This window comes from Chaetodon auriga, chromosome 19, assembly GCF_051107435.1.
Source record: "Chaetodon auriga isolate fChaAug3 chromosome 19, fChaAug3.hap1, whole genome shotgun sequence".
NCBI lineage: Eukaryota > Metazoa > Chordata > Actinopteri > Chaetodontiformes > Chaetodontidae > Chaetodon > Chaetodon auriga.
In genome coordinates this window covers 6,728,011-6,800,099 of record NC_135092.1, presented here as the reverse complement: position 1 = coordinate 6,800,099, position 72,089 = coordinate 6,728,011, and the positions used below count along the sequence as shown (strand labels likewise).

The 72,089-nt window shown below is 40.5% G+C and overlaps 1 protein-coding gene across 1 annotated transcript; it reads right to left on the bottom strand.

Moving 5' to 3' along the window:
- Nucleotides 1-34,801: 34,801 nt before the first annotated feature.
- igsf9a (immunoglobulin superfamily, member 9a) lies at nt 34,802-69,406 on the bottom strand. Its single transcript, XM_076758719.1, has 21 exons — nt 69,400-69,406; nt 68,375-68,566; nt 62,341-62,484; nt 59,493-59,641; nt 59,211-59,222; nt 58,387-58,498; nt 55,738-55,879; nt 50,810-50,955; nt 49,700-49,842; nt 47,995-48,135; nt 47,429-47,545; nt 45,908-46,058; nt 45,516-45,627; nt 43,777-43,967; nt 42,036-42,253; nt 41,582-41,666; nt 40,294-40,458; nt 39,870-39,906; nt 37,263-39,560; nt 36,787-36,860; nt 34,802-35,645 (listed from the first exon to the last, which is right to left on the bottom strand). Exons 1-21 carry the CDS (start codon nt 69,404-69,406, stop codon nt 35,482-35,484), a joined length of 4,800 nt encoding a protein of 1,599 aa, XP_076614834.1. The 3' UTR covers nt 34,802-35,481.
- Between the last annotated feature and the right edge of the window lie 2,683 nt (nt 69,407-72,089).

The window sequence follows — 72,089 nt, the reverse complement described above, 5'->3', positions numbered from 1 at the left end:
TGGGCCACATATGGCCCACGAGCACATTTGATCCGATCCGCCAGGCAATTTATAAATACAAAAAAAAAAAGCCGTTGTAGGCAGGTTTTGTGGTCAGTGAGCGAACAGCTAAGAAGCTGAAACCTCTTTCAGAAGGAAAATTTGTGAAGGAGAACCGTCTTGCTGCTGTGGAGCTGCGAGCACCGGACAAAGGACAAAGTAAATTTGTGTGTTTGTTTTTCTTGAATTATTCATAGAGATGAAGGAAAACCCGACGTGGAAACTCAGTGTCTGTGTGATCTGATCTTCATGGTGGACATTACCAAGAAGCTCTCAGAGCTGAACCTCAAGCTCCAGCAGCTTCTCAGCTCTCTGCTTTAAAATGTGAAATCATTTCAAGTGAAATTGGCAGTTGCAACTGGAAAGAGGAAACACTGCATTTTCCTACTCTGCAACAACAAAAGCCTGCAGTGACATGTGAAGATGCTGCAGAGTGTGAAAACTTCTTCAGGCATTTGGTGAGAAGTTTCAGGACATGAAAAGTAAACAAAAGGAACTGAGCATATTTGCTGCTGTTTCATGTGGAAGCAGCTGATGTGTCTGAACAACCTACAACATGAAATCACTGAGTTACAAAGCAACCGTCTGCTACTCTGAGCAGCTCTTTTGGAAACTGATTCTTGCAAAGACTCAATTCTGCTCAAGACTGACCGACCCAAATATGGAAAACTAGCTGTGCCTCGCTTAAGAGAAGCACTTCGAGTCAACACAGAGGCGAATGTGATATATGTGTATTTAATAATTTAGTATGGCCAAGGGCACTGCCAAGGGGGGGCCAGGGGGTCAAGACCACCCTAACACAATTGCAGCCTCCTCTAGTGAGCCCCCTCCATGCCCCCATTGCATATGTATAATAAGCTTCTCATCTGCTACACAGTATTTAAATATTTAAAACGTTAAATGGCCCTTGATAGGAAAAAGTTCCACACCCCTTATATATTATAGTTTTCTTGTTTCTTATGAACTCCTACAAATGAAAGCATTATATATGTGCCAAAACCCCAATATTTGCCAAAATCATGATTAAGGGATAAAACATAATCAAATCAGAAAAGACATACTCTTGCACAATGCTATAAGCTAAGTATGGAAGTACAGAATATCTTTAATGTGTGTTGCAGGCTGCTGTGAAAGAGCAGCCAGCAGTTCTGGGCAGAAAAGACAAAATCGACAAAAGGACAAAGCCAGGCTGTTATGGGCGAGACATCTCATATCATTGCTTTGCAGAGGACACACAAAGCATCCTTTGCCTGCTTTAAGTATCCCATGTTATGTCGAGGTGTTTGAAGGCTTTGGATGAGCAGAATATCTGTTAAACCACTGCCAATTAAAGACATGCAACAGTGATGACAAATGTGTTGCCTCTTAAAGTTAAATACATGCTGACAGCGCAAGGTTAACAATGACACGTCTCCCTGAACTGCATATTGTTCATTTTCTGCCAAGATTGAGAATGACAAACGTCTCTCCATCCCCTTTAGAAAAAATAACCAAAACACATAAAGCCAAGTCAGCAGATCCTGAAGTGGGTGACAGCGAGATAAGCCCGAGGCTTTGCTTTCACTGTCATTAGCAAAAACATGTACACTCATTCGTGGACTAATGATATGCTGCAAGATCCATCTCTGCTCGTGCTTTCACCAGACCATGCTGAGCAGGAAAAATACTGAAATACATTCCACACTTTTACCTAAATGCATGTTTTGATGTCTACACAGGTGTCGTGGCGATCAGTAAAAGCATCTCAAGTCACATGTAGAAACACTGTGATTAAATCTTTCTAAGGTAAAGAAAGGGACTCCAGAGGGCATTTCAAAGACATCAATCTATTTCCACCGTTAAAGGGCCGGGGCGGGATAGGAGTGCAATCATCTCGTACAGTGATTTCACTCCTACTCTGGCAAACTTCACATTGTCATATGCAAATGAAACAAGGATTACATAAATGTTTCGGAATTCGAGAGCATTTCCCTTAGAAAAACAATTTTCCAGTATCGCCCCACGACACGGTGCCTGGAAGCTCGCAATAATAAGATGCAGGAGAAAACGGGAGCTGTTGTTTTAGCTTGTGCCTATCTGAGGCCATGCTAATCAAATTTTAATGCATCAGTCGTTGTATTAATGAGAAATAAGGATGCAAGCAATAAGGTGTGGACAATCGCAGACTTTATCATGGCCTGCTTATGGAAATGTGTTTCTCAAAATGTAAGAAATAGTATAAGTGAGTGCAAAACAAAAATACAATAAAGGGAATTTGTATATCAAAACGTATAACCTGAGGTAGGAAAGAAACAAAACAAAAACAAAATGTTTTTTTTCTTGACTCTAAAGGCAGCAATTAGGAGTCCTTGCTTTTCTATTCTATTTGATCCAGTCTGCAGGAAGTACTGTACTTTGCCGAGTCCTACGCTGTTTTGACTGTTACAAATACAAAAATGGTTTCCTTTTAGCAGCAGACGTCATTTTAATGATAAACCTGTCAGCCCTGCAGCGATTTAAAAGCACAAACAAACAAGAAAGCACAAGAAAGGCCCAAGCATCGCTCCGGTTAGCTGGTAACTTTCTCAAGCAAAAGCCGGGTTAGAAAAATTACATTCGATCAACTTATTAATTCGTTATTTAAAGGTGGAGTGATGGTGGCGCCAGCACAGGGAAGGTCATTTGGTGAAGGTGGTGTCTTTCTGTTGGGAATGTGAACAAAAAAAAAAAAAAAAAACATGTTATTCGCATTCAATTGTACAATTGTATTGAGGTACGAAGAGAGAAATTGTGCGCTATTCAGATATAGTGAATGTGGGAAATGTCAGGAAATCATGAAAGCATTAAAGAATAAAGCATGCAAGTCTGCTTTTCATATTTCAAACAGATCCTGTGAAATGACCTAACCCACCATGATTATAGTCCACAACCTCACAATCAAAACCATATAAAAGAGCCATAAAGCTGGTCTGAGTGAAAAGTTCCCTGATGGACGTGGTTCTTTCGCAGAAACACTCTATGTCCCTGAAAGGTTGAAGGATTGCAGATCTTCTCTATTAACCAAGTTTACAATCTTTTCCCAACCTCACACAAGTACTTTTCATTCCTAAAGATAACCATGAAAAGCTTAATTATGCTTTAGCTGCCACCACTGGCAAATAAATGAAAACATTTTGCAGGTATGTTTTTTGATGCCTTGATCGAGAACGTCCATGGCAGTAGTTCCTCCACAATATATTCAACACATGCAAAACAGTTGTATAGAAATTTAATTTCCTTGGAGAAATAATTGCGTGGATGAGATGTGAGTGTGCAGAATGGCAGTGAAAGGGATGTAGATTTTCATAAATGCATTTACAGTGAAGTTGTTAAAGCACTGCGATGTGGACCGCAGCTTTGATTGACAGAGAATAATGAGAAACTTAATTATAGCATTCCAATTTCACTCCTATCAAAAGACCTAATTTGGCACGCTTTCACCCCAACAGTAACATTACAGTACAGATTTGATGTGTATTATCATTAATAGACAGGAGCGTTATTGACAAAGGACCATAAACAAGCAGGAGTGTATCTACCCATCATAGCTCAGATTCCTTACATCAACTTCTTGCTCGCCAAGCAGCACTGTTGCCAACTTTTTCCACCAGATTTAGTGACTTTTAGGCTCCTTTTCGTGACGACAAACCTCACAAGAGCCAAGAAACAAATCCAGTGACATTTTTGGTCGGCATCAGCTATTTTCTTGCCCTTGCTCACAGATATCCATGCAGCTCACATAACGCTGCTGGCTCACATAACATGTTGGTTATGTGAGTTGCGAAGAGTTGCCAGATTGGGTCAACCAATCAGCAGCGTGACTGAAAGATGAATGAGCTGCTCCTGCAAAAGCAACAGGAGAGAAACAATGAGGTTATATATCTCGAGGAGGATGATGCCGAGTTCTCTGTAAGCTTTTTCGTGACTGATTCCATAGAGAAATGTATAGTGCATTTAATATATGGTTCACTTTTAGCTGTGAACACTACACTGCTATTTCAGGATGGCATGGTGCTGATGCTCGCTGACACAAATCCTGCATTTAGAATACACTTTCTTTTTCCCTCTCTGTTTCCTCATGATCTCAAAACCTTAATCTTTTAAATAAATTTATTCACTATCTGTCTTATTGGTAGACAAATCTTCTAAATGTTTAGATTATGAATGGCAATAATATTGATAATGGTCATTTTTCATGTAAAAATGCCCTCAAACATTTTCCAGTTACAGCTTCTCAAATATGAAGATTTCTGGTTTTTACATAGAGGTTAATATATAAATAAATGATGTTGAAAGGACAGTTATATATATCCTGGATGTATAAGACTTTTCAAGCAAATTTAGCTCAGTTTTAACCTCAGTGTCTCGACATCATTTGAGCTAAGACACGAAGTCAGTGCTTGCTGTGAAATTATCTCATAATATGTCCTTAAAACGAAACTTGAAAAACAGGTTCAATTCCTTCCGTCTTTCTCCTGACTTTCTTTTGTTCAGTTTCATTTCAATCCATTCACTATAGAAATTTCTCCCCTGTAAAATGTCCTTCCTTTACCATGCACATGCTGAAAATGGAATGCAAAACCAAAGTACTGCTTAAACTGTGCCTTTAAACAGCATCATTCTGACATGTTAATAAATACTATCACAGTACTACAGTATGTTTAATTGTACAGTGAACAGAAAGCTTTATGTTTCACACCTTCTGCCTCAAATATCAGTGTATTTGATGGTATTGTATAAGGTTTTTGTATTAAAACTGCCCATCTCACCCAGAAACCTCAGAGATACCAGAAAAAAACAAAACAATGCTCTCTCTTCAGTTTTCACCTGGCGAGTAAACCGTGATCCTCACTGTGTTGCATCAGTGCAATGACAGCGCTGCACTTGAGCATGAAACCTTATCAGAACTGTCTTAGGATGATGTGATCCTCTGTTGAGCTCTGGAAATCCTTTTATCGCTTGCCCCTCCACAGATGGGTCAGTGCTGCTGCTGGAACCGAGGGGAATTCAGGGATTTGAAGGACAGTACAGCTTCCCGGTTGCCTGCTAATACAATAAATACATTAAATAATGCAAATACTAATTAAACATGTGACATTCATTAGGCTTGTGACAATTTTGAATTTATTTCACATCCTCACTACAAAAATTAAAGCACAAGTAATTTGTGTAAAGTAGTTTGTAGCCACCTGGGGGCAATGGAAACAAGTTACGAACATTACCTTTTCAGTTAATTTGTCAGATTCTTATTGAGCTTTTTACGAGTGAACCTCTCCTTGTAGCTCTGTTTTGGTCTCTACCAAGTCCTGCAGAAAACATCTGAGTGCCAAATGCTCGGTGCACAGTGTTCACCAGATAGTAGCTAACTACCTTGCTTATTAACCTTTACCATCTCCCCCCAACCACATGCACACAGAGAAGTACATGTAATCCCATGCTATCAAAAAGCCAAGCCAATAATAATGTTGTAATGTTGCAAGCACAGAGGTTTCTGTTACAATGAAAAGACAGATTTACAAAAAACACTACAGCTCGTGTGTGTTTAAAGGATAAGCTGCTGGTGGGTGGTAATGATGTTAACTCATATCGCCTCTCAGCAGAATGAATAAAAATTATGTCATGTCAAAGATGCGATGAGTGACTGTGTTTGCATAATGAAGGAATACAATTCATGAATATATTTTTAATGCACTACAATTTTTAATCTTTTTCAATAGCACCTCGACCCTAAACCAGTCCAAATCCTGCCTGCACATCAAAGTCCAATTTATGATGCACAAGACAACCCCAAACCACCAAATCTGGCAACACTGAATCCATACAGTTGGTCAGGGCACAGAAAGTCTGTAATATCTTAATCAGACGCTGTGGTTGTAGTGTAACTGTTGGTTTCTTTGTTCAATGAAGAACTCCTTTCTCTCACCTTAACCAAGTAGTTGTAGTAACTGCCTGAACACCTTAAAAATAGACATGGCAGATACAAGAAATAAATAAATAAATAAATCATTTTTGGATCAGTCACATGGGTTGTTTCTGGAGGATTTAGTGGAAAGACTGAAGCTTCTAATTCCTTACCACATACTAAGGTATTAAGCATGCGATATACTCTACAAATATCAGTATGAAAGCTGAATTTGTGTGATCGTTGAGCATGATGTCAATATACATACTTGTCCTTCCATGCAGAGCGCGAAGGAAATTTAGGAGGGACTAGTACCATCAAAATAATGAAACAAATGAAACTGTTTCAGTACGATCTCAAAAAACAAAAATAACCTTTGTCAAGTCATTTTGTTTGCCGAATCCCCCTCGCCTCACCCCTCCCTATCAAAGCATGTCACAGAACCTACGGCGGCCATGAAACTCACTGAAAATGCAAAAGGCACTCTGCAGAGCCAGTGTTTTGGTTTACTTGTGAGTACTATATTCCATTTCCACCATATTCTGCCAATAGATCCCCCTAAAGCTTACACACTGGTCCTTTAAGTCTTAAAATAACACTCTTATTACTGCTTGTTTCCAACATAATTAACATTACTGACCCCTAAGTGGAGCTCATTCACATTCATCTTTCATTGATTTGTTTTGATGAACACTTTCCCAAAGCAGCCTCCTGTGTGGACGATGTGAATATTTCACAACTTACAGATGAGATGCAAATGAAACGCCTTAGTGCCGGAACATGTTGGATGTCAGTTCGCCTTTTTTGCTGGTCATATCTCAGTCATTCTCAGCCACAGTGCGCCATCTAGTGGGCCGCAGAGGCAGTGTTTTTTATTAATTTGCTGAGCTAATTATTTATAGCGTCAAATTCAAATACATCATTTCAATGACTGGTTACGTTTCAACATGACCACGTCAATCGAGACTCATCATCAGGAGTCAAGCATGTTTCACCACTGTTAGCTAGCTAACGTTCCCTCAGATGCAATGACACAAAATGGATTTTTGAAACCAAAAAAGTACTGTGGGAAGCAACCCTGTGCTGGTAAAAGCTCCAAAGCATGTGGTGAGGAAACATGACCCTGAATACATTCAAATGTGGATTCATAATGGCAGAAGTGATGCTGAGCTGAAAGCACAGCGTGCTGAATATGATGCAATTCTGTCACAGTTTTTTTCTCCTTTTGCTATGTTTGTGTTTTCTTATTTATTTTGGAAGGTGGTCCCTGAATTTAACAATCAGAATGGGCCTTAAGTCACAAGAGGTTGAGAATCCCTGCGGTACAGTTTTGTCAGGTCAATGTATACAGTACATGTAGTGAAGGAAAATAACATCAGGGACCGAGCCTGGAGAGCAAAAAATCACTTTCCCCAAAAAGAGACGAAATATCATTTTCTCTTTTTTGTTGTTGTGATCTTCCATCTCCAGTGTATATACAGTATTAGCAGTATCGAGGAAGAAGAAAGTGGCAGACACAGACCCTTGTTATGTAACACATGAGTGCACTATAGCAGCAGATTTCTATTGGAAACTCACTGTGGAGGATTTCGAGTTAAACTTCTCTTATAGCATCAGTTAATTCTAATGCAAATAATCTTTTTAAACTAGTCTGGCATAGAATAATGTAGAAATGTGATTTTACAACTGAACAGTATTTAAAATCATGTTTATTAAATAAAGCAGCGACATTAAAGGATTCTATTCTTCTAATTTTATAGGACTCCCTCTAAAAGCATTTTCAAATTAAGACAAACCAGGATGTTTTATGGGTAATGCAAAGGCAAATATACCTACTGTTATCTTCCGCTGAAAGCTCTTCTCGCTAAGACTTCCTTGGACTGCAATGTGCTTGGTCTGCATTTTTCTTGATTTAGGCCCAGCTTATCTTAAGCTTATAGAGATGTCAGCAAAACCCCCTTTTAATAGCGCAAGGCTCTTAATTCATTACCAAATGTAAACTTTGCTGCAGAGGAGAGCAGGATGGGCTGGGGGTAAATTAGAGGGTGTATTCTACTCAACTAATTACTCTGTAAATTCAAGCCCCCCTTGGGAGGAGAAAAAAAAATCAAAACACTCAGATGTTTCTGCATTTATTAAATCTATCTACCCAAAGGGTGTAATTTCCCTTATTCTAAACGCCATTTAATACATCTTTTTTTTCAGCACTGAAAGGCACATCTTTTGTTTTTGCTTGTATCAAAGTTTCTGTGGTTGACAAGAACCGGAAAAGAAAACAAGTTATGATAATAATCAGCTTGCAACACCATTGCCTCTGCCTTAAATCACCCCTGTCATAATGTATCCACATAAGACTGAAAAGGATCTCAGTGTGGTTAGCGTAGATGTGCAGCATTGTGCATATGCATCCAACCAAACTTCAGCTATCAAAAGATGTTGCCTGCTGACAGGTTAACAATGCTTAACAATGCTGCTACGGTCACAAAGGGGGAATATTCAGCTACCTGCCTGAGATAACTGTGATGATTAAACACTTTGATGCAGAGCTGCCACCCTGTCAGCGCCAGGCTGATGTAGGTGAGGACAAAAATCCGGGCGAATTGGTCATTTAACAGCAGACATCACAGAGCGGAGGATAAGCCAGACCAAGTGCTGCTCCTGTCTGCTGCTCCCATCCACCCTCTTATCTTGTCTGAGGAGATGGATTTCAAGGTCAGCCAGTGACCCCTCAACTGTCCAAACTGTCACACTGCATGCTTTGCGCGCACACACACGTGCACTTATACAATCACCTTGTACGGACACATTTCGTTCTCAGTGTCACAGTTTGTGTAATGGAAGGCTTTTGGGTGGCCCTTAAAGACCCCATGAAATGGACACTGACTTCCCAAAACAGTGAATCTTATATTGACTACCCCGGTGAAAATCTATATTTTTAGTATCAAACACTCACCCCTTGAAGGCTTAAAAAATGTCTTTGGAAAGATGTATCTCACACCTTTGTTGGGCAGGTTGGTTTCACAATTGTTTCAGTAGATCCCAGCATTCGGTGACCGGACAACTCAGCTGGTACTTGATTGTACCAGTTTCAAGCTGGGTCTCCCAAGTCCCGACAAATATCTTTAAAACTCTAAAACGTCTCGGCTTTCGACATTCACTACCAAATTGTCCGAGTTTTCGCCACAATCAAAACAATAATTCTAATGTTTTCAGCAATTTCCTAGAAGTTTAACACTTTCCTTCTGTCCCACTCATTATTACCTAAGCCAATAAACCATAAAAAATGCCCCGCACATCTGAATTCAGCAATGATTTGTCTGTATGCGTGTCAATCAATATGTCGTTATCAAACCTGTTGCAAGCCAGTGAGTCACAGGCAAACGTCATAGGCTGTGATGCTTGCAGCTCTTTCTGACAGAACCTGTCAGTATGCTCATGGTTAGATGTCATGCTGAAAAGAAAGTTTTTTTTCTTAAGAGCTCCAGGAGGCTTACTCTTTCATTCGTAAAGTGCTGTGTTCATGCTGTGCTCAAGCAGTCCTTGCCGTTGAATGGTGCGCTCGGTAGGTGCTGAAATACTTGTTACTCATCCTGATGAAACATCTATGGTACGTGTGTAAGTATGCATGTGCGTGCATGGATAAACATGCAGTACACTAAAATGATGGCAACCCAGTAAATATGTCAAAACCTTCCAGCAGCAAAAGCCATTTCCCCACTGTTGATGCATGTTCAGCATCTTGCAAACACACTACTTACGTGTTTCGGTGGAAGTCGCATACATTGCAGTTATTTGTGGAAGCAACAACTGACTACAGGGGTGAGTCCTTCCTTGTGATGTCATGCTGCAAGAGAAGCCTCAACATAAATTCCAGTTTTTTAGCCAGGCAAGCTAGCAATACGGTTCTAGGGATGGCGATGTCAGTCAGTCAGATGGTACATCTTGGTCCACACTGAAATATCTCTAAATCTACAGGATAAATTGGGAAAAAAAATTGTACAGCCAATGATGGTTCACAGAAAATACATCTTAATGGGTACTTTGGTTAACACTAATGAGTAAACGTTTGCATACTAACACACCAAAGATGATGAACATGGTAAACATCGACATGTTTCTATTGTCATTGTCGGAAAGATAGCACGCTGACTCTAGCATTTAGCACAAAGACTGACACAGTAAGTTTGACGTTCTGAAAAAAAAGTCTCCGACTGCATAAGTTAGATTTCTAAGTAACCCCAATCCTCATAACTTTGTCAAAGGGTGAAATACAAGACACAGGAAAAGTTAATTTAAACAGGATGACTTTTAATCATCACCGCTGATTCTACAATGACATTTGTAGGAAGAGGAAGGTAGCCTAAATATGAAAGCATGACTGCATGTTATCACCTCACTCTGCTCATCTTTAGGTTAGGATCTGAACAGGGACACAGCTGCAGAGTATTTTTGGTCTGCTTGTCGTGGGCGGGATGAGGAGTTCACTGTATTTTGCCGTTAAATTTTTATTGCATTCTGGGAAGGCAGAAAGACAGACTATACTTGCACACTGTGGATGGATTGATGGATGGATGCCTACATTAATAGACTGTATTCAGTTTAAGTCTGTTATAATTCTGTTTCTTTTTTATACAGCCAGAGTCAAAAAATAAATTGATGTATAATAAAATACAGCATAGTGGAGAGGTCCTGAGGGATTCATTGAAACCGGTGGTGTGTTTCCAACAGCCTTGCAGCTACACGTGATGTGCTTATGATTCAACTCCTTCACTATCAGGAAAAATTGTTCTATTCTTTGAGTATGTATTTCACTTGTTAATGAGGGCGATCTTTTACTATGGAGTCAGGTAACAGATAATTATACATTCCTCGTTAAGTCCAAGAACTGCATACATTATGTATTTTTCATTCTGTGTATCGTCTCACATTTTCCTGTGGAGGTTAATGAAAGTGTTTTGCTTGTTAACTGTTTCCCGAACATAGTTGCGAAGACACCGAGAACTGGCAGATAGTGTCAGTGCACCCATGCAGGTCTGTAAGTGGCAAATACAGCTACTCAGTGAATGAACACATGGGTTGAGCATTTGTGTTAATTGCGACAAAAACTCTCAATCTGTAAAAAAAAACAACTTTCTGATCACGCTCCCCTGATTTAAAGTAACCCTCTTGTGTTTACTTTTCTACTACCAATGAAATTCACTGATTTAGAAATCCACAACAAAATGCACAGTCAGTTTAAATGTCATCTTGCTCTCATATCTCTGCTTGTAAAGACTGTATAGTTAGTTCATTGACTTTAATTTAAATATAAACAGTATAAACAAATAAATAAAACATAAGGTCCAAACAGTTTTCTATATTGTGAACCAGGTCTCTCACAACAGAAATAACTATACATCCTACCACATAATTCAAAGTACCATGATGATCATGTTGTGAAATATATGCATATGAAATGAAGTGTTTGTATACATGGAATGCATATAAATATCTCCAGTTTGTACTGCTGTGATGTACGCTCATCAAAGCAATGAGCGGATTACAATGACTGTTTGCATTGATGATCCACATTAAACAACACCAAGTGAGAGCTTAGTAATCCAATACGCAGTGGTACTAAAAGTAACCCATATACAATCAGCATGCACAGCCATTAGTATAGATTGGGTTGCTCCTCTTTGAATAACAAAGACCGCAGTGCTTCGTCATGACAACCCAAGGAATCCATTTAATTGTCTTCCTTGAAGCAATATTTCTCAACGCATGCCTGGACTGATAACAAATACAGATATACATACACATGGCTGAGGAAATACAGTTTGCATTCCATGTGGTGGCACAGGAGATGTGAAATGAATCTGTCAGTCAGACCTGGAGTTGTGGACGGGCCCCGTGGGGCCACGCCCACCCATCCATTTATTATTATTGTTTTTATTGTTGGTATTGGATATGTATGTGTTTTATCCAAATGCTTCTCTTGAGTTCAACTATCTTGCAATGTGCAGAATGTCATGTTTTTATTGTGGGATGAAATCTGACAGAATTGGCTCTGTCTCTGATAATGTATAATGTAAGCACACTCCCTGTTAGACGGGTTATGAGTAACAGCATAACAACATGAGTGAGGTCAACCTCTCAAGAGTTTTTGCTTGTTTTGTTTTGTTTATCAGTATGATTCTTCACTTCAGCCAGTGTCTGGCTGGCTTGATTGAAGTGTTAGCTATCATATTTCTCTGTGGAAAAGGACATTAGACAGCTCACATAATGAGGATGGTCACTCAGCAGGTGCAGCCACCAGACCTGTCAACCCTCTCATTTTTCCTGGGATTCACCCGTATTTGACCCTTCTCTCCCACTGTCCTCCTGTTTAAACATTTTCACATAAATCTCCCATATTTTTAACCTTTCTATAAAACAAAAAACGTTGGCTAACTGCCAGGCCTGTGTGTGATAATTTCCCCTCCAGTAAAGCAGGTGGTAGCATGTAGAACATTAGTTGTAACGTCCTGTGACGAAAAGTTATTCACTCAAAAAGCACCTGTTAATGCAGAATAAGAAGAAGATGATGATGATGAGCCTGACAAAAAGTTTGTGTATCTCACCAAATGAGGCTTACCCATACTTAATGAAGAACAGCGTCAGTCAAAGTAATGTCTTTTTGTAAAATATGCCACATGGATTTGAATGTATCACATGGAGAGAAAAGCAATATGAGCCAGCATGACAAATTTGCCAAGCACCAGCACGCCCAAGAGGCACAGAAGCATGCTCCGCCAATGACTGCATTTATACAGTCTCTTCCATCCATTTTCGTAATCACCCTCTCATACCAATTGTCTCTCTTGCCAGTAGCCTCTCTCAAAATCACAATTGAAGCATAATGTGTAAGTGATTCCTTCAAGCAAGAGATAATTTTATCTTTTTCTGCCTTTTTGTGTTTTGATTTATACAATGCAGGGATGTTCACACCATTTCAACCAGGTATCTGACTCTGATTACCTAATCGCAGTCACTAACATAATGTAGGAACAAGCAAACCCAGAATTAGCATTGACATTACCACCAATCTAGCAACCGCAGCGGGAAGAAATGCAGCCACCGCTGTGCCATCTGTCCCTCCATCACCTCTCCCCTCTCCTCCAACACCACAACTACAGCAGCTGCCTCAGGTATGGTTGGCAGTTGCGCATCTGTTAGCAGGCCATCTCCCAACCTCTTGTCTTGGAGAATTAAACAATGTAGTTCCAGATTACCTTGGGGTGGATAAACCCAAACGGGTACTTCTGGATAGTTTTCCAGTTCAGCTTGTCCCAGGGATGAAACTCACTTTTGCCAGTGCATGGTCCCAAAACAGAACCTGCCATACTCTGTGAAAGGCAGCACTATAGTGTTTCCCTTGTAAACAATTTAGAGTCCATGCATCATTGGATTTATTATTTACAGTAAAAGTCTGTGAGAACTGTTTTTTTTCCACTTTGAAAAATGTGTTCACTGAGCAGTGAAGAAGCATATCACACTGCCGGAAAGCTAATTTAACTCAACTTGCTTTTGAGAAGGACATGACCAAGAAATGCTAGACAGTGGAAAGACAATGAGATGATTTCATTTGTCTGGGAAATGCTGGCCAGCCTGAGTCACCAAAGTATGGAGGACAGAAACTGCTGAAATCAAAAATAAAGAAATAAATATGACCCAGTAAATAAATCAATATGCTATTAAATGCACCAAAAACAATACTGGGAAAAAAAAATGTAGGCATTAATTATTTTATAAAATGTGACATAAATTGATATTGCTGTTTTAATGGCAAATGGCTTCTGCATTCATTTGCTGTTGTATTAATTATCCTATTTATTCACTATCCATTTAAGTAATTTACTTGTTTTTATGTATTTTTATTTGTATTGTTATATGTATTTATTTATGTATTATTTTCTATTTGATTTTTTTGTATAGTTGATCTATACACTATAATGTCGGTCATTCAGTAGGTTGTTTACAGGTGATGTCACGTCACTCTTGTTGTGGCGGAAACTGCAGATGGAGGGCTAGCTATGTTTTGCGTTGTTTATTTATGGTTGCACAGATTGATCAAACCAAGAAACCACGAGGAGCTTTTAGTGAGTACCAAAAGTTGACCCATGACGCACTTTGAATGGAAGCCCCCTCATTAACATAATGAAGTAGAAATGCATAAAGGAGAAGAAAATACAGAAATAATTAGGTTTTGGGGGGAAAGGGGAAATAAATAATAATAAATTAATACATAAATACATTTAGAAATGAATAAACTGTGTGTCCAGTGTGGTAGTTTGCAGCATGGGGGCTCCGCAGGGGTCTACACATCAGACTCAGCACCGACAGCTGTCACATCCAGAAGTTCTCCGATGATACAGCCATCTTTGGACACATATCACAGGGGAACAAAGTGGAATACAGGGAGGTCATAACCAGCTTTGTAGACTGGTGGGGACTGAACCACCTGCACAAAACGCCAGCAAGACGAAGGAGATGGTGATCCATTTCCATAGGAAGGTACCACAGACTACACCGGTGAACATCCAGGGCCTGGACATTGAGATCATGGGGGATTAGAAATGCTTGTTAACCTTAACCACAAACTGGACTGGACAAATAACACAGATGCCCTGTACAGGAGGGACCAAAGTCTTCTGCACCTGCTAAGAAGACTGAGGTACTTTGGAGTATGTAGGACACTGTTTTTATTCATTTTATGACTCTGTGGTGGCATCTACAGTGAACAAACTGGTCAGGAGAGCTGGCTCTGTCCTGGACTGCCCTCTGGACACCATCGAGGAGGTGGGTGAGAGGAGGATGTTAGCCAAGCTGACATCAGTCCTGGACAGCCCATCCCACCCCCTGCATGAGACAGTAGGGGGCTTAAGCAGCTCCTTCAGTAGCAGATTGCAGCATCCAGTGTGTAAGAAAAAACGCTACTGCAGGTCCTTCATCCCAACCGCTGTCAGACTGTTTAACGCCAGCATCATGTCATGTAGCACTGAGTTTTTTTGCACTACTGTTACCAATGCTAATATATGCTCACTTTGTCCATTTCACCTTGTGTAATCCATACTGTCAACAGTATTTTTCATAAACTGTGCATATTGTCCATCTACATAGACTCGTGAAATTCAATGCCCTTTCTCTGCAACAGTATTTCTCAAGTACAATACAACATATGACATTGGTAGTTTTTCTCATAAGAATATTGACAATAGTATTTTTCTAATCTGTACATATATATAGCTGATTTTCTGTTCTATAGCCCTGTATACCTTTTTTATCTCCTGTATACTTTTTTATCTTGACCCTTCTGTGCCACAATTTTTGCTTTTGTGGAATCAATAAAGTCTTATCTTAAAAACTAAATGCGTGGGCTGTTACTTTCCTCTGCCAACAGGACTGCTATGAATCATCTTTATTTAAGAAACAAGACGTTCATGCATCTGTTTCAAGTTTAAGTTCAAGTTTAAAGTTGCTTTTGTACACTTATTTGCATTCATGATGTACAGAAGTATTGGTTCATCTGCACATGATTAATAATTTTGTGTCTTGGACAGGTGGAAATTCAACTTTCAAGAATTTACAATGGCAAAGTGTCATTATGTACACATAAACATTTTCAGAGGAGGGAAAGTTATCTTCTTCAAACAAGTGCAAAATTTCACAGCATAATAGGACAGGGAATCATCATACATGTGTATTTTTTTTTTTTTTTTTTTTTTTTTGGCACTGACTGAAATGTGTACAAGTATCGAAAACTGAGTACAGTGATTTTATTGGTTTGCCTCACACATTTGCCGAATTCCTTGGATTTGACTAAATACTTGCAAAACCACATGATGACATGACTCAGCTTCAGCTGTAGTCTACTTTGTGTTTTGTGCTAATATGCAAATGTTAGCATATTAACACGCTAAACTAAGATGGTTAATATGGTTAAAGACTATGGACAGGTTTCTTTTTCCCAGGTTTACAAAGTAGAGCAGCTGTTTGACTGCGGCACAAGGTGATGCGTGTGTGGAGTCCCTGCTGTTTCCTCACATTAGTGTTACATTAGCATAAAAACTTCTGCTACATGACTGCAGTTTAAACAGGCCTATTCAATAAGTATTATTTATCAGCTACACAAGGTCAGTAAAAGGTCTCTGCATACCCTCAATATTTCTAAAGTGAGGTATCAAAAAGGATCGAATTGTGTCTGTAGTAGTACTGAAACTTTCCAACTGCAGACTATTTCAACCTGCTGAATGCATGCCATATTCTTTTTAGAACATGTTGAGTTCTGTCGGAAACCAGCTACAATATTGTGAGTGCACCGCTGCATTTTCGCTTGTTTGAAGAAAATAAGATTTTTAGGAGTCAGTTAAAGAAAGAAAGGACTTGATAAGATCAGGATTTTTGCAGTGAAGTTTCAAAAGCAATTTGACACAAGGAAATCATGAAGGCGCGGGGGCTGAAGTGGAGACAGAGAGAGAATGGGAAGGAACTTAAAGTGCAGCAGAGTAAAAAGGGAGGCTATCTGCTGAAGCGCGTCAGCGTGACAGCACGTGTTCGTAGTCAGTGTTTGCCCTGTTGCTGCCAATTTCTAGCTTCCTTAATTCTGCTCCTTGCAACTGTTGCACTGGCATGAAACCAAACAGGGATTTCAGTCCTCATGGCTTTCTCTCTGTAGTGTTTAATATGTGTTCTCTCAGTGCAGCTGTATAGCGTTGTAGGGGGCCACAGTATGTTAACAAGCCAAAGCAAGAAACACACCATGCCTGATGTTGACTTTTAATTACAAGTTGTTCCCAAAGAGTAAATAAATCACATTCTGGAGGAGCAATATGTGGCTTTATTTGCTGCAGTATTATCACTGATAACACCTTGTGTGGTGAGTCATACTGCATGCAGAGCATGTAAAGCTGCTGTAGAGAAGGGAAAAAGAGAGACACAAGAAGGGAAGGAGTGGTCGGGAAGGAACAAAAAAGTGTTATCTCACCGATAGGAGCAGAGATTCCTTGTCTGAAGTAAATTACCAGCTGCTATGAGGGGAAGTAACCTGTGTAGATGGGGCTTGTGATGTGAAATCACTCCAGCCGTTTGTTGCTAGCAGGGAGCCGCGTGGGGACGGGAGCAGAGCAGTGAGCGATGAGTGGCAAACAAACAGTTCACTGAGTGACACACAGCGTACGCTGTATGGACAACCCAGGTTGGAGGTTAAAACAGCAAGAGCAGTGAACTCTCCAGGGTGGCAGGAGAATGAGCGAGACAGAGCGAGAGGGAGAGTCAGACGCGCGTGTGTGTGTGTGTGTGTGTGTTTGTGTGTGTGTGTGTGTGTGTGTGTGTGTGTGTGTGTTTGTGTGTGTACTCCACAGAGAAAGATAAAGAGAGGTGGAGGCAAGACAAGTAGAAAAAGAACCATTCTGTCATTGATTTATTTGCTAATTACATGTGATTTTTTTTTTTTTTGGTTCGGTTACATTATTTCTATTAGATTACTGGTGAATTAGCTGTCAATAATTATTACACATAATTGCAGAAAATGACATACAAAAAGTGTATGAAAAATGAATACATCAAATTGAAACAGTACAGGGTACTGGGTGCATATTTAATGTTCAAAACATAACAAGAACTCTGATAGTCTTTCATTTTTCTGCAGTAAAAGAAAGAAAAGTGTACAGCCATGCTGGAACAGGCCCGGTGGTGCTTTGAGCTAAAAGCTAATGTCAGTATGCTCACAATGTGTAGCAGGTGTCATATTTACTATGTTCACTGTTTCAGTTTTGTGTGTTAACATGCTAACATTTGCTAATTAGCAGTTAGTGCAAAGTAGACTACAAGTCAAATTACAATATTGACCCGATGATGACCGAAAAGTGCTGTTACAGTAAATCCAAACACTAAATGGAGCAATTTGTGAGCATTTTTGTGATACTGCTGCAAATAAGCTACAAGCCAGATGAAATGATCTCATTGCACTATCTTCAGTTCAGTGAGCATTTCTGTTTGAAGGGTAGAGTAGATAAACGCAGACATTAAATGTGCATTTCGTGTGCACTTTTTAACAAAATGCCTGCCAAACTGCGCTCTTTATGGCTCTTTTGACATTCTGCTCTGAAACACTAGAGAGTGAAGAGTGAACTGAAGAGCCGAGGAATGGACAAATGGAGTGACTGAAATTGAGTCCTGGATCAAAAAAATTAGGTAGTCAAGGATTATTAGGGATCCAAAATTCATATTCCTCATTTTAATCACGTGTAGGCATTTGTAGCTCATAGGACTTGAAAAAGACCAACAATCACTGCTTGACAGTATATCATCATTAAAAATGTCATTCTTCAGCAGCAAGTAATGTCTTGTCACGCATTCAAGAGCCATGAAGAACTGATCAATTATGGATCATCTGTTGGATCACTGGACCTTTTGTGCTTGCTGTGATTACAGCTGTGAGTCAATGTTTGCCTTTGCCTTATAGATTCACATGCACCTTTTTTTTTTGTTTTTTTTTGTTTTTTTTGCAACTATGCAAACCAAATACTTTACCAGGAGGCACCTCAAGGCTCAGGCTCCCTTGCAGGAAGCAGAGATTCTGAAAAATTTTCAGGCTATGTAACAAAATTGAGGTTTCGGAGTTTACCTATAGCGAAACAAAATGAACACTAGAACATTAAAGAGGCACTCCAGCACTTCCTGCTCTGCATCCATTTTTTTTCAAAAGAATGGTCAAAATGGAAGCAGCAAGGCCAAAATAATCAACTGTCACTCCCTTGTATGGGTCAAGCTCCAAAAAAAAAAAAATGAATTCTACAATTCCCATATTGCAACACAATAGCATTGTCTTTTTGACCCCCTGTATATGGTAAAGTCATAAACCTAATCCAAGATAACCCTGATGACATCATCACAGAAGACACCATACAACTACTCTTTAAAAACCCTTTTCAATATAATGCAACACACAATACCATCACCTAAAAAATAATCAGGATGAGAATTATAGTTCTTTGAAGGGAGGCAGATCTTATGGTACATGGACATTACAGCTCCCTTCCATTGTTTTTTTTTTTTGTTTTTTTGTTTTTTTTTTTAGGGTGCAGGCGTTGCTGTGTTTATCTGCAAAATAACCCCTGGGATAATGATAGGGTAAGATTTCTATCAGATTCAAACCTCCCACCAAGGTAATTTCACTTTGCATTTCAATTCGCACTTTGCATACTCATATTGCCACATCTATTATCCATGACTTGGGTTGTAAACATGACATACATGATGCCATATCCCTCTGCTTTGCCAGTGAATTTACTAACACATAAAAAAAGAACAGCACTGAAGGATTTTCTTGTTGGAAAAGACATTTTCGCACTTCTCCCAAATGGATCTCCCACTCCGTCAAATGGTTTGTTGATCTGATTAGTTGAAGTTAGCCAATGATGGACTGTGATGGACAGATGGTTCATCCAGTCACCAGCCAAGTTTATTTTGAAAGTGCCTGCCCATTCCCACACAGTTTCCAAGGATGACTTCTCACATAGTTCTGTGCCACAAACCATCTGGTGCGTCAACAACAAAGAAAGACTCTCACCAAGTAGGACTCAGTTCCCTTTGTTTGTACCAAAGAGATGTTGAAAAGAATCTGATTGTTCATGGAGGTTAACATCACTACACAGAAATTACAAAGCTGAATCAACATCTATCTGAGACAGCCACAAGAATAAGTGAACATCATAGCCTTAGAAAGGCATAGCAGTATTTCTTACATGTCTATTGAATAGAATCACATTGTGCAGGGTCAGAGTTAGTCAGTGAATGTACAGTGAGCATGAAGTGTTAAATCAGAACATATGCTACCTTTTCAGACAAGCATGAGAATGAAAGGTTTCTCATATATCAGAAAACCCCCGCCTGTGCAAGAGTAAGGACATGAGGACAGTAGCTTAAAATGTAGCTTAAAATGGATTCCTCATTCACTGAAGTTCCCCTTGAGTCTGGAAAGTAGTTCAAACTTATCCCAACATTCTAACAATATGTCTGTCCTCTGTCTCACTACAGGGTGGGTGATTCTTATGGTAAGCAGATAGAGAAGAAAAAAAGTATCATGAGTCTGCAGTGAATGTCATCTTCAGGCTCTAAATCATTTGATTTCTTGTCCTGTGTAGGCCTGTGTTTAGTTCACTGAGGTTTCCAAAGATCTGTATGAAGTAAATTAGTCTGGCCCGCCACAGCTTGTCATGGAGAAGGTCAAATAAATCCCTCTCCTCCCTCGCTGGGAGGGTCCTCATGGCCTCCCTCGGTACCTGCAGTGTGCCCATGACCTTCCTGCTGAATAACCACTTAAGCACACGGCAGAGCAACAGGCGCTCATGTTCTACCTCCTAGCTTCCTGCATCATTCTCACAGCTCCAAAAAAATCCCATGGAAAGGTCCATTTTTATCAGATTTTCTACACTTATAACCCATTTGCCTTTGGTTGCCAAGCAGTTGATGTTCTACATATAATGAATGACTCACTGCAGTTACCATAGCTTATAATTAAGTTCCTCCTAAAAGAAGCAGCCTGCTTGGAGCTTTAAACTATTTCAAACCTTGCTTTTATTTGACAAATCTAACATCAATGACTCTTAAGTATCGCAGTTGGTCCAAGTTGTATATAGATGCAGGGGCCCTTTTGTAGAGTAAATCACCATGGAGTCCGGCAGGATTTCATTTTTGGGCCTCTGGTATTTATCCTTTATAACATGGCTATGGGAAATACTAATTTGCCTGGCCAATTAGAAAATCATAAAACAGGCCCCCTCAAACACAGTTCTGGTCGACTTGGGTGATTTGGTTTAAACAGTGCAATAAATCAGTGCACAAGGTATATTAAAGTGTATTTATTGTACCTCTGCTTGGTGCTCCCTTTGACCAAATCATGCAAGATAATATGATCGTTAAACCATCTAATAATCTAAGCCTTGAGACATCATCCTAAAATGTACACTGTTTTACATAAATGACAAAACTCAACATTTAAGCGAACAAACAAATACTACAACATATTTTACATCAGACATTACAAATAAGTGGCTGCAGTGCTTCAATTGAATCATTCCCTTTATCACTTGGGTGATTATTCTACAACACTGAGGCCTACTGAGGACCCAAACTCTAACATTTTGACAAGGAAAGAAGATATTTCTGCAGTCTGATGGCAAAAGCTGATCTTTTTTCCTGATAATGTAAAGTAGCATGAAATCCTTGTGCAGTGTTTGAAAACCTTTACCATTTGTATCCTCTATCTGGTTAATGACCAGGCTCTTCTGATCTCTGTCTGTTGGAAATTAAGTGACAAGGAACCAAAATTATCAACAGACATATTGATTTTCTTGAAAAGACATGAATATAAGTTGGCTTTTGAAAGCAAAAAAAAAGATTCATTCTATCTGGTAATGAGAAGGAAAGAGTCAAAGTTATTTCTAGACTTAATCAGAGTAAAGTTACAAACTTGAAGTGTTAATGAGTCACATTTTGGGGCTTTTCACTGGTCATGGTCACTGTGTAGTAAGAGGTGGAGAGGATTGACAGTATTGACAGGAGGAATGATTAAAGCATCCAATAATTCTGTTAATGCACATACTGTACAGTATGTGTAGTGTATTATATTGTATCTTTTACAATAATGCATAAACTTAATTATTCACTCCCTGGGAGATTAATTACTTCTCATTATAACAAGGTAATTTATAAAAGACTTTAATATGTTGGCATAAGGTTATCCCTCATTTTACCGCACGTGGTTGTTGGCAACTGTGTATTTAATCTATATTGTGATGATTTGCACTACATCCTGAAATGCATTTTCTAGAAAATGTCCTAGAATGTCCTGTAAACATGACATGTCCTTATGTCCACCTTTAGTTGAGAGTTTACAGCTTCATCCAGTGATTTAAATAACCTTTCGCATGTTTGTACTTTCAGAATATTGAATTGTGTTCTATGTTTTTGAAATAATCAAGCTAACTTTTTGAATGCCTGATGATCACAGAGCCTAATTACTGGCAATCCTGTGTTACAATAGCCTGGTGATGTGGTCCACCATCGATTTCTGAGCTGCTGAAATGCTGCTGAAGTGTGTTAACAGTGTGTCATACCTCATGCTGAGATACTACTTCTGTGTTGGCGGACACACACTTTGCTTCTGTAAATGCTCGTGCCACAGAATATGGCGGTGGTGGGTGAAATTGACGTCCTCGTGACACGACTAGCCAACTACTGTAAATTTACCACCCTCATTATCGTTGACTGACTGTCTTGTCCATGGCTGAGGCACTGTTGTGTGAACCTCTCTGGCGCTGCCTTGAAATAACTGTCTCACTCAGCACTCACGCTGCAGGTGTTCTGTAACAAGGTGTCTTTTTTAGTTAATTACACAGTGAAACTCTTATTGCTTAAAATATCTTAACAAATCACACTATGTAACTTTTTTGTGTTTACCCCAACAAGACTGTCAGAACATAAAGGGAAATTTTCTAATGTTTGCAAGCTAAAATGTTGAAATCACTGACAGTATTGTCTTATAAGACATGTCATTTAACCACAAACCTCTTTACTGATTGGCTGTAAAGATGAGTGCATGAAGATTTGTGATTGACTGACTTCAGAAGGCCATTTCCAGTCGCTGATGTCCTGGTATCCTGTTATTATATGCTGTACAGTAATATCTACTAATGCATTTGAGCTCACAGGAATATGCATTGCTTCTAATTCCAAAACCACACTGGCATGACTGATTGAGTCTCTGGGATGATGTAATTCTTGTAGATTGTCCAAGATTGAGTATTTCATTGCTTACTATCAATAATGACGACAACGTTTTGCATAAGTGAAGTTTCTTTAAAAAGCATTTACGCAGCCACAGACTCAGATTCTTCTCCATCACGTCATAATTGTGACTATGATTGCTCAAGGACATTCTTGAAAATAGCCTTGAGGAAGCCTTTTGCTCAATTTCATTAGCGGTTCCTGGTTTAATCCTGTAGCACTACACCATATGAATTATCTGCCGGTGGTGCCAAATGGCTTTTGTCCCGGTTTCAGCCAGCCAGCAGCAGTGCCAGCTATAGTGCAGACGAGGACAACTATGGAAAACTTTGACTAGTAGAGATTTTACAAACTTTTACTTGCACTAGTTGCAGCAACCTCCGTTCAGGATTTCCTCTTTGATGTTGCATTCGTTCCAAAAGAGTGATGATGTAATCTTGTTTAAGATTTTACAGCATATATCAGCAACTGGTCTTTGCATCTGTCTGACAGTCTTATCTGGGACATAATGCGGACTGAAAAGACCACAGATGCCAATCTGTGGTCTTTTCTGTTTGACATAGAAGTGCAAATGCCCCAAGTGATGTGCAATCTGAAAGATAAAAGTAATAGATAAACGGAAGGAATGATGGATGAACTCAAATGACACAAGTGATGCGCAAACTCAGACAACTGGAGGGATGAACGACAGGAGACAACAAGTTGCAGTGAATCCAACGACAATAGACGTCAGGCCTCAATAAACAGCATGTCAGACAGATGTGAACACCAGTGAAAGGTAACAGAGTACAGTCAACCGGTGGCAAATGTCAAACAACAAGACAATGTACCAAAGATATGTATAAACGTAGATTAAAATGAACTAATATATGGTATAAAATAAGAAAACATTATACAACAACACTAAGCTGGCACAAATAAAACTTAATAAATCTCAGCATACCGGACTGATTGCGTTCACTTTTATCTAATGTGTTGTTTGGCCAACACAGGCGACCCCACTAACCCATTTGTAATCTATTTGCCTAATGGAATAATCTATTTGCCTGAAACAGTGAACATTCATTGTGTAAAATAGCCTATTGACAGCTGTATTTGGAGGCGAAAACAGACAATTTACATTGTAATCATCGTAGTCTATACTTCATGCCTTGGGCGAGGCATCAAAAAACTTTAAAGGAAATCATAGAAAATGTTAGATGGGGATGTATTTTCATCCCCAGACTAGCAATTATAAAGTATGAGGCAACAAGCAAGCTGTGCTTTTGTGCATTCCTACAGGACAATTTGCTTGTTGTTAGTGTCTTTATGACAGCTCCCACTGACAGCACCGTGCTCCTATTTTTCTGTCACATTTGGCATCGTTTAGTTTAAATCTGGCATTATTATCTTTGAAGTGTTTGTGGAAAGTATAGGTGTGCAGTTTTATACGATGCCGCAAGCGACCAACAAATTCCATTTCATTACGCAGCATTGACATCACAGGCAAGGTCACACTATGTGTCAAGGACAATCTCCTCGCTCAAGGTCCTCATATGCTGTCTGAGGCGTTTTGAGGGATCTGGAAGACAGAGCAAATCAGCAGGTGTAATATGGAGATTGTGTGGACATGTGAGGTTGTGCAGCTGCTCTGAATGAGATGAACAGCTGCTGGCAGCATCCATCTCATCTGATTGAGGCCAAACTGGGAGTGACAAGTCACAAGGGATCGCAGTAAAACCTTAAGCTGGGAACACACCTGAGGATTAATGATACCTGTAAATACCAAACACACCCCCATATGACCACTGTTACAGATATTTGTTTGCTATATCTTGGCCAAATATGAGCATACAGAAAAAGACATTCATCAAAGCCTGGTTCATTTACACTGATGTTTTTGGATTGTTATTGCTGCATTGATGCATATGTTGGCATTTTACTGCTGTGGTTGTTTCAGGTCGTACTTATTTTAATTACTTTATATACTGTTGGGCAGTTTAATCTGTAGAAATACATAATGTTCTATAACATCATCATACATGCATGCACAAGCAGCTCTGGTCAAAATATCTGCTACTGTTGGTAGTTAAGTCGGTAGAAGATGAACTGATCTCCAAAAATCATTAAGTTAATCATGTTTTAAGCAGCAGTGCTTTATTTTTGTTTTGTACAAAAGGAGCGGTTTGCAAAAGTTTAGGCACCACAAGAGATCTGAGCTTTCATTTCATTTTTACCAAGGTCTCAGACCTTAATTAGCTTGATAGTGCTATGTCTTCTTCAGAGTCATCATTAGAAAAGGCCAAGTGATGCAGATTTCAAAGCTTTAGAAACACTGTGACTCCTCAAACCTTGTCCCAACAATCAGCAGCCATGGGTTCCTCTAAGCAGCTGCCTAACACTCTGCAAATTAAAATAACTGATACCCACAAAGGAGGAGAAGGCTATAGGAAGTTAGCAAAGGGTTTTCAGGTAGTTGTTCCCTCAGTTCATTATGTAATTAATAAATGGTAATTAACAGGAACAGTACTACTCAAGCTGAGGTCTGAAAGAGCGAGAAAACTTTCTAAGAGAACTGCAATTAGGCTTGCAAAAAAGGCAAATCAAACCCCCTGCCTGACTGCAAAAGACTTTCAGAAAGATTCAGTAGACACTGGAGTCTGTCTAGCAGTGCACTGTTCGACTGTGCATCAGAAGTCTGAAAAGGAACATCTAAACAAGCCTAATGCATTTTTGAATTAACTCCTGTGGACTGGTGAAGTTAAAATTAGAGAAAAATGGGTGCAGAATTTCATGAAAAGAACGCCTCTCCAACTGTTAAGCATGGGGGTGGATCAATCATGCTTTGCACTTGTGTTACAGCAAGTGGCCCAGGGAACATTTCACTGGTAGAGGGAGGAATGGACTCAATTAAAGGCCAGCAAGTTGTGGAAGTTAACATCCCACTGTCTGTAAAAAAGTTGAACATGAAAAGAGTATGGCTTCTACAACAGGGAAACCATCCTAAACACCTCAGAATCCACAATGGACTGCCTCTAGAGGCCCAAGATGAAGGTTTTGCAAGGGGTGAAAAATCATATATCGTAACTAAACCTGTCAGACAAATGTAGTGGATGAGGTTTCATGACATGGAAACACTCAAGTAAAGCACAAGTACTTTGACTTTGACCTACTTGAGTAGATATATTAAGTTACATTTCCCCACTGGCAGCTAAAGAGCCAGATACCTCCATCAGGAGTTGGTGGAGACACAGAGCTAAAACAGAGTGAATATCAGACTTACGTTCATCAGTTGGCCAGAAACATGATTCCAATGTGGTGAATTTCTGCCGAGTTGAGGCTCTGCACTGAAACCTGGATGACCTTTTCTATTTTTTTTGAAGCAGTATTGTTAATGATCCTATCAGCATCTATCAATAACGCTTCAATTCCAAACATGTTTCCATTAATCTTAAGATCCTTAAACAACAGACACTGCGAGATTGTATCTCCTGAAGGTCGATGCCAGCTGGCCCAGACTGGAACGGTACTGGTCACGACTGGTTCAACTGATCACAATGCCCTAATTATTCAGAATCTGTCCAGCTACTCCAGGCTTTTGTCCCTGTAATCACATTGGAAACGCAATCCAAATCTTACAAATGTGGTTCTGTCACTACCGTAAAGACAACAATTTACACAGACATGACTAAATATTTTATGGTCATTATTAGGATTAGTTACCTTGACTTTCTTTTTGTGTAGGAGAAACAGCAGTCAGCTCCCCTCGCTGTTCTGTTCCATTATTGTCTGACAGTGCTATAATTAAACAGACACATTTGCCTATTTGCTGGCTGTAATTATTGAGGAAGTGTGAAAAAGCCCACTCAACTCCACTGGGACTGTAGGTATTTATGAGCAATTCAATTTGTTCTTTACGTGTTTTTATTTTATTCACTGCATGTGGTTGTCTGTTGGAAGGGGGTCCATGTTAGAAACTTACAACTTCAAATTCATAATGTGAAAATTACAGGCTAAATAACCCCTTTCATAATTTGCCTTTTCAATTCTTGAATTACTTGATAGACTGTGAGAGTGTCACAGTGATTTTGATACCAACAAAGAGGTTTTGTCAGGCACCACATAAAGCACTGTAAGTGATGAGCACAGCCTGGAGAGGCTTATTGTGCCTCGATCTAATGAAGAAAAAGTCAGTGATCAAGCTTAAAGTAGCAATAATGGTTATATTTCACTAATCCACAAAGCCTTTTTCGTTTTCCGAGCTATATAGAGTTGTCATACAACATCCACGCTCTTAATATAAATGGTGCTTGTCACTTAGAACATTATTGCTATTTAAATGAAAAGTGGTCAGACGTGTGTGTGTGTGTGTGTGTGTGTGTGTGTGTGTGTGTGTGTGTGTGTGTTTCTCAGTAGGCTCTGTGTGTGTCATCCAGTAAGAGCTGAGTGCTCTTTTTTTAACATGCCAGTTAAAGGCCTTACCTGCTGACATATTTTAACTACTGTGAATTCAGCCCATCTCCAATAGTGATCCATGATAATCACACCCAGTCGTGATCGCAATCCAAATGAGAAGGAGAAAGGCAGATGAAAAGGAGCTGTGTCACCTGAAGCTGACAAAAATGAACAGCATCATCATAAAAAAGCCATCAATCTCCTTCGCCTTTGGAAATATTTAGCAAACAGAGGGGGACCTGCAAACTGAAGGCTCCGGTGTCTCACCCTGAACATCTATTTGTTATATAGTTTGAAAATAAACTTTGTTGATTAATTTCTATGCCAGTGAGCGCCTACGTTCTCCCAAAATAGCCCCATTTTTCAAAGGGTTTGGATTAACAAAGTTCCATTGATTTTGAAAGTATTTGCGTATGCAAAACACCCAAACTGAGCAACGGGGAATACCAATCAGTCGGAGTATTCACATTACTTCTCTGGTGCAGGAGAGGCCGATTGATGTTTGTGAACCCCTTTTATCTCACTGCCTGATAAACAATGTAATGTACAGAAACTGTAAGTGGAAAAATGTGAGGCAGGGCAAGATAAAAATGGTTCAGGTTTATTTACTAGTACAAAAATTAATTACATACAGTGCTGCCCTGTTAGGCTTTAAACTATGATTTAGGTAGGAAAAATATATGATCAGTTTGAAGAGGCAGTGAAAGAAAGAGGACCAATAAGGTTCACAAATATATCCTGCAATGAAGCTTATTTCACTGTACATGAATTCTTCAAATGTTTTACAATGTCGCTTTCAGGGATTGCGTGTAAGTAGCATTTATTCAACAACTCAAAGTCCCAATTTTATCCTTTTAGATGACATGCAAATATACAAAATGTAAAAATCTTACCATCTACAGTTGTCTTACAGTCAAAAAAAATAGCATCTCTAAATGTGAAATTAAAAAAAACAACAATGAAATGTAAGCCAATATTCCAAAACTACAATTCCTTATTCAAACATCAACAAAAGGAGCTCTGAAATAAAAAAAATGACAGATGAACAGATGAATCAAAACATATTTTTGACATATTTTTCCATCTTGATGAGCTCTTCCGTGTCTTTAAACCACCATTGTTGTAAACATTATTGCAACCTTGGCTGCAGGTCTGACAAAGCTCACATCGACTCATTAATCATAAATACAGAAGTGAGACCAAAGCAAATTTATAATTCATTTACAAAAGAAAACAGTTCACACAAACATAGGCTTGATTTTAATAATATTAATCTGTATAGTTTCTTATTTTTCTTCATAATATATGTGTCTATACCATCATTTCCCTGTAGCAAAATAATTGTCTCAGAAGCTAAAAGGTTTTACCTACAGTTACTTCAGATAATGAAAAGAGCCATTTGAGTCAAATATATTGGTCAAAAAGCAAAGTGCATCACAATGTCAACAGGCACTGTGATAAATTGGGCTCAATTATCTTTTTTTTTTTTTTTTTTGAATGAGTGCATTCTCATGGACACACTAAACCCATCCAGTATAATAAGGTCATCAATTCTGAATGAACCCGCTCTGTAATCAATGACAGAATAAGAAACACTGCAAGGTTACAGCCCTTGGGATAACAAGAACACAGATGTTTTTCAAAAAGTAGGATCTCTTGGGCAAACGCCTAATTAAAGTGAAATAGGAGTTAAGACAGATTCTGCTGTACTATAAAACCAATACAACAGAAGAAAAGTCATTCTCGCCCTGATGCTATTATTCCACACTCTGCTGGGAGGCATTCGCTGAGGTAATTAACTTCGCTGACATGTTGCGAATTCTCGCCTCTCAGACTGAATGCTGGATGTGCAGATAGACTGATTGAAAAACTCCCATTTAGGTTTCAATCTTTAAATTATCCACGTCCGACCATATTTCCACGGTAATATTGCTGATAATCACACTAATTTTACACTTGGCAGGAGATAATAGTCGCGGCTTTATCCTCAGCAACAAGCACTAATTGCCATCCTCATTCTTTCTGTCATGCAAAATAAAATACCTGCTGTAGTCCACTTGAAGATGGAAAAACACAAAAATAATTATGCCTGCAAGGTTAAATGAAACACAAACACCCTGGTCGCAGCGGAGCACAATATGAAAATGTCACCGCACCGCAGTTAGAAACAAATGGTGTGCATTTCATGTACCATGTTACAGTGACCCGTCAATCTGATAAGCTCCATTTGTTTATTTACTCTATAGATGGTGTAGAAGCATCCCCTGGCTTGTTTAGATCAAATAACAGCCCATATCCAAATTGACAGTGATAGAAAACTGTTAAAAAAAAAAAACCCAAACCTAATATCTAAGGCTCTAAGGTCGATGAACTCTTCATTTCATCATTGCAGCACTGGTTGATATGATGATTAAGCAAGCATGGGTTTCACGGTGACGGGCTGCTGTTGGCTGAATGAAAGGGAGTTGTAAACTCATCTAACTTGCAGGTCACAGCAAAGTTTCCAATGAAGAGAAAAGTACTTTTAATTGAGCGCATGCTTTTGCCTCCAGGTACAGCGACAGAAGAACACTTTGAGTTTCTGTCAGTAATCGTGCTTTGAGGTGGGCATGAGCGAACGACTTAAGATAATGGAACAAATTTACATTCAAGGAGAGTTTGACTTAGCAATGACGTAAGACTTTTGACTTTCTGAACTTCCCTGAAAGTTGTAATCCTTCAGATTTTCATGAAATCAAACCCTGTTTCTGACAATATTTGTAGCCGTCTTTTTTTTTTTTTTTTTTTTCAGTAACAGCCATTGAATTGAATTAATTGGTTTTCATTGTTAGCGGCAGAGTCGCCCGTCCGAATTGCCTTCACACGCATGAAGAATTGACAGGAAACAATGCATTTATGTAATCCACTGTTAGTGTTTTTAATTGTATCTCATAGATATCAGCCTCACTGCTGCGTGTTCATTCTCCGACAGCTGCATTAGGTTAGCGCTAATGTAAAGCAAACACCTCCTGCTGCTGCTGCTTCACATTAAGAGCTTATAACTGATGGAACATGCATGAAACATGGGGTGGCTTTGATTATGAAGGCAATGAAATGTATGTGTCATGTGAGGTTAGCACTGACTGTGATTGCTCATTAAAAATGCATCTACAAAAAAAAAAAGAGAGAGAGAAAGAGAGAGACAAGTGCCATTTTCAACATTTCTTGACAGCGTATCAGTTTTAAATCTTGCAGGGAGTATGGCATCCTGGAAAAAGGCCAACTATTGATCAAAATAGGCCAAAATAAATGCTGGTATTGTACATTTCTGCAAACCACAGAGAACATAACCTGTTCTTTTTTTAATTTGTTTGTTTTGTTTTGTTTTTTGGCTGCACTGTAAACAAAAACACCAGTTGCTCTGTGGTGTTCTGACACAGTGACAGTGTTTGCTGCCCCCACAATTCTGGGACCTTAGTATCAAACCGCACTTGCCACCACGGGTGTCACTAAACTTCAATCATGACTGAAATCTTATGGATTTTAACTTCATGAAGTCAGAAATCATGGCTCACTTTTAGCATTCTGAACTCTTAATGACACACAACGCTAATTAATTAAGAAATAAAGCCATAATTGTGACTTCAAACCATCAGCCCTTGAAACATTTGAGCTAAGAGTCGCAGCAAACCATGTGTAGCATCAGCCCTCCAGTTTTATGCACCCTCTCTATATAAAGCTCATACCAAGCTGTCACTGTGTCACTTCTTGTACAGTAAGCGCCGAGAAAAGAATCACAGGATGAAACGAACGCCTTCAATGAAAAATATCACTTCACAATCAGTCACTGGTGGGTTGACAGCTACGGATTGGGCGAAGAAAAAAGCCTGAATGCCAGTGGATATACAGCTGATAGATTCACACCACTTAAATGTACTGACAAACAACAGAAAATGTACCTGTCAGCGTGAATGGCTGTTTTGTCATGTGAGAGCTACAAGTGTTGGCCTTGGAAATAAGCTGTTGAAGTACATGCCCAGGCTGCACTCGCACACACTCATTAGTGCCTTGTCTGTTTGCTCTCAGCGTCGTGAAACCTCTACTCCACAGTCACAGAAAAGAAATATGTGTTTGTCCCACCCCATAATCTCTGATGTCAAAGTGATATAAAAGTCTAAATAAATGGAATTACAGAGCATTAAAAAAGATGACTGTGACATTACCTCCGATCATTTTCTCGGGATGGGGGTTGTCTGGTGCTGCAGTACTAATACCATTACTTTAATTGGACGCTAGTTCAGATGTAAGACAAGTATTTTATCAGTCAATGAAGTCAGCTGCCCACTCAGTGTCAAAAGAGCAGAATCAAGCTGTATCCATCACAGACTGCCTCTGGTTTACGCTGTGTAAATGGAGCAGAGTGAGTAAAGAGTGGAGGGACTATTCCTGAGGCTCTGACAAGCTGAATCTGTGTTTTCAACTGCAAATATATTTTTAAAAACAGAATAAAGCTGTTAATTTAGATGTCATGAATCCAATAATATAGTTACTTTAATAACTACTATTTCCGATAATGTTTCAAGATCCCCCTCCAGCCATGTTTTAAGATGTATATAAATAATCTTTGAATGAAGATTTGTGTCTGATGCAGTTTTTCTCCCAAAAAATGGTTCAATTATCTCATTAAAATTCTTAAAATCTACTTCTTCACCCTCATTTAAAAGAATCCAGAATCTACAAATATGTCACTGTTTTTCATTTTCAAAGTTTAGCTTTTGGAAACAAGATGTTGGTGGTCGGTGACTTATTTGGTCACTGTCAGTCAAATCTAATCCAACCACGCCTGCACAGTGCTGAGTCAGCAGACTATTAGTTTTTGGGTTATTAGAGTTAAACTCTGAATAAATCACTTATAATGATGTGGGGTTTTTTTTGTTTTTTGTTTTTTTTAACTTTCATGTCACTTTTTTGGTCCTGAATATTTTAAGTTGTCGAGAAATACTTGAGATTTGAAGTTTTTGGGGCTTTAATCTGGGAGTTTATCAGTGTTTTACTTCTTCAAATTCTGGTTTTAAAAACAGATGAGACAAAAATGTGGGTGAGTTTGGACTATTAAAAGTCCAATATGCAGCCCAAACTTTCTGATCTTTAACAGCTGAGGGGTTTTTTTATTCTTTTTATTCATGCACTTAGAGGGAATCTGGCTCATAATCAGCATCTTATTTGCATTTCCCTTCATTTTGGCTCACACCCTCTTCTCGCAGCAGAGAAGAGAAGTCAGTAACGGTGGGAGATACAATCTGAATGACAGTCATTGTAAACTGGTCTGCTACAGTTAAAATAAACCTTTTTTTTCTGATAAAAATATCTAAACATGATGAGCCATAAAGTCACTTCAGAAATAATCTGAATTCCCCCACAGACATTTAAAAAGACCATCTGTGTGTTTTAAAAAATACTATAATCACATAATTCAGAGACTACAGTCAGGGAGGGGTTTTACAGTATGCTGACATTCACTCAGGAGACTCGACTGACTAATTATGCTGAGTTTAGAACTGTCCTGAGGTAACATGAGCGGCATTTGGTTACACTTCAATTTGTATATGACATTTCATTTCATAAGACCTTGATTGGTTTTGAGTTTCAAGAGTCACTTCCTGGCATTTGCAAATAATTCATTCACTGCTTAATGGACATAATAAAAGAGTGCTTGCCTTAAAGCTAATCCTCCTAAGTACACACAATAACTGAAAAAGGGTAGCAGTATAGCCATCCAGTTTATGAGCCTTCGCTGTTGTTCACATTTCTTTGTGAACAGGTTCTCTTTGTGTTGGGTGTCCATTTTCTGCATGAACCCTTCGTGATTGAATCCTCCAAACTCAACACACCACAAACAGTAGTGACCTGTATGATTCCACTATTCAGCTTTTAGCCCGAATCTCAAAAACAGGAAGAATTACTTCTTTCAAAATATCATATACACTATACAGAAGAATATTTTCACATATTTTTCCTTGTGTGATGTACTGGAAGCACAACATTTGGATTCGATTTCAGAAACATAGGCAAAAAAAAAAGTAGTGCTGACTACAAATCCCCAGAGCAGCACATGGGGTTTGATCATTTATGGACTTGAGGTACATTATGTGTACACCAGAAAATGAAAATGTTCTACAGAAGTGAAACATTGATTTGCAGTAAATGTGGCCTCTATGAGTGAATTTCAATTATGGGATGGATACCCCACAATGCTCTGGTACATTGTGGAGCTCTGAGTTAATTATTTGGTTGACTAATATGAAGGCCTTGAGCAAGAGCAGCGAGCAAAGCCCAATTTTCCTTTTTCCCTCCATTGTTCATGAAGAAAAGAGAGCATGAGCGGCGTAGGCATGTTTCTCTCAGCAGGTTTGTGCCTGGAAAGTTGCTGTTTTAATCCCCGAGAACTAACAGGAACAATCTCCATTGGGAAGTAGTGTTTTTAGTGTTTCCAAGTTTCCAATCAGTAATAAACACAATACGGGATACTGAATACCTCATCTAAAATAATCTAATTAATGTGAGATGTAATGAACTGTGTTCCACTGTTAATGCCTTACAACAGCCAAAACTCTTCACACAAATGAGTACCCAGTCACACCAGAAAAAATCATTATGCTTCCTTGCCAAATAGGTCATGCTGCAAACGGTGATGGAATGTAACTAAGTATATTTATTACACGTAGGGTGACTAGATATTTATTTTCCTTATAAATACTCAGAGTGAGACAGTGTCTTCTTTCCCTCTCAGGATCCTCTCTTTACGGTCTTTTTTGCAGTTTTTGAGGCACATTTAAGTTCATACTGAAGAGATGCAGCTTGAAAAATTAGAATAGCTGATGATGAAACTTGTTCTGTAATTACAACCTGGATGTTTATGAGGGCACTTTTTAGGTGTTTTAAACTTGTAATCACAGTAACTCCCATAGCAAGAGTACGTCATTAACTTCCACACAAATTCATTGTGTGAGTGGATCCTTTGAATATACAGTCAACACTGAAATGACTGATCTTGGGTTTGAAACTTTGTCCTTGTAAACACTGATGTGACTGAGCACTCAAAGAACAAATTCTGCCAATTACAATTTGGCTTAAACTCGTAATTTGAATAACAGCATTTTGTAAAACGACAGCATTACTATGCAATTTGATTGTAAGTATATAAACAATAACGTGGAATGACTGTCCAGCCCGATAAGGACGTGTTCAGTACCTGCTGTTGATGTGCCCTCAAACAAGGCATTTACCACTCAACTGGTTCCACTTATCAGCGCCACTGCTGGCTCCCATGTGTCAATGTGAATGTGTGAGTGTAAAGCAGGTGTTGCTGGGAGAAAAAAAGCAGTCATCATTCAGTGAATTGGCCCTTGCTAAATCGAAGTCAAAATAAAAGCTAATGTCTCTTTTATGTCCACAAAAAATAAACAAGGACAAACCCTACAAGTTGACTTGACCCTCTTCAATTACCGAACATAATTACAGGTCTTGCTTCGCTGAACATGGAGACGGTCTGGAGAGGAAGCTAAAGCTTTCAGCCAGAGTGAATTTTTGGAATCCAAAAATCTGCTCACAGTATTTTAAGGGCAAAAAAAAAAGCAGCTAATGATCTCTGTTGGGAAATTCCACATTTAGAGACAGTGTTAAACTAAAGCCGAGCAGCAACAGTGTAGCAGAATAGCCTTTTATATTCTACTGATCTTCCTTCTTTAATGGCCTTTCAAAAATATGTGTTTTGTTAAACTCAAAGGTAATTGATGATATCTAAATACGTATTCTTCCCCTGCTTAAACCAGTCACTTCACAATGACTGAGATTGTCCCTTGCGTGTCCACTGAGTCATCCCTGGATGATGAATGCTGATCAAACTACACAAAAAATGTGGTGCATCCACGAGCACAGTGAAATGCTTTGATATCGACAGAACGGCAGACTGTCTCAAAAGAAAATGTCAAGAGCGTGATGGTCACAAAGCAAAACAAACTTTTAATGCTCTGCATAAGGGTAAAGGTGATTTTGTGTCTGAGTTACTTTAACTGAGACCCGTACTGTTGAAAACCATTATTTTTCAAGCGAGTTTAACCAAGCAGAACACACCCACCAAAAAAGATATTCTGTATTTTGGCCTTTTTTCAGTTTGAAAAAGGGAATTGAATCGGTCAGACAATAGCTCACTCTCTGCCACATGCACTTTTTGTCACCTTGTGATGCGAGTCAATAAGTGAAAGGACACACTAGGTGAGATGAGCCAAAGGCTGGCACTGTCAGAACAGCACGGTGTCTGGTTCTGGCTCAGCAGAGCAGCTGCTTTGATGCCCCTGGAGCAAAGAGAGCTGAGTGCAATTTTTCAGTGCCTTAGTGGAGCATTGCATGCTGGGAAGGTTACAGCACTGAGCAGGCTTCAGCAGATTCAATGAAGGAAGCAGGCCTGTGGGTAAAAAGAGACTGAAATTATCTTTGAGTTTCCTGATATTGTACCACAGATGTTATTTCATTAAGTGTCTGCGCCCTGTTAGTTTTCCAGAACTCTGACAGCAGGAAACACTCAGGGATTAAGGGTTGAATATTAAATATTAGTGTCTGAGTACAAACACAGGGTAGCTTGCGAGTTAATTCAAAGGAGCCAAAGAGTGAAAAGATGTCTGACCTTTCTCTTTATTTGTTTCTGAAAGAATACTAACAAATGTCACCTACATCAGCTGAAAAATTGCTCCAGTAATGGCCTGTTAAAGGCTGCTTTCCATCACGCGTGCCACGGAGCCACTGCAGGCCGCTGCATTTAAGTCCACAACTCTTGTGGGAAAAAGTTAAGTAAAATAAAATGATGACAAGATGCGCAAGCCCACTGGTTTGAATATACGTTTGAGTCAGATGTGGTGGAAATGCAACCAGGAATGCATAAAATCTAGATTTAGTTCCTGTGGCCCCATAGTTTCTGGAACTTTTTGGTTCTAATTGATGGCAACTGTTAATAACTTCAATGGCCCTGAAGAATGGAGGTCCTTACTGACTGGCTGTTTGCTAACCAATTGCGCCAATTAGCTTGCACGCTAATGCTGATATCAGAGTTGATGACTGACATTATTTCCCTTCCGAGTACTAATGGGCAAATCTACTTCTACCGGCCTATTAGAAGTTTTTTCTTCTTATATAGTGTCATTTCTCTTTGGAGTGTAGGCATAGTGAGCTCAAAGCAGGCGTGCAGTAATCTATTAATGACTATTGCTCTTCCACGCCACCCCCCTAAAAGATCTAGTCAACCCCCCTTACCAAATTCCCACCTCTGTCCAGAGACAATGTGTCCATTTTTAGACAGAACATTATCCTCATCAACTAGGGAGCATGACATCCCCACATCTTAAATAGTGAGGATTTGTCTATTGAACTGAAGATGCCATTAGGCTGAATAGTGATTAACTACACAACAATCGCGCAGCGTATCATATTGTTTTGCTTCGGCATTGTACTGTATTGATTAATGATTCTAAACAGACAAATGCATCTAGTTTTTCACCAGTGTTTGTGCCAAACCGTGAACTGCATATTAATAAGAAAAGAAAAATCCTCACCATCGTGTTCTCCAGGCTGTGAGCAGAAATCAGCAGCATCCCACTCATAATTCTCATCAACTGAGGCCTTTCTCCTGGAGAGGTCACAGAACACCACTTAGTGTATGAACACAGTTAGGATGTTTAACGCACACATATACACACTCATCAATGTCTATAAACAGCAAAGCACTCCCATTAAAGTATACATCAAGTCAGAGTTTGAGACTCTTCTCTCAAATAAGTTGCTTTTTTTCTTCTAGTAAAAGCATTTTCATGTTTGCTTCCTATGTTTACTGAGCTATTCACAGTGATACATTAATTATATTTCATTTTGTATTGTTTTGGCATTGTTCACACTCTCTTTCATATCGAAGAATGATATACAAATGGGAATTTGACACCCACACACTTCAATACGGTTTATACAAAAATATAGTACTTTGTAACAGTATATAGTAAAACATAATTTCCCTCATTCATTATGTGCTTAATACCTTTGGCTTGGTTCCACCTGGTGACTGTACTTGTCCTCTGTGCTCCCCTGGCTCTCCTCGACAGTCTCGGGTGAGCTGGTGAGGGTTGGGGAAAGCTGACACAACGACAGGCGCCCGTTAGCAGGCTCCATGCTGCCTCGGCCGCTGCTGGCATAGCTGCTGTAGCTGCTCCCGGACTCTGGCACTCCATCGTAGCCTCCCGCCTCCACCTCTAGTGCGTCTTGATCATGGTGCTCAGGCGGTAAAAATCTGGAAGCTTCCTTCATGGCCTCCAAGGAAACTTCCGCCTCTGTCATGGCCTCCTGGTAAGCAACTGGCCATTTGGCAGCATTGGGAAAGATGAATGCCTCTCCTCTTGGTTCATAGTGGCAAGGCACGTCAGGGTTTGCTTTGGGCCTGTCTGGACTGGTCCTTGGAGATAAAGGATCCACTGTAGGAGGTGAACGGGAGGCAGCTTGAGTAGCAGAAGGAGGATTTGAAGGTGATTTGGAGATCTTCCTGGTAGGGGAAGTCTGGCGTTCCCAAAATAAAGCATCTGGACGACAGGAAGATGCAACAGAGCAGTTCTCTTGGCTGAGAGAGTCTATCCACGCATCAGGGGTCAGGAAATTGCTCTCTTTCCGTCTCCTTGAGTCAAGGCTCTGACTTCGTTGCTTAGATTCCCACATTTTAGAGCTCTGGGTCACAGCTCTCTGGAACTGTGGTTGTCGAGGTTGCAGAGAGGCTGGGACCCTGATAATATCATCCAGAGAAGCAGGACTGAGGCAGTTTAAGCTTGTCCTCCTACTCATGTCTTCATACTGGCTTCTGCGATTCAGCGAGTGCCCTTGTTGCACAAGAGAGGCGATTCTGTGGTGTAGCATGGGCTTTGTAGGCTGCATTACACATACCTCCAACTCTGGCTCATCCACGCTCATCTCCACAAACACATCTTCATTATTGGGCTTGGGGAACACAACCTCCACTTTTGAAGAATCTGGCACTACATCGAGAGCCAAATGAGATCTTTCAGTATATTTATTACTATGGAAAGACAACGTTGAAAGGCTGCCATGACTAAGATTGTTCTGTCTCCATGCCTCAGAGCATGAATCATTCGTTTGCATTTCTAAGAGTGTGGATTGTGGTGAATTATCATAGCCCTCTGGTGCTGCCTCTACTCTTTCATGTCTCTGGTGCTTTGAGGAGAGATGTGGGAGAGTTAATCTGTCTTTGGAAAAACTGCTTGCCTCCTCAGATTGGAGGGGGGACTGTTTGTTGAAGGATGGAGCTGGATGATAGTCCTCGGACTGAAAACAAAAGTGACTCGCAGGTGAAGATGCATTGACGCGGGTGTAGGCTGGGAACGCAGTGGGAGGAGAGACAAGGGAAGGGGCTCCCCAGTGCAGGGAAGATGAAGAGAAGGAGCTTGGTGACCGCTCCTTGTTGCCTTGGCGGTATTTGTGTGGCATAGTGCTGCTCCCATATTCCCACAAATGTTGATATTCACCGGCCTCTCTCCTCTCCAAGTCTGAGTGCTCCCTCTTCATTTCTCTCATGGAGCTTCTTTCCAGAGTGTACTTCCAGAGCTCCCTCTCCATCTCCTCCCTCTCCTGAGCCAGTTTCAGGCAGTGACTCAGGTTTCCCCTCTCCCGCTCATGCTCCATTTGGAGAACCAGAGCGCTGGCGGTCGTAGATGGTTGACCTAGGCTGGAACGGATATGCGGGAGCACTGGAAATGTGAGAGTGATTTTTTTGTCTTGATGAGGAACAGTGGCCAAACTACTGTTTGAACACATGCTGCTGAGGTCAGGAAAGCCATCATGGCTTGCCTTCTGATCCAGGATGTAAGGGTCATGAGGGGGCAGGCGACAAATTTGGTATGTGGAATTAGCCTCTGCTGGTTTGCAAGGTGGGAGATCAACAGAGAGCACACACGGTGCCGCTTTCCTGTCTCCCCTCTCCGAGTGCAGTGATACAGACCTTTGGATTCTCACAGGTTGGTCAGACTTTCTGCTGTTCTTGTGAACACTCATTGTGTCGCTGTCATATGGTGGGAGTGTGAAGCGCCCATCTGGACCTCTAGAGATCATCTCAATCGAAGGAGAAATCGGAGAAGACGTTGTTCTCGTAAGGCGGCCTCTGCTGTAGTTGGACAATAGATGCTTCCGCCGATGCTGATTCTCAGTGCTAAAGGAGGAACAGTCTGTCTGAGAGGAGGAGGAGGTGGTGGTAGAGGAAGTGGTGGGATAGAGGATGCTGGCTGGAAGAAGGCTTCTCTTCAACACACTGTCTGGACTGCCGGTGCCTGAAGTCTTTCTGTGAGAGAGAAAGAGGGGGAGGGAGGGGTGAAAAAAGAAAATTGTAAGAAAAACCGGAGGTGTAAGAGGGAGAGAAAATAAGACAGAGAAAATAAGATTGAGTGAGAGTGAAAGAGGGGGCGGGAGAGATGTAGACAGAGAGAGACCAATACAGCAGCAGCAGCAATAGAAGAAGAAGAAGAGGAGGTATGATACGAAATTGGAAATAACTGAAGTGCAGGCGTTTTCAACATATTTTAGTTTGCAAGCGATGCAGAGGGAAAGGTCAATGGGAGGTATTACAATGAAATGATAAAGGGGTACTTACATCGATGGAGAGCATTTATAGATGGCAGGAGGGGGTTCTGAAAGGGAGGGAGAGGGGCAAGATGGTATCTGACTCATTAGGATACAACTACGCTGACCAAGAAGTAAAAACATAATCAACCCTAATAAGAGCCCATTAAAGGGCCCGAGGCACCCAGGCTTGTCCAAAAAGTTAATTACACTTACATTTATCAGCCACTAATGAGAAATTACCCTAATTAGCAAGTAATGTAAATGACATCAATAACTTTTACAACTGAATGGACGAGCGGGGGACAAGAGGAGCGCCAAATCCATGCAGTGGGGTATGATTTATATAATGGACTGAAAGTGCCTTCAATATTTTATTGAATAAATGATGATATTCATGATGCAGTTCATCAAAGTGAGTGTCTGCTGAGTCTCTGGAGTGAGGGGCATTTTACCATCTTTCTTTCTGCGACGCTGGTCTCTCTTGCGACTGATGACACAGGCGGACCCCAGCAGCAAGAGCAGTGCCAAGCACATGAAGGCGGCCCCGCCCAGCACGCTGGCCAGTAATGGCTCTGGGAACTCCGGGAGCCGAGATGTGGCAGGGGAGATCTCCATCCCTGTGACATCATTTCATCAGTGATATATCTATTAGTCAATAAAATGAAAAGCAGGCTAGGTGGGACTATAGTGTCAGCAATAACCATAAAAAACTACTAAACAATTCCTTTAAAGAACCAGAAAAACAGCATCATAACAACAAAAAACAAGATAACGCTCAGACTAAGACAAAAAGATAAGGTAAATGATGCAGATACCATTCGTCCTAATTTTTCTTTCTTACATTTTTCTATATTTTTATAGTTCAGTTTTATAGTTAGTTAGTTAGTTAGTTTAGTTAGTTTTACAGTAGTTTTTATGTAGCACATTTTTGAGAAATAAGAAATGTAGTGCTATTAGTTTTTAAGTATTTATTTTTTATTTGTGAATATATTTATTATGTAATATTATTTATATATGTCATTTTTAGAAATTTCTATTTCAATCTATAATTGTAAGTATTAAAATACATTTTAAATATATCTATTTATGAATTCTAAAATATCATCATGCCACACAATCATCTGATCACACTTGGCTGACTCACATGTACATTTCATGTTACTAGCATCTGTTAGTCTGTTACAACGACAGTAGATACAGTTCATTTCCATCACAAACAAAGACAAATAACACAAGATTGCTACAAGGTTTAGTATAACCAGCTAAGTGGATCTAGTCTCCAATCCATGTCCCTGGTGATCATTATCAGCAAATCGTAAACTTAATTGTTTTGCATAATTTACTCAGCCAGACTATATTTATCAGCAGAGCTATGTTAAACAATATAAAATCCTTGGGTGATACAAGTGGGTGTTGTAGATCCCTCTGTTTGATAGCTCTATACCATATCTAATGAAAAATTCATGTCACATTCACATAAGAATCAGAAGACCAGTACAACTTCTATTGCTAACTCTTTTGAGAAGTTATTAGTGGAGCTATTTCTATCATTCAGGCTTCTAATGGACAGCGTTCCCCAGGGCCCTGCTCTAATTTTGGTCCAATGCTGGGAACAGAAGAACGGGAGGAAATAAAGAAAGACAGAAAAGAGTTAGAAAAGGAGACTGCAAGAGGAGGACGGGTTGAATCAGAGGGTGGGGAGAGAATGTGGTGGGGGCAAGGTTGCTCTCGAACACCTACCCATGGTGGAGACATTGACTGATGGACTGGGCTCGCTCAGCAACTCCCCTCGACGAGATAGCAGCCGCAGCTCATACACAAAGTCCTGAGACCAGCATCCGCACACACACAAACGCACGCATACACACATACACACACACAGAGTGGGGAGGACAGAGGATGAAACCACACTTTGTCAACACGGGACTGTGCCTGCAATGCTAATGAAGTTCATTTGAATTTGTGTAGGCCCGTATAGGAGAGAAAAAGACGAACGAAACGGGCGGAGAGAAGCACAGACAGGGCACACAGATTGAAAGATGACAGAGAAGTGATGGCTACCATGTAGTGTGCATAAATGAGGGTCTACAACAGTAAAACCACAGAGGTATACCCCAGATAAAAACCTCCAAGGCATTCAACAAGCAGCGTGGACTGATTAGTCTCAGAGGGAGGAGCACAACTGGATTGTTACCTTGTGCAGACCCGGAATGACTATCTCACTGCTGTTGGCACTGATGTCCTCCTCCAAATTAGACCACTCCCCTTGCTCGTTGCGGGATTGGAGAACAAAGCCTGTGATGGGAGGGTGCTGAGCTTCAGGAAGGGACCATTGCAGAACAACACCTGCTGAGCCCAGATTAGCTGACAGCGACGCTGGGGGCATAAGTTTACTTCTCCTCAGTGGAGGATCTGAAGCAGATGGAATAAGAAAGACCTTCAGTCGATCAGGCGGATACGTTCTGGCGGAAAAATTTAATTACATGGGAGGAAACTGCTACAGCCACAGATGTTCAACCTTGAGAGTGTGAGGGGAGAAGGGTTGGGGTTGATGTTAGTTCTTTGCAGAGTCCCAAATAAGATGCAATATACAGTTAATTGACCAGTTTCTTAGCTTTGATCATACCTAAGGCAAACCTGGTGTGAGGTATGATTACTAAATTTCAGGTATTTAATATTGTGACATCATGAACATTTGAACATCCCTGCTGCCGCATGCTGAATTTCCAAATTCACATACCATTAAGTTGATAAGCTTACAATATGACGATGATGATTGATTACGCATAAACGTTTAATGAGGAGATTTTCCCCACTAAATTTGGCATGGTGAGGCAGACAGGGCCTCACAAACCCTTGAGACCACAATCTAAATGTTATTTTTTTACCTCTTATGCAGGAGCAGGATGCATCTTCAAAGGTATTATCGTGATCTCTTAGATGTCCCAAGGATGTCTACTCTCTGCCAGGAAAGATAAAATGTTTCCAGGGGCAATATCAACAGGTAACTCACAACATTTCCACAGACTACATCATCCACTGCCATAGGCTAGGGCAGATAACTAAACATACCTAAATGCACTGGACGTCCAGCTAAGAGGAGAAGAACACTGTGTGGAGACATTGGATTTGAATGTTGAGTTTGCCCCTGGGCGAACATTTGATCACTCCATGACGACTGTGGACATCCACAAGATCATGAAAACACCTTTGAAGATACAACCCCCTGCTGGGTGACAGGTAACATAAGACTGTTTACGCCACATTCACTGTGTGAGGCTGTGTTTAGGCACAGCAGTGCTTTGAAGCAAATGCTGACACTGTCTGACAATGTTAACATGCTGATCTTTAGAAGGTATAATTTACTGTGTTCACCATGTGAACAGCATTTATTTATTTTATAAGTACAGTTGACAGACATGTTGTTATGTCATTTTTCCCGAAAGGGAGATGAAGGTGTTGACAGTTTCATGGCAATCCATCCAACACTTCTTCAGAGATTTAAGTCTGAAGATTCTCTTCAGGCTTGTGTTGGGAATGTAGAGTAACGTACAGACTACTGAGGTCACTGATGAGACGGCCACTGTGATGGCACAGCGGTGTTGAAGAGTGGTGTTTCCTTCTGGAACAAACAATCTTTGGCTGAGTGCAGACATCGGCTTGTAGCTTATCAATCACACAATAGCCAAGTTTGATTTTGTCCTTTGGGTGAGTTACTCAGGGAATTCACTTTAATTAACTACACTTGATATAATCTGCTGCTGGCAGCGTTTGTTATTTCAACCGGTGAAAGTGACGGTCAGCGCCGGCTAAAAATGAAAAGCCTGCTCGCCGAGTGTTTTGTGCGTCGTTCAGTGCTAATAAAAAGACTGGGGAGACATACAAATCCAAAAAGGATCCAGCTGCTGAAATCCAAACTGAGGAATGGTACTGACCCAAAGTCCGGGCAGTGGCAATCTCACTGAAGGGTCCTGTGCCTATTTTATTGTGAGACAGGATGCTGAACTGATAGACGGTGGCAGGGGACAGGCCTGTCACCTGCAGCGTGGTGCCAGATGAGGGGGGCACAGGCACAGAGAACCAGTCCTGCTTCCTATCATTATCACTCTCTGAAATCCTCTTCACCCTGCAGAGGGGGAGAGACCGAGAGAGAAGAAGTGAGAACAAAAGGGCGGTGGGGAATTGTGGGAGTCTGGTTTTATGAAACATGACAGAAAAGTAGGTTTCATTAATCATTCACACTCATCATCAGCTCCAGATTTTGTGTCAGAGACAGCAATGATGTATCCCTGCAATTGCACACAGAGCTCGCAACTCCAATTATGATGATTTTCATGTTCCTACCGGAGCTGGGGTTGTACACGCCCATTTTGTACAGAACAAATTACTTGACCCGGGGCTAAAAAAACCTATTCACCCATTCAAAACGGGAGGAACTTAATTATTAATGTCACTCTGAAGCCTCTTTTTTGTTTCTGAAGATGATAGCTTTGACTCAAGAGAAGTGTTAGTTTATGGGGAAAAGAGCAGAACATTACTCACTCCAACACTCTTTTTCAACACTTGAGTGAAATTCACATTTGTCATGTTATTGTGATATATAAAGCCGGTCATATTTGTAAAGCAAAATGCAAGAGCAGAGATTTGTTTTGTTTTCTCAGAGGAAAGAGATTTTGTGGGTGCCTTTTCTGTTCTGTGATAACCTTTTTGTTTTTTTTTTTTATTGTATATGGTTTGAATATTTGCCCACAGAGCTTCCAGAACTGTAAAACAACTGCATGATCGTTATAATTTCATTTGTTGGCAGTCACAAAGTGCCTGCACGACCCTTTCTGCTATCATTTTCTGCCTTCATAGGGAAAAAAAAGAAGATTGCAGTTGAAATGTCCGGGGGGAAACATTGACATTATGTCCTGAAAAACTTCTTACGGTACAGAAAAAGTGTTGATCTTTTGCTTTTCTAATATTAGGGAGTGTATCCATTTTGACTATCCCTCTTAATCTCTGGTCAGAACATGTCAGGGTGTCAGAGCGAGGGGTAGCTGAGGTTGCTGATTCTATTTTTACAGTTTTGATGTAATTATATATACTTCTGCGCTGCTCTTTGCTGCAGTGACGACCCAGTTCCCTCTCAGGGATTAAGACAGCTCATCTGATCTTCATCTGATGTACCGTTCCCAGGTTACAATGTGATTAATATGAGCATTAGGAGAAGTTTTGATTTGATTAGTGAATCGTATTTATTTATTTATTTTTTTAACTTTTACTTTAATAAATATCCCATACATTATGACTGTAACACAGGGACTTTTGGTGCACCTCTTCTTTGAAAGGATATGACAAATAGTATAATATGCAGCCCTGTCTTTCAACACATCACAAGCATATCTAAAACACAAAAGACAATCACCTTTGATTTGTGAGCCAATATTAAAGTGCTGATTCACAAGAAACAAATGTATTACGCTCTCTTTGGTCAGTAACCTCCAATTGTAGCTAGCATGGTCACCGCATTATAAAGCTATGCTCTGCAGCACCGTTTCTTATTGTAGCTGCCAAGAAGTGATAACAGATAAATGAATTCCTCATCGCAGAGATCAATAGAGTAATGCCAGCGCTGTCGATGGCTGCCATGGTTACAGCCCAAGAAGAAAGTGGGAGGCTTTACACCCACCAAACTGAAAATGTCTGTGCTGATCCTCCATCAAAGCCTGCCTCCCAGGAAATGTTCGCCTGCTTCACCCCTGGAGAGACGGACAGAGAGGTAGCCACATGGGGACTGGTTCCTGTAATGGAGGGAACGGAGAGGAGTTTCTGGAAATCGTCCAGCACTTCAACTACCTGATTCTGCTAAAGTTTAGAGGCCAACTCTAGATGTACCACATTTATCCGTTGGAGGCGGATTGGAGGCACAGGCATCCAGCCTGCGCTGGGTATAATAAAGGTTTGCACAGGTATGAAGAAAAATTTGGAAAAAAATACATCTGAATGTGGACAGCTCACATAACAGGAAAACTGACTTTTGCTATGGCATTCTCAGATAGGACACCTCCTGTTTGCGCTCACCCAGGACAAAGACTTGTGTGCTGGCCTTCACCGACGCGACACGGTTAGCAGCGGTGCACTCCCACGTCCCGTGGTGGTCCTTGGTGAGAGGCTGCAAGAGCAGAGATCCGTTGGGTTCTATGGACGTCGGTGTGCGACGAGCCAAGCCAACCTACCAAGGACACAGAGACCTTTTACACGTGGAACAAAACTCTGTCTGTCTCATCTGTCTAAAAATACATTATGTACCGCTGAGATGGACAGAAGAAAAAATCTAATTACCAACATAAAAGATCCTCTGGTTTTCATTATATTTATCAGTATCAAGGTAAAACTGAAAATGTATTGTGATGTAGATTTTAGCTCATATTGTCAATGACCATACAGCAGGCGTGTACACGTCTACTCCATACAACAGCTACGGCAGCATGGGTTCATCTGGGCCAATGAAAGTCATTCTACAGGTTGATATGCACTCAGCATTCTGAAAGTCTTAGGACAGCGATAGTTCAGCAGCAGACTGAATTCAGAATAAAATAACTGTCGTGTTAGGTTAAAGAGTACCTTGACTCTAAATTAGAGTTAGTAAGTTACACAGCACACAATCACTTCGTCATTCTAACAGTTTATTCTGATCCCTGTGTCTGGATTTTATTGCATGTTTTGAATTTGAAGTGAGTTAAAGTTGCTCAGTAAAGTGCCAATTTCCTGAGCAACTGCTCAATAAATCTCTATGGAGGAAAAGCACAATGCACTGTTCTCAGTGGGTTGCACTTCTGACCACATTCATCATTGCATTGTGAAGTAGCTGTACTGTACAGGTTCTGCACAGAGCATGTTGATGGCAGCACTAGCAGAACTTTCAGCACTGGTATAGTTACTTTTACTTCTGTAAATGAGCTGTAGTTCAGAGTGAACTGGGATATGTGGACAGGGGGATAATTACAAGAGGGATCAGATCAAATCCTTCTGATCTGATAAGATCACTAAGAAGTGGGCTGGCTTAACGAATACAGCTCAACATATTGTCGAGCTGTAGAGGACAATCCACGCCTCCCTCACCTGTGGCATTAGATCAGGAGCAGGAAGATGAGGCAGAAATGAATAAATGAGATGGTCTTTTGGAAATCTAAACAATGCTTTTGCCAGTTGACACACCTACTATATTACACTAGCTATTATGGTCCTTGAGCCAACAGTCAAGTAGCATTTTAGATGAGTTGCTGTCTTAGTTCATCACCCAAAATCACACTTAATTAAATAATAATAAATATACCAGGACATAAGTGAACAACTGACAAATGGAAAGAGGATAGGAAACTGTGACACTGTGTACATATTTTCTCCTTGGTTTTGAATAGTGCAATAGGACAGCCATAAGAAAACCAAGATGAAACATCACAGAAGTGTTGTGAAATGCAACTGTTACAGCGAGAGCAAAGAAAAGCAAGAAGAAAAAGGACTGTCCTTGTAAACACTTGCAGAGCCATGAATAAGACTGCTTGCAGTATGAATTGTAAAAACCTGTACTGGGTTTTTTACCTTGGTCCAGGTCACTTTAATTGTTGGGTCCTTGCTTCCTTGACATGGGATGAGCAGGGTTCTACCAGCTTCCTGTTTGTACTGCTTCTCTGGAGTGATGCTGAATGATGGGGGGTCCTGTGAATTGCCAAAGCAATATAGCTGAATCAAGGAGATTGCCGCAATGCCAACAATGGATTTTAAGACTGGATTACTGCCGCTTTGGACAAGATTATCTTAATAACAAAAGGATTAGCCACACAATTAACTCCCCACTAGTGGAGCCATTGTAGTGAGTCTGAGTTGACTTCCATTAATGCCAGGGGACTCACACGTCGGAGCGAAAAGGTCAATAAAATGTCATTTCTGTTAAATTTTTAATTCGCTATGACAGATGCAGTTGTGGCTAATTAAAATGCATGCACGGTGGTGTAGATAAACAATTTAGTAGAAGTAGAGGGGCAGATTCAATGGCAGTTTCTGAGCATCCTTGGCATTACTGACCAACAAATTCATGTTTGTGGTGCAAGGAGTATAGTCTGACCTACTTGAAATATCTTCAATGACTTAAATGAGTACATACTAACCTGCAGAATGACGTTCGTTGGCCCAGATGAACCCATGCTGCCGTAGCTGTTGTATGGAGTACATGTGTACACGCCTGCTGTATCGTCATTGACTGTGGCCATGAACAACGAACCCTCTGGAGTCAAGGTCCATCCTGGATACTGAGAGAAATGCACAATGCTCACAGAACTCTGACAGCTAGAAAGAAAAGGAACTAGCACATGCAGTATTGAATTATACGTAACTTAGATGGAAGAAAACATTCAGTTAAAAGAGTGCAAAGAGCTTAAAGAGCAGGAAATCTGTAACCACTCCAAAGCCACATATGAGCTCCTCAGCTGTGTTTGAAGGATTTACAGAAATAATTTTTTTGATATCTGCCTGCCACAGTCCTGCAGTGGTTAAGTACTTAAGTCCCCACGGAGCAGATTATTTCCAAACTTCTCTAAAATTGTCCATTGTATATTCATCTTGTCAGAGCTTTTGCAAGACGATATCGAAACAACATGAAAGGTGGAGCGATCTTCTGTTCTTCTAATTAAAAAAAAAACCTTTATTGGATATTCTCTTGAGCATTTCTTAGGTAAATCTAAACACAGGAAACAGAAATGGGCTTTCAGAGTCCCTTTTTCAAGCATTTGCATTAAAAGCGGTTACATTTTCAAGCCTTTTTTATTTCTATTAAGCTAAAGCGGAAGGCTCGTTTTTGACTGTGCAAAAGGTTCCCACTCAGTTTAATGAAGTCAAAACTGCTATTATCCTCTCCAGAATGAGTCTGTGAGAAAGTATTACTGTGGGAAGGAGAGCTTGTGATATCCAGAGTGGAATTGGAATAATTGGCAGAATAACAGCCTGACTCCAACGCCAGTGTCCCACACTACAGGAATCCATCACATTTCCTGCAGTGCCTCTCACCCACCGGCATGTCCGTCGCTCACACCAAAGTGCTGAAGGTGGGGTCAACTCAGCGTGTGACGGCGGAGGAGGAGGAAGTAGGTGGATATTTTGCACGCAAGACAATGAAAATGGTTTTCAAAGCTGCCACCCTGGGCTTTTATTTTGAAAGAAAAAAAAAATGAAACTTTGGTTTTGCGAACAGAAATGGAAAGATTAAAAAATGTTCTGGTAAACTGGGAAGTCACACCCCATGTCCCTCATTGACCTCGTCAGGTTTCCTTCACTCATCCCACACATAAAGTGAGATTGAGCTGGATGTGGGGGGGGGGGGGGTAGTTACTGTCCATAAGGAGCTCCTCTGGGATTGCTTCAAAAGCTTTTAAGACTGAACACATCATCCCTGTCCATTAACATGTACTATATGTAGTTGAATTACTTGAAAAAGCCTATTTCTGTCAGTGGACACTGAAAATGTCCCATTAAAATGCCTCAAATGATATCATAACATCTACCTCAACATTCACATGGTAAAAGCAAGAAAATGATGCTCTTCTATAGGCGAGCTGGATGGGCTTATTGTTAGAGAAGGGTTTTTCATGATGGGCTGCAGCCGCTTCACAGATGCCTGCTCAGCCTCTGCATTTCTCTGCTCAAAGAAAACGAATGGATTCAGCTGCCAATTCTCTGTGATGTTTGCAGTATCAGAAACCAATAAACAGGGCGCTGTTGACCGACACAAGGGGCAGAAATTTGAGTTCGGGCACACAGTAAAGGTTGGGCTTTGTTATGGTGACTGCACCTCCATCTGGAAATTATTATTTTTATTACCAAGGACAGGTCAAGTGGTTCTCCATCTTTTGTCCAATCCACACGGAGGAGGGGAGGCTGAGCTGCCGCCGGGCAGGTGACCGTGCCGCGCATACCTGTGGGGAGGTACGTTTGCTGTGGCATTCGAAGAGCCTGGGCTGGGTCTGAACAGAGGAAGAAAATACTGTTTACATTGGAATAACTACTACAGTTTAGATACACTTTACTCTTTCAATAACTTGGGAAAACACATGTAGTGGAGCAGCGAGCAGAATGGTTTTGTTGCAATCAATTTTCTATGAGCCTATGTTTTACTACAAGTGCTGTTCCATGTATTTACAGCTGACTGGACGTGTCTGAAGGGTTTTACAGGTCTGCAAACAACTGTAAAATGTTCAGAGGAAATGAGATTTCTCACTGTTGATGATTTAATCCAGGACCATTTACAAAATGTGCCTTTCTTTAAAAGGAGTACGCCCACCACCAAGATGCCTAAATGCATGATGGGAACTGGGTGCTGCTGTCACTCCCAAACATTTTGATTAGTTGACAAATATAAAAAAGTGTTTGTATTTTATTCTATGTCTATAAATATGTGAATATACCTGTAACTCCTACAGTCAAGAAAACACAAAACAACACACATATAGTTTTGTCACCGTTATCTCTGATTGTACCATAAAATCTTTTGACATGTCGAAGCCAATGCAACAGGGAAAATATGTATACTGAACACATTGTAAAACCCCTTCAAGCAAATTTATTACTTGTGATATTGGGCCATATAAATAAGATTGATTTAACGGTGGAACACTGCTTTTAAACCTGTATTAATAGGAGAACCCCATCTTGTTTAATCTAACCTCTCAGAAGTTTGAAGTGTTTTATACAATATTCAAGTTAACAGAAGTCAACAAATGAATTGTATGTTTATCAGGAATCATTTTTCCATAATTTCATATGTCATTAGACTATACAGTACTTAACTGTTTGAGTGCTAATGCCCCACAAACATTAAAAAAAAATCCCTTTGGCTCCACAAATAATTGTTGAACCATAACCACAAAAAACAAAGGTAGGATCTGATGTCTTATGATGACTCATGACTGCAGACTACACACACAAACGTACGCATCACTGTGAGGTTGGCAGAAGCTGTGGGCGGGGTCAGCAGGCCATTGGTCGGCATGCAGGTGTAGTTCCCAGAATCCTCTGGGATGAGGCTGGAGATGAGTAGAGTCCCATCCACCATGATCTTCACTCGTGACTTCAGAGACCTTGAGAAACAACACACGGGAAGTGTTCAGCATCTGAAGAACAAACCGGTCCCTTCAGAATAACAGCGAGAGGTAATTCAGCTCTTTCAGTCAAACAGGCTCTCAGAGCATCAACAGTGTAGGAGGGAGTTTTTTTGTTTTTTGTTTTTTTTCTGGGAGTTCTTCACCACTGTGTGCAGATGGCGGTTAAGGAAATTTCATTTCATTTCAGTTAAAGTGGGAAGAGGAGTGCCCACTCATTTTATACATTCTTCCATTTGACCAGAGAGAAAACCGGAGGACTGTACCAGGCTGCAACACCCTACAGACCGCTTACATATGCACTCTGACGATAGGCGTTCGTGGGACGATTCACAGTCACACGTTTATGCTAATGACTCGACAGAGCAGATGACTCATGTACTGTAACCGGCCTGGGCATCTCTCACCACTACTCTGTTTTTCTCTTTTTGCAATGATATCAGCGTCGACCTGTGTCACTGAATGCTGCTTTTATTTGAGCTCCACTTATCAATATTTTTAGATCAACAACGGCTCAAATGACTAATGTGAAGGGGGTTGCTTCCAGTGACAAATCCTCAAAGAGTCGTGCAACTCGACAGAGCTTTTTAGGCTCTGTTAGCACAGTGATTTGGTTTTACGGCACGCTGACTGTGTTGTTGTGTCCGAGCATTTCCAGCAGTGGCAGACAGGTTTTTTCAGCAAAGAAGCTGCCACTGTACACCTGTACCTGTCCAGCACAAAAAAGTAGAACATATAGCAGCTAAAGAGTTAAACATTTTCTTTTGTCTCAGGACTCAAAGGAGAGTGAATGTTTCATCACTTGGACACAAACGTAGCTCTAAATGAATATTGCTCCTCATGTGCTGATGCATTTAGGCTGCAACTGCCACTTGTTTTACATTATGGTTTAATACTGCAGTAGATTAATCATTTAGTCTATAAAATGAGCCCCAAAAGACATCTTCAAATTGAATGGATTGTCTAACCAAGCCCCAACATATTCAATTTATATTAAATGATAATGATAAAACAGAATATCAGTGATTCTTCACTGTCACATGGCTCTATGAATGGTGATCAGCCAGTCCACCACTTTGGCACAGACTGAAATACACTATCTCAACAACTATTACATGGATTGCCATGAAGTTTGGTACACATATGCATGGTCCCCAGAGGATGGATCCTATTGTAATGGGATAATTTGGTGAGTTTTTGTCATCCTCAGGTCAAGGTTTCTTGGCTTACAGTATGATCAAATACCTGCAAAACTAATGACATTCACATAATCCTCAGCTGTAGTTTGTGTTTATTGCTAATTAGCAAATGCTAGCATGCTAACTCACTCAAGTAAGATGCTGATCATGATGAATATTACACTTATACCAGCATGCATCAGCATGCTGACATTAGCATTTCAGCCTCACGGTGCTGCTTGCGAGGCTGTAGCCTTGTTTAACCCTTGCCCTCCTGGTTTTTTATGGTTCGATAACCACATTTGCATGTTTCATGTCAAAATAATAGCCCACCATAGCAGCTTTTCAGAGCATCTCCTTTTTCACATGACAAACATTCACCCTCTTCCAGCAGCTAGCATGGGTGCAGGCTCTTAGTCTAGATGCTTATCAAATGACTTCAGTGCAGATGGAGAAAAACTAAGCTCAAGTTTTGACATTCTCACAACTATTTTTAACAAAGCAATTATGAAAGAGCTTATTTCCCAGAATTAGTAACAGATAATCAGAATAATCCTCGTGTGCTCTACTCAGCTGTTAACAGCATTATATATCAGCTCCAAAAAGCCTCTCTGAAACTTTTTCACTCAGGTTGAGTATTAACCTGAGTGTAACTGCAATGAATAATGATATATGTGGTGTGTGATAAATGCTCAGGAGGAGAAGTAATGCAAATTAAACCCTTCACCTGCTCAACTGACCCTATCCCAGCCACCGTTTTTTGAGTGTTCAATTGTCTGCTGGATGATGTGCTGGCAATCATGAACCATTCCCCGCTCACTCGGATCTTCTCCCTGCTACTGAACACTGCTATTGTGAAACCTCTCCTACTGAAAAGCTCATTAAGTGCTTCACAGTTTCAGGCCAATTTCATTTTTTTTTTCTTTTAAAGTAACATGCCTGAAGCTTCTTTCTGTCTGTGAGTATGTATGTATGTTGTCTTTTTGGCAGAGACTAGCCTATTATATATTGTTTTTATTAAGTAGGCTTTAATTTATTTTTTGGCTGTTTGAGGGGATAAGAAGTCACAAACAAGCTGTCAGACATGCCTGGTATATTATTACCATAACGCTATTCTGCCTAATGTATTGGGAAACAATTGCCTTACACACCCAGCAGACATGGAGCAACATTAGCATTCATTTTGAGCTGTGTGTTTGTCTACCTGATGAATGTAAGGCCAATATTCAGTCTGCCTCTATCTCTGCCTAGATCTGCGCATACTCCTGAGAAAAATATCTAACTCATCCGCACTTCAGCTTTCTTCACCAGATAGTGACTGGCTTTTGTTTTAGAGTGCTGAGACTGAGCTGTACAGTAAAGAATTAAAAAGCAATGTAACTGTTTTTGACCACAACAGCTTTGGAGCATTGTTTTTATGAGAAGGTCCCCATTATGTCAGCATAACGCACATGCACGAGATGGCACACAAGATTTAATACACAATCTTGCCACTGGTTTCACAACATTTCACTGACGTGCAGAGAAAAACAAGCAGTGTGGAACAAACGCAGTGATGAAGACCGCTAGCTGGCTATCATGAATGTAACAGGTGCATGGTTAAAAACAAAACGGGCTTTGCAAATGTTTTATGAGCAAAGAAATCCTTTCAGCAAATCTGTTTGACCTCAAGATTACCCACAATGCATTTTCAAATTTGCATCAATGTAGTGATGTACCTTGACTTCATATTTAATCTGATTAATCAGCCAAAAACTGGTTACTTTTTCCATAAATTAAACACTTTACAGCAACTTAGCAGCTACACTATATTAATTACTACACACTGATATTCTATCTAAATACTGTAATGTTGTCTAACCCAACGTGAGCGGTAACCCAAGCTCTGCTCTCGCATCTGTGACCTTAAGCCTGCACATGTTGCCACTGGGACAACAAAGCACAGCTCTGCTCCTCTATGTGATATAATGTTCACATCAATTCAGTTCATGGATGGTATATATTTCCTGCAATTGAACAGCCATAACAGTGAAATGCAAAACATTGCAGCAAAAATTCAAAAAGAGAAGCTGCGCTCTGACTTAAAATCCCTGGCACAGAATGTCAAGCCCTGAGCTACTAACCTTGGTGGTTTTTCTTTTTTTATGTCTTTTTTTTTTTTTTTGGGGGGGGGGGGGGGGGGGGGGATGCCAATTTGAATTTCACATCAGAAGTAGAAAGACAAAAAAAAAGAAAAATCCACCTTTTATCATCTCAGGAATATTGCCGATGTACAGCCTTCTCTCTCCTGGGCAGATACTGGAGGAATAAAGCATTCTTTCATCACTAGCAGGCTTGATTACTGCAAAGCTCCATTTTTTCTGGGCTGCCAAAGAAACCTCTCAGTTCTGAGTTCTCTAACATGTCCCTTAGATGTGTGTTGGCATGTAAAGACATTTCCTGCAGCCAAAGTTAACTCCAAATGAAAAGAAGTTGGATTATCAGTCACTTATTGTTCATTTTGATTAATGCAGTGCTTCTGTGCCATTACATTTTTTCTGGTACCTAGAGACTAGCAATGAAAGCAGGAATCTCCACAGACACTCCCAGGGGGCAGACACACCACTCTGTCAATAAAAAAACATATGGAGTGGTGTGTCCTTCTACAACTAGCCATCTTTGGCATTGCTATAGCATTACCAAGATGTTATAGTTGCTAGCTAAGTGTAATTACAGATTCATGAGCTGATACAGCACTGGGTTCTGAGCGTACAATAAATAATTTAGTAATAGTATTGTTTTAATTTGATGGTTTTTGAACAAATTTCTGTAAATTTCATCAGCACTTTTTGTGTTTTAATGTGGTCCTCCGTTTATGTAGCGCCGGCTCTCCAAATTGGCCCTCAGTCATCAAAACTTTGAGAAGCTTTATTCAGAATACAGCAACACATGTGCAAGACCTGACGCAAAGCAGGTATTACACCGGTTTTTAAAACCGCTCCACTTCTGTGTCTCCGGTTTTTGAAGAAAATCCAACATTTGTCATCAAACCATTCGGTGGATCGGCATGTGAGTACATGTCAGACAGGCTTTTAAGAAATGTCATTTCTAGGTTTGTCTGGTCCGCTGAGACTGGCTTTCATCTACTGTAGATCCATGGGTCAGAAATAACCCCTGTGCGGAGGCGGATTTTAGAATATATGCACATATAGACGTCTGTTTTAGTCTCTATAGATCTCAGCTCTGGTACAGTCTGCCAGAGCACGTTAGGGAAGCATTCAGATCTGGTTTTTGATCTTTCAGATTGTCCTGTGTTTATTTCACATTTCCACTTGTTGTGTTCCATCACCTCTTTTCTGCTGATTGTTCTTGTCCTTTCTTTGTGAAACATTTTGTTTGACAATCTTCCATGAAAAGCACAGTTCGATTTGAATTAAACGCAATGATCATACCTGTGCTCCAAGAACACTGAGAATCAAAAAAAAAAAAAAAAACTCCACAAAGGTAAAATTTCACTCTTCCTGCTCTGCTCGAACACAATGCATAAAACATCAATGGGTGAAAAATGGACTGCTCAGGAACAAGGAGTAATGATTGCACTCACTCTATGTGATAGATGTTTTCTCCACCTTTCTGCCACACGTAGGTCATGTTGGGGGGGTCAGCCACCGCCTGACACCGGAGATGTGCATTCTGGGACATGTTGAGAGAGGTGCTCTTTGGAGGGATGACTATGACAGGTGGACCTAGTGGGAAGCAGGTTACATAAGACATCATATATAGTCACAAAAAGGGCTGCAAGTAGCAATTATTACAGAATTATAGGAATTTGCTTCAAAGTATCCATCACAGTTCCATCACGAGTGCAGTTTTTCTAAACTGCTTAAGGACATTTCGCTGTCACAGTCCTCAAAAGATGATATTTTTCCTGCAAAAGGCAGTCGCTCGCTCTGAGCATTTAACTTATAGAAAAGTAAATAATTTCATCTTCGAGTGCATCACTGCCTTCAAAATGACATGCAATGTCATTCCTTACGTCGAGACAATCAAATGTTTGAGGAATCGTGTCGGTATGGCAACACGGTAGCCCAACAATAGTCAAATATCTTCGGCACCCAAGTACATAAACTCAAGTTATACAAGCAGTCTATTCAATGCCAGTGTTCAAGTTTGTGGCCTTGTTCACAATGAGCATCTGGTATGCTGTAAGACCGGAGAGAAGAGATGGTATTTTCTGTCCAAGACACAATAAAGAGAATGCATGTTGTTTATTGATGCAAACACATCTGCTTACAAATCTGCTAACCCTAACCCTGACCCTTTGACACAGCATTCAATTTATTGATTACTGTCTGGATGTCAAGGCAATTTCAACGCACACAACAAAAAATGCTTCTAAAATACACTACCTGCCCAAGCTTTAAACTAAGTATAAGCAGTGTCAGATGGAGCCGGGAGCGTGAGTGTGGGTTACACAGGTTACAGGAATGGAAATTAATAGAGAAAGGGAGAAAAGGTATCAAATATCAAACAGAGCAAATACATGCAAATTAGAAAGCATTTAAATGAAATGTGTTTCTAACGCCTGTCTATCCAGTCACTCAAAAACAAAAAACAAAAAAAAAAAACCTTTTGGCATGATGCAGTTGTTCCCTACATCCCTACTGGACCACACACATCACAGACAGTGTATTTTTACATATATGACATTGAGGCCAGCTGTCCCTCTCTGATGTATATCTGGTCCATATCCAGTGACTGTGGTACCAACAGGAAATCCAGTTCTGCCCTCCATAGCCTAAATGTAATAAGCTGCACTGAAGACTGAGAATGAACATGTTGCTACCTGACTCACGTTATCAGCTGTTGTAGCATTAAGATAACGTAAAACTATTGAAAATATGAAACATCTATGTTTGCTAGCTTTTGATATGCTGGCTGGGTGCAATATTTTGCATGTGAGGTTGAGCATGCTGATGAATGGGCTTGAGAGTTACACAAACCAAGGAAAATTTAATGCATCACAGTGTTGGATTTGAGTGTTGCACAGTGTGTTGAGAATCATGATTTTCATTTGACGATTAAGCCAAAGCAAATAAGGAAAGCTGTCAATATGCCTGAAACCCTGTGCTGTCAGACATACATAATAATCTCATCCAGCTACTGCAGCATGTTGCTATAATGTCACATTTATCTCTTCCCTCAACCGTGCCAAGTTTCAACACGTGTGCCATTTGCAAGGAGCTAATAGCGGAGGCTTGATATGAGACATGTCTCATGTATAAATAACCACATGAGCTCTCTGCCATTGCTGATCAGGTGTATACATGCATGAATGACAGTTTAGAGGTGACTGAGGGGTTTCAGACTGACTTCATCCAGATCAGCCATTAGTCAACTGTAATCCATCCATGTGGCAGAGTTGCCGAAAAACACAGCCAAAGCTCAGATAACGTGGCTTAGACCGAACAGTATTAGGCTCGTGATGATTATTATTCCAAATGTGGCCACTGCGACTGTGAGATTCCAAAATGAAGAGAAACCTCAGTGAGACATCATGCCAAAACAAAATATTTCCCCATGCAGCACGCTTCAGACGAGCCCTGGTTCTCCGGAGAAAATCAGCAGTAGGAGTAGGAGTAGGAGTACAGGAAGAAGTCAGATATAAATTCCACAATGTATTATGCAGTGCTGTGTCGGTGTAATCCAATGATACACAGTGACATATCCGCATATTCTACATGTATTTGTCCTTAAAGTGGACTGTAAAAATCTGCAACCGGAAAGCGTCTGTGAATCAGGGTGTATTATAGCCTGGAAATACTGAAAACATTCAATCAATCATTATTTTTTAGGGAACAAAAGACATTAATAATGTGAATTTGATGGCCAAATAGAGGTACTCTCATTTGACTCAGCTACAGCAGCCTAACAAGTTCAGAAAAGAGTCACATCTCCTTTAAATAGAGCAAAACACATGAGTTTTATCACGATAAAGCAACGCCCCCCCAAATCCCAGATGATATCTTGTCTTATATCATGATATCAATGTTATCTTCACAGGGACTGAATAGGAGCTGAATTCAGTTTGACTTTCTGCTACCACTCTGTCAAATGATGCAAGAGGGAGAAACAGAAATGTAAATTACGGTGGCTCCCAGCCAGTCAGGCACACAGACATCACAGAGACTGAAGGAACTGGCAGGCAGATAGACCGACAGACAGACGGACAGGCCGTCAGGAATCAACTGACCTTTGATCTTCACTTTCGTCACGCGAGTCACGTTTCCCTCAGAGTTGGAGGCGTGGCAGGTGTACTGTCCTGCTGACTGCATGCTCACTGCTCGCAGAGATAAGGCTCCTTCCTGGTAAATATGGTATGGCAGATAAAGTGAGATATGGATGGATGCAAATAGAATATATAGATACATGTAATTGATATACAGACAGACAGACTGTAGGTGGATAAATGGATATAGTAGATGACGACAGATACAACCAAAGGATATATGATAGACAGATGATGGATGTGGAGTGTAACTAAGTATCGACTCATGAACTGTATTTAAGTACAGTTTTGAAGTACTGAGTACTTGAGTATAACTATACATTTCATTTTGCTCCATTACATTTATTTGACCTTTGCAGATGAAGGTTTTAAATGTTTAATGTTAAAGATTAAACCAGTGTTTTCCCACGTCTTTGGCTTGATTTCTCTGAGCTGTCATTGTAGCACTTCCGGATATTTCCAGGCTAAACTTTTAAATGCTTTCATTTAAATGACTGTTCAATTATTATTGAATAACAATCATCTAATTCTGCAAAATCCAAAAAATAAATACAGAATTTTGTACTTCTTTCCTACCCCATTAATAATCTCAAGACCCCTCAGTGACCCTTTGGAGGTGGTCTGACCTTGAGGTTGGGAATCACTGGATGACACTACTTATGTGCATACAAAATAGTTCAACTTAGCTCCACCTCGACCCGCTGCAACAGCAAAATGCTGCTTATGCGCTGACGCCGTACATTAGTATTAACCATCTAATAATGTTATATATGATAATTGTGCTTAACAAGCATTGAAACCTTAAGCACAGTTTGCAGTAACTACTTCTGGACTCTTTCAAGATTTATATTGCAGAAATTTTACTTGCAATAGAGTATTTTTAGTATGTTGTACAGGTACTTTTACTGTAGCTAATAAATTACCTGTATAACACCCTAAAAAGTAGCTAGCTAATTAAATATTCAATTTCAGGTTTTAATGAATTTTAATACATTAAACAGACGTAGTAGATAGATAGATAGATAGATAGATAGATAGATAGATAGATAGATAGATAGATAGATAGATACCTGATGATTTATTTCTTGGATCACACTGCCATCTTTTATCCAGGTGATGGTTGGAGTAGGGTTGCCATTGGCAACACATACAAGAGAGAGATGACTTCCTACCAGAGCCTCCACCACAGGAGGCGGGGCTTCAGTGAAGGTGGGTGGGGCTATGGAATAAAAGATTAGGGTGAAGATTTAAGTAAATGTATGCATTTGTCTACAATAAGGAAAGGACCCACTGTTTAAGCTCTTCAAGTAGATTCACCCCATTTTGTGAGTGAAACTCTGAGGAAACTTCACTGTCTGCAGCACAAGAGGAATCTAAAGAAAATTTTACAGTCTTCCGAGCAGCAGCAACAAGGAAAAAAAAGAGAAAAGAGAAAAGCTGGACTAGCAGACAGTAAATCTTTGGTCTCCCGTGTCCCTTTTTTATCATTTTATATACAGCATGACAGCAGCTCGGCCTTGTTCCTTAAACAGCCGCAGCCTGCATGCAGTTTACTGACATCAAGTTACATTATTATTTCACTTTTACTGAAGTAAAAATGTCAGTTATGCTGCCTTTTAGATCTGCGACGTGAACGTTTTGCTGCCACTTTAACTCTCAGATCTGATCAGTGAACAGAGGACACTTGCTTTTCTGCAAGCACTCCAAACATAAACAAACCACTTGCAACTTCAAGAGCTTATTACAATTTCTCAGCTCTCATACCCTTATTTTACCTTTATATAAACATTTTTTGAGTTTTTCCTTCAGTATTTTTCTTTTTCAAAGAATAGGACTGGTTTCACTTTTCTTATCTGAGTTACAGGTTGAGACGTTTGTTGCCGTGTCTGTACACAGGAGAGACCTGGTAAAACTCTGATCTATAATTACCAAACCCCTGCCAAGTACTTACTCCTGATCCCCAAAAATAGGCTTTTACATGTAAAGAGATTCAGTCACACACAAACACCAGGTTCTTTCAGCTGTGCATTTCCTGCCTGTGAAGGCCACTGACAGTCTCAAATGTTGAGGCAGAGTGCAAACAATGAGATGTGAAGAGTGTATCTGCAGGGCATGTCAGTGAAGTTACATCCAAGGCCTCCAGTACACAGTCATAATCTATTGTAATTCTCATCTTTAACCTGACGCTCACTAAGACCAACTCGGTGAAACTGGCTCACCTCGCTTTGATCTGCAGCGCGCGCTGATGCTTTGTTCTGTGGGCCTGTGCATAGAGTCATAGCAAAGGTTTTCTCAAATACAGATAAACTTCAAAGCACAAAAATAATGATGCATATTTCATATTTAGATTTATTATTTAAACCCATCAATAAGTATGACGACAACAGTAGTCAGAGAGGATTCTTTCCCAATCCTGCATGAAGAAAGTCAAAAGTTATCCAGATTACCTGAAGACTCTAGAAAGGTTTTAAAATGAGGTTTTTGAATTGTTTTAAATGAAATAATTCATCCGATCGACTTCACACTTGGCAGGTGCATTGCTGAGGACCCAAGGAAGTGCAGTGTTGACTGCAAGCTCGTCAGATCACCAAGACCTATTTATTAGTAGTGCCTTTCTACCTCCAGAATGAGCCCATTCAGTTAGACTTAAACGCTAAATGAGGCTGAAAAACAGAGCATTCAAATCTATTGAGAGTCATTACATTATTTGGCCCAGATATGGACAGTCTCTGAAATCATGTCATTGAAACTGAAATCTACAAAATGTGCTTCTGCAGTGGAGAGAGCAGCTCCTGCAGAGAAACCTGCATTCAAAAAGAGGAAACTGGCCAAACAGCGGCCTCTTCTCCACAGTCAGACAAACAACAAAGTGCTAACCTGCAACTTTAATACTGAACTGAAATTAAAATGAATTTTGCTAAAAAATCAGAGATCACAGAATAAATGTAAGTTTTATGTATTTTCCCACGCTAACAACCCCCCTTACATTCGGGTTTTTGCTTTGTTTTTTGGTGTAATTTCTTCTTCAGACTGACTCCACATACTGTAAGTGGATTCTTCTAGCATGTAGAGCAGCCTATGTAGCTCCGCATCACATTCTCTAAACCGGAAGGGCAAGTGTTCAAATAACATGAATGAAATGAACTTTGTAAGTGGGAATCTACACTAATGCTAGCAGGCTAGAGTAAGTAGGTTCGACTAATGAAATACAAACAAGCACAATGGGTCCTCCCAAATGTTGAATGTTGTAAATAAACAGATATTTTAAATCATTTCGAAGGCTGCAGCATTATGAAACAATTCAGTCAGCAGAGCATCATGGGAGCTGACAGTGTGTCTCCTAGCAACACCGGCCCTAAAATGTCATATACTGCCATGGGAAACACCCGCCCACAAGCTTGACGCTTAGACACTGTTTCCACAATATGCATAGAAAAGATTATTGTCCTCTTTTGAAAAATGGAAAATTATGCACAATAGCTTATAATTTCTATTTGCTTCATTCAAAATGAGAAGAGAATTCAAGTTTTTGAATCAAGCCAAATTATTTTGCCCTAAAAACACACAGAGTGCATTGGCATGTGCAACTTCATGAAAACAAACATTAGTTTTCTGCAAGCCGGTTTTAACAAATGAGGCAAAACTCCCATTAAATGTTGTCTGAGCACAAGCAGCCATACAAGAACTTTGTTTAAATAAAATCCAGTCAGTTATCCATTCTTGGTGTTTTGACTGGCAAGCCAGGCGAGGACCATCTTATACATCTTATATATCAGGACCAAATGTTATTTGTTTATATTTTACATTTGGATCACTGATTTTGCCTTGCAAAGCTAAATATAACCCACTGTCAGCAATACAGGAATGAAAGCAAAAAAAATGAAAAATAAAACACACACAGATTTCCATAAACCTCACCGGTTACAGAAAGCAGAGTCCAGGTGCCGTTTTGCTGCTCATCTGTGGGCTCCAGTAAGAGGATTCGACACTCATATGAGCCCTGGTCATCCAGCTGCAGGCCATCCAGCCTCAGGGCGGTCATTCGTACCAGAGACACCCGGCCTGCAGAAACAGAGTGCAGTTTAAAAGGTGAGAGGGCAGGCGTGAGGGGCATGAGACAGGCCAACTGCGCATGATGCTGATTTCACCTGTCATTTCTCAGGTCTGAGCTGTGTGCAACTGTTGGAGTGTGAAGCTTTGTTGCGTGAAAAAGAACACTGTCCTCAAACGTAGCCCGAAACAGCCGCGCACACATGCACAAACACACACAAACAGCAGCTACCACATGCGCAAGCAAACTTGGAAATGTGATCTCCCGGTTGCCAGGTGACGTCTCCCTTGGGCCGCAGTCTATCTAGTTCTCAAAATTTACCAGACACATAATTGTCCAGCGGCCTAACAGCAAGCAACAGCATGTCTGAGGAGAAACTGTCAATGAAAGCATTATGAGAATGCACTCTCGACCATCTCAGAGAGAAAAACATGTTAACACCAAACACACTGCAGCGTGAAAGCCTCAGTGCCACTGGGACTACTGTGTTGTGATAGTAATTATTAACAGAGGCTCTGATTTCTGGGGACTGTGGCAGGGAGGGACAGCCCTGACAGTCAGAAAGAACCAGGAAGTTGGAGTTAGGTATGTTGGCAGCGATAACACGCCTTATTTACTTTTCCAAGCTGCCAAAGGGGACTAAATCCACAGGGGAAAAGAGAGGAGGGAGGGTTAAAGTAGAGCAAAATACACATCAGCATACACTCGGGGGATTAGTGCATTTCAAAATCCTACCCTTTGACCCCTGGCAGTTTTTTTTCCCTCTCTCATGTTTACTGGCTCGGTGTGATATAGGTCACTATAAAACCTTAGAGGAAGAGATGTGCTGAGGCAGGGATGTGTCGGGAACGTGACTGGGAGCCATCAGATAAAAGGGAAGGGGAAGGGTGGAGGTGAAGCAACAGCATGCCGTCACGCCGCTCCCGCTGCCATTTGAAAAGGCCTGATTGCAAGAGATTTGAAATCGAAGTAAACTAAGGGCGAGGCCGGATGAGAGGGAGAGCAGGGAAAGAAAGAAACAGAGAGGGGAAGTGCAGAGTCTTGGTCTCTCAACAACACAAGTTTCAGTGGGCAAACAAATGAAGAATTTTCTTCTTTCAATCCAAACCAAGAAAACTGAAGAAAATAGCTACGTCTGAAATAAATAGAATTCTTTATCATAGAAGCCACATAGAAATGGCTTTTAACACTTTAAAAAGTAAGAAGTATATATCTCACATATCTGTCCTAACAGTATTTTTCCAACTGACCCTGTCCTGTTTCAATATGACAGTAATCCTGTGCACAAAGCTTGGTCCATAAAGGGGAATGGTTTTCCCTGTTTGGTGCAGAGGAACTTGACTAACCTGCACAGAGCTCTGACCTCAACCCTGTCCAGCACCTTTAGGGTGAATTGGGATGCAGACTGTGAGTGTGAGTCTAATTCTCTTGTCGCTGAACGGGAGCAAATCCCTGCAGCTCTTGGAATGAGGTGTCCAGCAATCACATACAGGTGCACAAGTTCAGTGTCCACAAACTTTTGGCCAAGCAGTGTGTTTGTATTTAATAAAAGTGCTCTGGGGACCCCAGTGAGACCAGTTGTTATTGCAGTGGGAGTTTAAGGGGATCCAAATAATTAAAAAACTAAACTTCCCTGTGCTTGCTTTTCTCCAATATCCAGTCATGAGGCGTCTTTACTGACGTGCTGGAAGCAATTTGCTTCAAAATAATGTGAATGAGAAACAACAGGTGCTGACACGGAGACTAAACAGATCATGATGCAGGTAACCAAATAAGAGCTACAGCAGGGACTGAAAATGATCCTCCCAACAGGTAGAGGCCCTTCCCCCACCAACAACACTCACTCCTCCACATGTTCCCTGGCCTGCTCAGCCCCTTCTCTGCTCGCTGCATCCATTAAATGAGCCAAGGAGCAGCTTTTTGACTGGCCTGAGCTAAACTCGCTCCCCTATCAGTTCATTTCATGCGCACACACACACCAACATCGACACGCCACACTCACACACACCACTGCCTAATGCATTTATTTACTAGCTCTTTGCCAAACTGTTTCCATCTGAAGTCCCTGAAAAGGCTTTGTCCTTCAGTATGCTCTCAGGTGACAGAGAAACACTAAACCATTCAGTGGCGTCATGAAATGCAACGCTTTACAAATGAAAAGGGAGAAGACTCTGCTGGTCTGAAAGTAGAACTTCTTTCAAAGGAGAAATAAGAAATGATTTGAATTCCGCTGAAATATAAACTAAAAAGTTCAGTTGGATCAAAAAACATTTTGAAGTGACATTCCTTGCAAAGTCATGGATAAACACGTCTTAAAACACATTCTTAAGCAAATGGCTTTTAAATAATTTCAGCAAAAATGTTATATTTGATCCTTAACTTTGTTCTATCTTCAATTCTAATGTTGCTGCTGCAGTTGCTTTTATTTGTTGTTTTATTGTCCACTTTGGCAAAGCACTGAGAATCCTGATCATGCTTTGAACTATGACGCAAGTGAACTTCACAATAACACATCCCAAACAAAGTCTTAGTTTTATGAGGCTCATGACAAAGCAGGCCAGTTACTAACAAAAGGAACACTTTAAAGGCCACGGATAGTGTTTTTCTCTCTCTCCCTCTGTTTTATTCAGAGTGAAGGATGCCCCAGAGATATTGATTTTCTTTCTTCAAAATGGATATGTAACATTTTAGAAATGAAGTTTTTAAATTATAAAAAAAAAGCCTTTTGGAGAATCATCGGGAAACTGTCTTGTTTGGTTGGACAGGGCTCTGTATGAAAAATTATTTAAATTCAATACCATTTTGCGCGACATGGACGTTTATGCCCCAGAGAATGTGATGTTCATGGGCAGGAAGCCCACATCGTCTCTGAGAGATGTCGTCAGCCTTTGGCAAAGCCGCACACAGCCATTCAGGTTTCGGTTGGAGAAAGAAGCAGATAAGGTTTCACTCCACGCTACTAGTTGATCTATTAAGCTCCGCTTTGTGACCGTTTTGAAATTTGAATTGAGAGCTTTCTCGCTCTCAGGAGCAGAGCTACTCGCTGCTGTAACGAACACGAGTAATCCCAGTGCAAACTCTCATGTTTGTCCATGCAGGAAAGGAAGCTTATTAGCCATGTTAGCTGTGTGTAAAGTGTTATGCCTGCACACAGTCTGCTCCTGCTGATTATGATGGGATTTACATGGGAAGAGCTTGTGAACAGCGTATTTATACAGCTGTATTTTCATAGAGTCAGCAGCTGCATGGGTGCTGAGGGACTTTCTGTCCTCTTCACAGAGCAGACACTAATACTTTGATCTTTATTGCTCTATTATAACAAATACATTTAAACCCTTTTAGCTCTTAACACTCTCCAGGGAGCAATCTGAAGGAAATTTAATGTATCTCACACTTTGTGGAGCTACACACACGGTCAAGCACAAAGAATATTGATGAACGAGGTGACCCGCAATCAGAAAAGTTCAAATTTGATCCTCGCAAGGAGGTGAAGGGGGAGGAATGGTGTAAGAAATTGAGCGTCTGCATAGTGTATTACTTGGGTTAACCATAAGAATCACAACAGCTAAACAACAGTTGGATTCCAGGTCCTGAAGCCAAGCAGTTGAGACACCAGAGAACATTCACGGCCTGAGGAGGTGAAATCCACACCGGTCTTCCACCTCTAAAGCGTTTCCCATGCTGCATCTGTTATTCTCACACCAGCCAGTACCTGTGAGAAAGCCTGAAACTCAGCATCAGATTGGACAAAGCACCTTTTTCAAAGCTTTTGTGTCCGTTAAAAACAGCAGCTTTTTGTTTGTCGCTGGAGAGCCATGTGATTAGCATACCTGCCCTTTAAAGCAGGTGCTTTTCAGTGCAGGATGCTTTATGGTAGAGTGGGCAAGATTCATGGGCCAAAGGGTAGGAAAACTTTGGGGTTTGCTCTGCTTCTTCTGAAGCTAGCATCCAGTGTAATGAAGTGTGACATCACTGTACGTTGAAGGATCGTCTTCAGAGTCAGCGACAAAAGGCTACTGTTTTTTATGAGCCCGGGCCCGAATTAAAGTCTACCCTGCTTCCACTTACGATAATTCATCAGCCAAGGTTCACCCTGACTTTATTGCTATGTAAATGTCTGTATCGTATTTCCTGCTAGGGTTGGGTGAGAGAGTGCCATTCAACTCAAATGAGAAAGCCTTTGGCTCAGCTGAATGCAGGTTCTGATCCTTTGACAAACACACACCTAAATCGAATGATTACTCTTTACTATGTGTCAGTAAAACCAATGACTGTGTAATACCAAAGACTTCTCTTGATTGTACTAACATAGTGGCCTAAAGCATAAGGTTGGCAATATTCTATATTTTTCTTATCGTCAACAAATCCCAAACCAACAATAAAATGATTCTACCAACAAGTACTTTCTGTTTAGCCAAAGCCTGATCTCCTTTAAGAAGAACAATTAAATATAAGCTAATGAGCCACACTGTTAAACAGGATGACATGTTCCTCCATTACGATGAACATGGGCACTGTGCTTTATTTTGAGGCAGTCCCACACACATCATTCTGGTGTAAATACTCAGTAGAGCACCAAATGTGTATTAATCCACAGCTAAAAATAATCCCCAACAAATGCACAGTTGACGTCTGTTAGAGTAACATGTGCTAAAAACTACAGGGCCAAGATGCTTTAGGAAATGAAACTACATATTTGTCACACCATGTGATTTGAAAAAGCTGCTAAATGCTAATTGAGATGAGATGAGATTCATTTCACCTTATATATCTTTAAAATTGGGGAAATCCACTCATTCCACACAGGCAGAGAGTATCACACATTATATCAGCTTGTTCCAGGCCTTGATTGCAGCTATATGTTTACACTAAATATCTGAAACTCCATCCAATAGATGGCATGTCTTGTGCATCATTTCTTCCACATTTCTCCAGACATATTTGCTGTCTTTGGAACGATGTTTCACTGCACAGGCTGTGTTTGTAATGACTGCTTCATTAGTGTAGTACGGTTTAAGAGGTTACATCTGCAATTGTTTCATTGTTATATGAAATGATGTCTACTATCTTCAGAAGTCAAGTTGCTGAAAATAAATGACCACTGCTAGTAAGTTGTCTGCTCTCTGCACCCACCTGAATGTTAAACAGTAAGAATTAATTTCACTCTTTGAAGTGGTATCATCGGCCTGCTCGGCAAGTTTCTTTCTAAAACGGCATTTTAGTCAAAACTACACGTGGCGCTTCTACAAAAATGTAAAATAGTCTTTGGAAAGGTCAGTAGGTTGAAATTCTCTTCAGGCTGCTCTGTGGAAAAGAAAATGACTCAAAAGGACAAAAGGAAGATCTGAGCCACCCAGACATGCTTTCCTTTTGTCCACACTGGTCCCATTGTTTGTGACTTTAAAGGATAACAGGAGCTACATACAGGTATTCCTGGTCCATTGAGGATCTTTTTCCCCACAGACTCTCTTTGTTCTCAGAGCTGTGGGCAGAAAGTGAACAATAGATGATGATGCAATGTGAGAGTTTCAGCGCCTTTAAAAGCAGCTCCTACTAAGGCTGGTTTGAAAGGCCATCAAGGTGACTGATACTGAGAGCCAGATACTGGTTACATTCACTCAGATCCCGCAGCATCTCATAATGATCATCATTCTAGGCCATTTCAAGCGGCACCTTAAGTTCCTCTTTGATACTTACCAGCCAACATATATGCAGATTCAGATATATCAATGATAAGCTAAAATTTGCTGATAATATTGGCCATGCCAATCACATGAACACTAACAGCAAGCTAAGTAAAAAAGTTATAATCATCATCATCATCATCATCATCATCATTATCATATAAAACAAAGCACAGTTTAGAAATACACAGTTATGGTCATTTCCATAGAAGCTCACCCTCGTATTGTGGATGGACGCGAGGTGCATGGGATCCAAATTTGATCAGCACAGGGATGTCAAGTCCCTGTCGAACCCATTCCACCACATGCAGGGACACAGCAGCTGGGTCTGACGCAGGAAAGCTACACTCCAACTCCACCACACCTCCAACCTTTCCACGCACCTCCGGCCTCAGACCTTCAGTGGTCACTGTTGGGTTTGTGAGAAGCAAAATGACAAATAACTGGAGGTTAGTTTGCGATCATATGTGATAAAATGATTAATACCTGTGCATATATCATGGAAAATATTAGCTGTGAGGACAGAGGGATGCAAAATATCTTTCTTATCAAGTGGTGGAGATACTTACAAAACAGGCAAAAAACCACCGCAGTGAAAGTCTGCAAATACGATCTCGCTGACCCCATATCTGTCACTCATACAACCTGCAGCATGTTCAATCTGTTGGCAAAAGAGACACAATTGTCACAATCACATTACTTCCTTGGCCACACGCAAGAAGACAGCCATCTGTGACAGATTTCCGAACTAAAAAGGCTACAGCAGAGCTGTCGCTTCTGTCATAATTTTACCGACAGGGAGAGAGAAGCGCTCAGATTTTTATACAGCTTTCCAATAACTGGAATTCATCCCATATCATTACACAAATGGGCAGAGCTGCCTCTGCTGCCAGAAAACTCCCTGGCCCTATATCCTTTTCTGAAAGTAAATGTCATAAATGTCACATAAATCTTTTGAGAGTCACGTGCGGAGCGACATCTAAGTGTTTTATTTAGAACACATCAATGAAGACGTTTGGCTGGAGCAGCCAGGAGACTCAGCACTCAAGGACAGAGATAAGCTGAGCCGATGGGAGCGTGGGTACAGCAAGGCATCAAGGAGTGCGAGTTAATGTCAAGACGCAGCAACCGGTTCAATCTGCTCAAAACGACCCCTGCTTCCATTTTATCTCACCAACATGATAGGTCAGATTTAAGATACACACCCTCTATGAGGCATGTATCATTTTTACCGTCAATCACCTCCCATGGTAGAAGTTAGCAGGGACTGTATGAAATGGCTCGCTAAATAAGTTACAGGCACACACACACTTATGTGAGGTCATCTCCTCAACATATTTGTCCTGGTATCACACGGGCCTCTTACACAGCACCGCAGCTGCTGCCGGGTGAGGTCAGGTTTGACAGGAAATGGGCTGACATCAGCTCTACATTCACACACCAGTCCAGCCTCGCTTGCTTTAGCTCACATCTATAACAACATCTCATTAGGCTAAGTTAGTACAGTGCAGAACAATGGCTAATTTTTGGTGGCAACGCCACAGACAAATGCTGCATGCTCGAGTGGGCATGTCCACACACTCACAAAGGCAAACATCAAGAAGTGTGTCAGATAAGAGCCGCAAACTGGCTCACTGTTCCATGCACACACAACACTACAGCTGTGTTTTGAGTGTGTGGCACATGCACACCAGTGCAGTGAGGAAACAAGTATCCAGAATCCCTGATTGAGACTGAGTAACTTGTGCTAAGCAATCATCACTGCAGCTACAAATGACAATTACTGATGATGCATGTCGCTAAGAAGCTGAGCTAATGCAACGGGAGAGTGAAGCTTCACGCCTTCAATGTGTCCAACAGGCAATTTGGCTTGCAGAAAATAATCAATAGTACAAACAACAATCAAAAAATGGAAGTCCATACAATATATACACACCTGCAAAAACATTGAACAGTAGCACAATGGAAAGCCATGAAGTCAACAATGTCTGGTACACGCCTTAAGTTTACTGACATTAGCCACCATACACTGCCAGTCAAATACCAGACCAAGTAAGGTTGGAGCAGCAGTGTATTTTATTGCTCATGAATTCATATTTTCCAATGGCCCAATTGCTTCTATCAACACTTGAATTGAAAACAGCAATGCACAAATACTCCATTACATTACAATTTTACAGCTGATCATACAGTGTGTTTTGTATACCTTTCTTAAAAGTGACTAATGACTTCAGTTTTAAATTTAACAAAGTAAAAGTAATGGCATTTCCCACTGAAATGTAATGGACTGCAAGTGTGAAGAAGAGCGCTATTACTGTCAGTGTAGTGGTGGAAAATAACTCAGCATGCTGACAAAGTAAAGTATACTCATTGCCAATTGTTTAATTCTTCATTGTGGTGTCGAAGGACACTTTTGTTCCAGGCACAACACAAGTAAGGAGCAGCTCAGCAGGAGAGTAGTGAGAAATTGTTGGCAGAGGTGCATCAGCTCCAATGACAGCTCATAAAACAAGAAGCAACAAAAGAAAAGGCAGAAATTCCTGTGGTACAAAAAGGGCTCGCTGTTGAGTTCTCCTATTGAAATTGGAAGTCACAGTTTGATTGACAGCATGTGCCCTGTATCATTTCTAGCTGTTGCAACAGCTGCTGAAATGATGATTAATTCCTTGAATGCTACCTGCCATATAGTGCAATGTCAACATTAGCACATAGCATACAACACAACTTTATTGTCCACCATCATGGAAATCTGTCCTTGGCGTCGCAGTAACATTAAAACATGATACATTACAGACAAACATCAAATCTACACATACAGCCAAACAAATGCTTGTTAACAGTGCCTATACTTCCAGTTCTGTATAGTATTGGTTTGAATTTGGGACACAGTGAGGGCTCTAAAAATGAATTTAGTAAAAAATTATGTGTGCACCCTTTGGGGCATAGTTTCTGTCTATCTATGGTTATATGCATGTGTTTAAAACCTTCTATATATACACGATAAAAGGTCCATTATAAATTACACGGTTGACTTGAATAGATTTGTATGGTCAAATGAATGATGTCATTGCCAACTTCCCTGATCTCTACACTTGCTGTGTATGAACAGTGAACACACCCTCATCCCAGCAGCAGCGCAGGCCATATCCATAAGGCTTTTATGGGCTTTTTCATTTCATGGCAGGGGCAAAGTCTGAACCGGTGAAAAACAATTACGCAGGCTGTCAACAGCTGCTGCGCTTGTTCCAACACACTCCCATGCTCCAGCAAACAGCACGGCATACACAGATTTTAGACAAAATCAAAGTGAAAGTCGAAAAGAAATCCTCAATCTGCGACGCGTCTGTTGATCGCTGTCTACTGGAACATCAGCACACTTCTGTCCCCTGGTCCTCACTCATGAGGCTTCATGTAAAGCAGAAAGTTTCAACTTATTACATTTGAATAGGGTGTTGATTGTGTACTGAGACTGAGCTAGACCAGCTAAGGTGAACCTTCATCATTATGACTGTGTTGCTTCTCATCTTCACACAGTGGGCGAGTATGAAAGGGTAGCACACAGACTCACACACATGCACAAATTAAGACTGCCTGTTGCCATGACTAAGCAGCAGCGACTCTTCACTGCTTGCCACATAATGAACAGATGCTCAGCGTCTTCTCTTCATTCTGCAGCGACCGCCTCTTGTTAACGCATGAGAATAGAGATGATAAGGATTGAATTCTCTATAATGACGTTCATCATGTCACTGATTAAAGAAATGCAACCAGACATTTCTGCCCCGCATTTGCTGTCCCGATACAGACAGCTACAGATGAATAAAAATGTTGTTTCTAGTTTTATTGCTCTAACAAGGTAAGACGTATTTGTGTGTCTGGCAAAATAGCAAGGCAATAAAAGTGGAACAACAGTGATAAAAAAGAGAAAAATC

Bases quoted from the DNA above. Each gene is read 5' to 3' on its own strand.
- igsf9a (XM_076758719.1), bottom strand. The intron at 47,546-47,994 runs GTTAGTATGTAC...GGCAATTCACAG, and splicing joins CAACGAACGTCATTCTGCAG to GACCCCCCATCATTCAGCAT. The intron at 39,561-39,869 runs GTAAGTACCCCT...TCTCTCTCACAG, and splicing joins TATAAATGCTCTCCATCGAT to AAAGACTTCAGGCACCGGCA.